This window comes from Triticum aestivum, chromosome 5A, assembly GCF_018294505.1.
Source record: "Triticum aestivum cultivar Chinese Spring chromosome 5A, IWGSC CS RefSeq v2.1, whole genome shotgun sequence".
NCBI lineage: Eukaryota > Viridiplantae > Streptophyta > Magnoliopsida > Poales > Poaceae > Triticum > Triticum aestivum.
This window is the reverse complement of record NC_057806.1, coordinates 570,336,112-570,408,200: the sequence shown is the minus strand read 5'-3', so window position 1 is coordinate 570,408,200 and position 72,089 is coordinate 570,336,112.

Genomic DNA, 72,089 nt, shown 5'->3' with positions numbered 1-72,089 from the left:
CGGAGATAAATAAAAAAGACAAGATGCTGAGTCACCCTAAGGATGGGAGCCAGTGGCAAGCGTTGAATTTTGAACACCCATAATTTGGGAAGGATCCAAGGAACATCGTGCTGGCGCGAGCACGGATGGAGTCAATCCGTTTGGCAGCCAGAGAAGCACACATAGCATCTGGCCTGTGTTTGTATGGATGTACAACCTTCCCCCCTGGTTGTGCATGAAGAGGAAGTACATTCACATGAGTATGCTAATTGAAGGGCCGAAACAACCAGGGAATGACATCAATCTGTATCTGGGGCTGCTGAAAGAGGAGCTAGACACGCTGTGGAAAACGCCAGCCAATACATGGGACGCCGCAGAGAAAGAATATTTCCCTATGAGAGCCGCACTGCTCACAATGGTGCATGACTATCTCGGTTACGGATATGTCGCGGGGCAGGTGGTTCACGCATTTTCTGGATGCGTCAGGTGCATGGATGACACAACGTATCGCCAGCTAGATAGAGATCCCGGGTCTTCGAAAACCGTGTTCATGGGACATCGAAGGTGGCTTCATGACCCGTGGAGAAAACGCAAGGATCTGCTAGATGGTGAAACCGAACCCCGAAGACGCCCGCGTACGAGGAGCGGCGAGGAAATAGACGAGCTGTAGAAAAATTGGAAAGATTAACCACTGCTGGGAAAGAAGCAAAAGGCGCCAGAGCCGGGAAAGGAGCAAAAGGCGCCAGAGCCGCTGCTGTAGGTATGGAAAATGAGGTATGTTTTCTGGGACTTGTCGTACTAGAAGAACCATCGTGTGCCTCACAGCCTTGATGTCATGCTTATCACGAAGAACGTGTGCGAGAGTCTGCTTGGTACCCTGCTCAACATGCCAGAGAGGACCAAAGATGGGCCAAAATCAAGGGCAGACTTGAAATCAATGGGCATCAGGGAGGAGCTTCACGCTAATGATGATGATGATGAGGCGAAGCAGGACGTGGAAAGTCGTCGCAAAGGAAAAAAGGCCAAGAAGACCGGAAATGACTTCCCTCCCGCGTGCTTCACTCTAAGTCAGGAGGAGATCGATCAGTTTTTCACCTTCCTCGTAGGAGTAAAACTTCCTTACGGTTACACGGGGAAGATAAGCAGATACCTAGACTCAGCAAAGCAGAAGTTCAGCGGGATGAAGTCTCACGACTGTCACGTGCTGATGACGCAGATACTTCCAGTTGCAATCCATGGGATCATGGACGCGCACATCCATGAAACGCTATTTGGCCTATGCAACTTTTTCGATGTCATCTCTCGGAAATCGGTTGGCGTGAGGCAACTCAGAAGGCTACAGGAAGAGATCGTGGTGATACTATGCGAGCTTCAGATGTACTTCCCACCCGCATTCTTCGACATTATGATGCATCTGCTGGTCCATATCGTGGAGGATATCATCCAACTCGGGTCGACGTTCCTGCACAACATGATGCCGTTCGAAATGATGAATGGTGTCATCAAAGGATACGTTCGCAACATGTCACGTCCAGAGGGAAGCATAGCCAGGGGCTTTCTGACCGAAGAGTGCATCTCCTACTGCACGAATTATCTAGGAATCGAGAACCCCGTTGATCTGCCCGTCAACAGGCACCTCGGCAGGCTCGCTGGATGGGGTCACCATGAGGGTCGCCGTGAAATGCATGTCGACTTTGAGGGTCGACTCGCCGACTTTGAAAGAGCAAACCTAGTCGCGCTACAACACATAGACGTGGTTGATCCTTGGGTGGTAGAGCACAAAAACTTTATTGAGAAGACGTACAATGACCGAGGCCAACAGAGGACAGACAGAGATATAATCAAAGAGCACAACTCATGTTTCACACGTTGGTTCAAGCAGAAGCTTCTGTCGTACCCTTTACATGAGGATTCTTCCGCGGAAGAACAACTCATATTCGCCTTGTCACAGGGCGCCGAGCACAACCTGATGACGTATGAGGCGTACGATATCAACGGCTACACATTCTACACCGAGGGAAAGGACATGAAGAGTGATGGTTATCAGAACTCCGGGGTAACGATGGAATCCTACACCGGTAACGACAAGGACAGATACTACGGAAGGATCAAGGAGATCTGGGAGCTGAGCTACGTTGGAGAGAAGGTCTCGATGTTCCGTGTCAGATGGGCCAAAAGCATCATAAAAGAAGACCGGTATTTCACCACCATGTTTATACCCGAAGCCAAATCCAAGACCGCGGGCGCAAACGTCACCGCGAAAAATGAGCCATGGGTACTGGCTTGCCAAGTGGACCAATGCTTCTTCATTACCGACCCGTCAAAGCCCAGTCGTGTTGTTGTGAGGAGAGGCAAAAGAAAGATCATCGGACTGGATAGAGTCGCCAATGAGCAAGACTTCAACAAGTACGGCGACCCGAAGATGGAACATGACGACGACGATGAAGTACCGGCATACACCACAAGAAGAAGCAGGACCACCCTACCTAAAGGACGTCCATTCAAGAGAAGAACTCCATTTACAAAAAATAAGGGCAAGAAGATTGTGAACAGATAGCTAGCTAAGATCGATTGTATTTAAATTATAGCCTTCATTTCTCGATTATATTTCATGAGCACTTTTTGAATTCATGAATATTTTTAAATTTCATGGGCACTTTTTGAATTTATGAATATTTTTTTCAAATTTGATGATATTTTTCATATTCAATATGAAAAAATATTGAATATTCATGAGGACACTCGATCTTGACCCCCTTCCATCTCGATCGCTATCCCCCCTCGCCAGATCCCCCTCGCCGACGAGCACCCCCGCACCCTCCCCCGCTCCACCGCCGCCGACGACCCCCCGCACCCTCCCCCGCCCCACCGCCGCCGACGACCCACCGCACCCTCCCTCGCTCCACCGCCGCCGATGACACCCCCGCACCCTCCCCCGCCGACGATGACCCACTGCACCCTACCCCGCTCCATCGCCGTCGAGGACACCCCCGCACCCTCCCCCGCTCCACCACCACCGAGGACACCCCGCACCCTCCCCCGCTCCACCGCCGCCGACGACCCCCCGCACCCTCCCCCACTCCACCGCCGCCACCGACCCCCCGCACCCTCCCCCGCTCCACCGTCACAAATGAATGCAACTAAAAATCCAAAAAAAAACAAATTTGATTATATTTTCAAATAACAAATTTGATGATATTTTCAAATTACAAATTTGATGATATTGTTTAATATTCATAAATATTTTCAAATAACAAATTTGATGATATTTTTTAAAAAAATATTACTGTTTTTATAAAAAATTATTACTGTTTCATATTCATATTCATTTTCTAAAAAATTATTAGATGCAACAAATAATAATAATAATAATAATAATATTACTTATGGCGCACCGCTGGCTGGTGCGCCATTGCTATCTAAAAAAGATTACTTATGGCGCACCACTCGGGGGTGCGCCATTGCTATAAAAAACATACTAATGGCGCACTGCTAGGGGGTGCGCCATTAGTAATATCCCCCCTAGCTAATTCATCCGATCCATTCGTCCCTCCCTCGCCAGATCCACTTCCCCCCCTCGCCACACCCTCACGCCCCTCCTTCCGCCGCCCGGTTGTCGTCCCTCGACGCCATAGCCGCGCCACCGTGCTCACCTCGCTCTGCCGCTGATCCCAGAAGTACCGCCGCGTCTCCCTCGTCCTCCCTGACAGCTCATGCGACCGGAAGAGCCCCGAAGCGTCGTCCCCGACCCCTTCTTCCTCTTTCGGCCGCGGAGATCACCGGCGACCCCACGCCGTTCCCAGCCCTCCCCAGTAAGACACCTGCCTCCCCTCCCCCGCGGCCCTCACTTCTCCATGGCTTGTGCCTGTCGCGCGCCCTTGGTCTAACTTCTTGGGCTTACCTCGAGCAGGGCCGCGCGCTAGGGTTCCAGCGCTGCCGCCGACCTCGCCGCCGCCGTCCCTGTACTCGCCGCCGTAGCGCAGCCGTCCTCCACGGCCCTCTGCACCGGCTGCCCCTCTGCCCTCTGCCGCGGCGGGGACAATAGGAAGCCGCCGGCGCGCCCCTCTGCACCGGCTGCCCACTGTGAGCCATCGTTTCGCAGCTCATGTCTTCAAAGTCTAGAGAAAGCATGTATTTCAGAGAACAAATTCGTAGTTATACTAGGGCACACAACATTTAGAGTACTCTGAAATTCAGTTCTGAATTTTTTTGTTAGATAGTGGCTACACTAATCTAGAGTAGTATCCTAATCTGATGGAGTACTCGATTTAAAACTCCTGGAGCATCATGACAGAAATATGCATTCAACACCTGGAAGAATAACACAAGCTGTAAATTAAATAACATGCTCTGCCAATTACTTACTGTAGATTCTTGAAAATTTTATATATGCCAATGTATCTACTGCTATAGCTTGCTCAGAATAGAGGATGATCAGCGGCAGTTTGTGCAGTTGTGTTGTGTAGTATGACAAAACATGTAAATGTACATTACATTGTTGCTCAATGCCATTTATAACTCTGTCAAATTCAAACAGACCATAGAATGCAGTAACAAAAATTTAGATTGGTGTTGGAATGCAGTCAAAATTCAGACATGTAGCATTGCAAGCAAAAGTATATTTGTGGTGCTATAACCTTTTACTCAAAGTGGGTGGATGGATCTACATCATCCATTTCTACTACTATTTGTGAGGAGAAGTAGTGATGCCGATTGACGCAACATATATGGCAGTTGACACAATCAGTCGGAGATGCATATAATTTGCTAGAGCATGCGAGAATAATATCTGAATCAAGAATATATAACTCTTCGAAGCAAAAGAAATGGGAAAACAAAATTGTACAATCTTTTTTATGAAGATACGCGAAACTCCTCAACAATTGGTTAGTCTCATTAGGGTAAAATAATAGGATACTTTGTTAAATTAGAAGTCGTCAACATGCTGCTGATGAACTGCTGCTGTATCCTTTATGATGTATGTGATGCTGCTATTGTATGGTTTTTTATCAAGAGGCCAAACATTCATCTAGTTTTGCTATGAACTACTGCTAATGTATGATGTAGTTGCTTCACCTGCAATCTTGCTTATGATTCTGCACTTTGCCATTTAAGAGTTTTTAGATGAACGTCTATAGTGCTTTTTCTTCTTTGCTAACTCCGTTCTGGAGTTGTTGTTGGCCGGTAACAGCATGTTTGAAGTACAGTTGTTACCAATGTGGGCTTGTGGAATCCCATGACAAAAGTCTTGAGTTGGATTCATGTAACGCCCTCGATGCGGCTATAGCTCCCACGTGTCGAGGCACGACTTAGAGACATAACCGCATTGAAAGCAATGTCGCAAGTTAGGCAATCTTCACAACATCCCATGTAATATAAATAATAAACGGGAGATACAATAGTTGGCTTACACTCGCCACGTTAATCAAAGTATTTAAATAGCATTACAACATTCAAACACTCATGGCCCGACTACGACGCCAAAATAAAAGATAACCCAACATGCGACACGGTCCCGATCACCCCAACTGGGCACCACTATTGATCATCAGGGAAAGACACGTAGTAACGTTGAGAGTCCTCGTCGAACTCCCACTTGAGCTCAAGCGCGCCATCTGGAGCGGAATCATCAGGCCCTGCATCTGGTTTGGAAGTAATCTGTGAGCCACAGGGACTCAGCAATCTCGCACCCTCGCGATCAAGACTATTTAAGCTTAATAGGTAAGGCAAGGAAAATATGTGGAGCTGCAGCAAGCGACAAGCATATATGGTGGCTATCCTGTTCGCAAAAGAGAGCGAGAAGAGGAGGCAAAGCGCGAGCGAGTAACTAGAGAACAACCTGCGCAAACATTACTCCAACACCGTGTTCACTTCCCGGACTCCGCCGAGAAGAGACCATCACGGTAACTCACACTGTTGATTCATTTTAATTAAATTAAGGTTCAAGTTATCTACAACCAGACATTAACAAATTCCCATCTGCCCATAACCGCGGGCACGGCTTTCGAAAGTTCAAATCCCTGCAGGGGAGTCCCAACTTAGCCCATGACAAGCTCTCACGGTCAACGAAGGAATATACCTTCTCCCGAGACATTCCGATCAGACTCGGTATCCCGCTTCTTCAAGACACTTCTACAGGTTAAAACAAATCCAGCAACACCGCCTGAATGTGCCGACAAATCCTGATAGGAGCTGCACATATCTCGTTCTCAGAGCACACTCAGATAGGTCAAGCTACGAGTAAAACCAACCCTCGAGTTTCCCCGAGGTGGCCCCGCAGGCTGCCTGGTTCAGACCAACACTCAGAGGAGCACTGGCTCCAGGGGGTTTAAATAAGATGACCCTCGGGCTCCGGAAACCCGAGGAAAAAAGAGGCTAGGTGGCAAATGGTAAAACCAAGGTTGGGCATTGCTGGAAAAGCTTTAATCAAGGCGAACTATCAAGGGGTTCCCATTATAACCCAACCGCGTAAGGAACACAAAATCCGGGAACATCACACCGATATGACGGAAACTAGGGCGGCAAGAGTGGAACAAAACACTAGGCGAGAGGACAAGCCTTCCACCCTTTACCAAATATATAGATGCATTAAGATAACATGGCAATATAATGATATCCCAACAATTAAAATAATGTTCCAACAAGGAACGGTCTCCAATCTTCACCTGCAACTAGCAACGCTATAAGAGGGGCTGAGCAAAGCGGTAACATAGCCAATCAACGGTTTGCTAGGACATGGTGGGTTAGAGGTTGAACATGGCAATTTGGGAGGCTTGAAAAGCAAGTGGTAGGCATCGTAGCATAGGCATAGCAAAAAAGCGAGCATCTAGCAAAGCAAAGATAGAAGTGATTTCAAGGGTATGATCATCTTGCCTGCAAAGTTGTCAGAGTTGGCTAGATCCTCGAAAGCAAACTCAACGGACTCCTCGTTAGCGAACTCGTCTCCCAGCTCTACCCAAACAGTACAAACAAGCTAACGGAGCACAATCAACCACGTGCAAACTCAAACAACATGACGCAAAGATGGTATGCTATGCGGGATGTGATGCGGGATGCATATGCAAGAATGGACAAGTAATGCATGAACCTGGCCTCAACTTGGAAATCCAAGTGTGCCACTGGAAAGATGAGATGAAATAGCTTGAAAACGATATAAAGAATACCGGAATCGGAGTTACGGTTTGGAAATGGCAAGCGATTCAAATATGACCACGTTCTGCGATTTACAGCAAGTAGCCATCTAAATGCAACAAGATGAACATGCTACAACACTCAAACATGGCATCAAAATACATGGAAGGAATCCATTCATGAAGCTTAACAAAAGTCTAGCACTAAGCTACGACCAATTCATCCATTAACAGGTTCAAACAAGCATGGCACAAATGCATTTCGTAAACAGATTTCAGACTTAGTGAAATTAACACTTGTCTGGAATTTCAGATCAGATAGCACTCTTCGGAGCATGAAAACAATATGCTACAGGATCTGAACATGGCAAAGTAAAGCATGGCATGGAGCTACTCAAAGATCTTAACAAAAGTCCCTTAGTGACCTTGAGCCAAAAGGGATCAGAAATTTCATTTGCAAGCATGTGAACATGGCAAAAACATAATCAGTTCTCAGACTTAGTGAAAACTGGAGCATGCTGAAACAGATATCAAGTAGGCATGTTTACGAGCTCGATGCACTCACTACAGAGCAAGTCATGACAATCTAAGTATACACCCATCAAGAATACACAAAATACAAGCTAGACATGGCAAGAACAACAGCATAGCTTGCACGGATCAACTACAACATCCTCGGCCAAATTGCTAACAAGTAGACAATCTGCCCAGATTCACGAAATGACAAAAGTAGAGCTCAATTGACTCAAGCTAGGGTGCTCCATAATTGCAAACAAGGACATGGATGGATAGAGCACTACAATATTAACAAAACATCCTTACTGATCATCCTCGAAGGAGGCATGGATCACTAGGAAACAACGTGAACATATGGCATATTGAGATAAACAGATCAAGGACTTAGTGGAAATGCTAAGTCCCTGAAATCACCATTAACGAATGCACCACTTTGCAAGCTCGTGCTAGTCACCACACACATCACAAAAATACATTGGTTGCACCTCTAGACATATGGCAAAACATATAACAAAACACATGTAGAGCTCATGGGCATATCATGCACACAATAATCATGGCAAAAATGACAAATATCCAATTGGAGCAGCAGATCTGACAATTAACTCAAATAGCATTCTTCTAACAAAATTTCGGGCATCAAGATGAACTCAAATGAAAATGATGCAATGAGATGAAATGATGTGCTCTCTGAGACGAACATTTTGATATGCTATATGCCCAAAACGGAGTTACGGATGAGGAGTTACGATGTGATGAATAGGAGAAAATAATTAGGATTTCGGGGCAAAAGTCAACCCAAACGGGATCTCAGATCCAGATCCGGACGGCACGCGGATCGAGGTTGGCCAGAGCTTCGCCGGAGTTCCTGTACACCGGTGGACGAGGTGGCTGGAGTTTGTGGTTGCGGTGGCCGGCCGGAGGAGGACGAGGACGGAGAGGAGGCGGACGGCGTGGTGGCCGCGGGGTGCGGCGGCCGGGGCGACGCTCGCCGGTGGCCGGGGCGGCGGTCGCCAAGCGCGGGGACGAAGGGCGCGGGGCGCGCGGGGAGCCGCGGGCCGGGGACGACCTCCCGCGGGCTCGCCGGGCCGGCGGTGGAGGAAGGCGGCGACGACACGTGGCGCGGCATGGTTGGTCGGTGGCAGCGGCGGACAACGTCTGGCTCCGTCCGGACGTGTCCGGCGGCGGCGGAGGAGATTTTTTTTAGGGTTAGAAGGAGGGGATCCGAGATTTGGAATGGGGGAGGTATATATAGGCATAGAGGGAGCTAGGAGTGTCCAAATGAGGTGCGATTTTCGGCCACGCGATCGTGATAAAACGCTCTAGATGATGGAGAGGGTTTTTGTGGGTTTTGGGCCAAATTGGAGGGGTGTTGGGCTGCAACACACACGAGGCCTTTTCGGTCCCTCGGTTAACCGTTAGAGTATCAAACGAAGTCCAAATGGTACGAAACTTGACAGGCGGTCTACCGGTAGTAAACCAAGGCCGCTTGGCAAGTCTCGGTCCAATCCGGAAATGTTTAATCCCCACACACGAAAGAAAGGTAGAATTGACCACCAGAGGAGAACGGAGCGCCGGAATGCAAAACGGACAACGGGGAAAATGCTCAAATGCAAGAGATGAACACGTATGCAAATGCAATGCACATGATGACATGATATGAGACACATGCCAATGACAACAACACACGGAGACAAAAACCCGAATCCGAGAAAATAAAATAACTTAACACCAGAAATGGCAAGAGTTGGAGTACATATTGGGTAATTCACATCCGGGGTGTTACAACACTCCACCACTACGAAAGGATCTCGCCCGAGATCTAGGACTGAAAGAACGCCGGGTACTCAGAACAGAGGTGATCCTCGCGTTCCCAGGTAGCTTCATGGTCGGAATGGTGTGACCACTTGACTTTGAGGAATTTGATTGACTTGTTGCGAGTCTTGCATTTAGTCTCTTCAAGAATAGCAACTGGGTGCTCACGATAAGAGAGATATTCTTGGAGCTCAATGTCCTTGAAGTTGACGGTGTGGTCAGGAGTTTTGAAGCACTTTCGGAGCTGAGAGACATGGAACACGTCATGCACATTTGCAAAGTTTGAAGGAAGCTCGAGTTGATAGGCGAGATCGCCTCTCTTGCTGACAATCTTGAAAGGTCCCACGTATCTAGGGGCAAGCTTCCCTTTGATTCCAAAGCGACGAGTACCTTTCATTGGAGAGACGCGGAGGTAAACATGATCTCCGATCTCGAAAGCCAAATCACGATGCTTACTATCATAGTAGCTCTTCTGGCGGGATTGGGCTGCTTTGAGGTTATCTCGAATGACTTTGCACATTTCCTCTGCCTCTGTTATTAAGTCATTTCCCAAAAGCTGACGTTCACCGGTTTCAGACCAGTTGAGAGGGGTACGGCACTTCCTGCCATACAGAATTTCAAATGGGGCCTTGCTCGAACTTGCTTGAAAACTATTGTTGTAGGAGAATTCATCATAAGGAAGACAATCCTCCCACTTCATGCCGAAGGAGATCACACAAGCCCTGAGCATATCTTCAAGAATCTGGTTGACACGCTCGACTTGACCGCTAGTTTGAGGATGGAAAGCTGTGCTGAAGCGGATGTTGGTGCCCATGGCCTTCTGAAAAGAATCCCGAAACTTGGAGGTAAAGATGCTGCCACGGTCTGAAGAGATCACTTGTGGAATACCGTGCAGAGAGACAATCCGAGAGGTATAGAGTTCCGCCAATTGAGCTACAGTGATTGACTCCTTGATAGGCAGAAAGTGAGCCACTTTAGTGAGTTTGTCGATAACAACGAATATAGCATCATTGCCACGTTTGGACTTTGGAAACCCAGTCACGAAGTCCATTTCAATGTGGTCAAACTTCCATTCTGGAATGGCAAGAGGTTGGAGGAGACCAGCTGGCCTTTGGTGTTCTGCCTTCACTCTTCTGCAGACATCACACTCATTCACGAATTGATCAATCTCGCGCTTCATTCGAGTCCACCAATAAGCCTGCTTGAGGTCCTGATACATCTTTGTGCTCCCAGGGTGGATGGAGAGGAGAGAATTGTGAGCTTCATTCATGATCACTTTACTAAGGTCACCTTTGGGCACAACAATACAATCCTCGAAGAAGAGAGTATCCTTGTCATCAAGGCGGTAGCACTTGTACTTGGGTTGACTCTTGGAAATCCCAATCTTCACCTTTTTCACCATAGCATCAAGAAGCTGAGCTTGGAGAATCTGGTCTTCCAAGGTAGGAGAGACTTGAAGGTTGGCGAGGAAACCTTGAGGAACAACTTGCAGATTAAGTTTGCGGAAAGCTTCACAAAGCTCGGGTTGATAAGGCTTGAGAATCAGACTGTTGCAATAAGCCTTCCTGCTCAATGCGTCAGCAATCACATTGGCCTTGCCTGGAGTATACTCGATACTTGGATTATACTCTTGAATCATTTCGACCCATCGAGTCTTCCTGAGGTTGAGATTAGGCTGAGTGAAGATGTACTTGAGACTCTTGTGGTCAGTGAAAATGTCCACTTTTCTTCCCAATAAGTGATGTCTCCAAGTCAAAAGAACATGCACAACTGCCGCCAACTCGAGATCATGAGCGGGGTAGTTCTTCTCATTGGGCTTCAATTGGCGAGAGGTATAAGCAACAACTTTCTTCTATTGCATCAATACTGCGCCGAGACCTTGGAGAGAGGCATCACAAAAGACCTCGTACGGTTTGGATTCATCAGACGGAGTCAGAACTGGAGCAGTGATCAATTTCTCTTTCAAAGTGTTGAAAGCAATGTCACACTCCGGAGACCAAACGTACTTGACGTGCTTCTAGAGAAGATTTGAGAGAGGCTTCACGATCTTAGAAAAGTTTTCAATGAATCTTCAACAATAGCTTGCGAGACCGAGGAAGCTACGGAGTTGCTTCACGTTCTGAGGAGGTTCCCAATTCACAATTGCAGACACCTTCTCAGGATTCACCGCAATGCCCTTGGCAGAGATGATATGACCAAGATAAAGAACCTCATCGAGCCAAAATTCGCACTTGGAGAACTTGGCGTAGAACTGGTGTTCCCTCAGCTTATCGAGCACCAAACGCAAGTGCTTGGCATGATCTTCCTTTTTCTTCGAGAAAACCAGAATGTCGTCGAGATAGACCAAAACGAAGTCATTGGTGTAGGCATTGAAGATGAAGTTCATCATGCGAGAGAAAGTCGGAGGAGCGTTGACGAGGCCAAAAGACATGACAGTGTATTCATATGTACCATAGCTTGTCCTGAAAGCCGTCTTGGGAATATCTTGCTCACGAATTCGAATCAGATGATAACCCATACGGAGATCAAGCTTGGAGAATACTTGGGCACCTTTGAGTTGTTCGAACAGCTCGTTGATGTTGGGAAGTGGATACTTGTTCTTGATGGTCTTCTTGTTCAATGGACGGTAATCAACACAAAGTCGGTCCGTTCCATCCTTCTTCTTCACAAAAAGAACACCACAACCCCACGGAGAAGAACTAGGTCGGATGAGGCCCATTCTCTCTTGAATATCGAGTTGCTTCTTCAGCTCCTTCAACTCTTCAGGTCCGAGCTTGTAAGGACGCTTGCACACAGGTTCCGTGCCAAGCTCAAGATCGATGACGAATTCAACTGGCCGGTGCGGAGGCATTCCTGGAAGCTCTTCTAGAAAGACGTCTTGATATTCGCAAACGACTGGAATTTGCGAGATAGCATCCAGTTCACCCTTCTCATTGAGAGAAAACAGACGGATGGTATCATCACGAGCGGCAAAGACAATTACATCCTTAGACGAACGAGTCAATTGAATCTGCCTGGCTGCACAATCAAGATGAGCCTTGTGCTTAGATAGCCAATCCATCCCGAGAATAAGATCAATATTCGAGTTACCCAGAACCATTGGGGAAGAAAGAAACTTGTAGTCTCCCAAGGTGATAGTAATATCTAGCACCTCCAGACTTGCACTCAAACGTTTGCCAGGAGAAACGATATCCATTTGTTTACCCAAATGAGAAGAAACGAACTCATGCTTGGTAAAAAATGGCTTTGATATGAAACAATGCGATGCACCAGTGTCAAAGAGAACTCTTGCGGGAATATCATTAACAGGAAGGTTACCCATGATGACATCTGATGAGTCCTCTGCCTGAGCTGCGTTCATCAAGTTGACCTTGGCGTGCTTGGGGTTATGCTTGACCACAACTGTACTGGCCGATCTCATAGGAGGAGGAGGAAGGCGCCTCTGATTGAAGCATTTGTTGGCATAGTGACCCTTCTGTTGGCACTTGTTGCACGTGACCTCTGAAAGTGGACGGTGATACGGAGCACTCGATCTTTGAGCTTGAGACGAAGTCTTGTTCTGAAAGCCAGGGTTGGGTGGGTGGGAAGATCCACTGCCACCTTTGCTCTTCTGATACGGCCGACGAAACGGAGGAGGAGGAAGCCAATACTTCTGCTGCTTGGCCACTTGAGTAGATGAAGGAGTAGCATCTCTAACTCGCTTCTTGGAAGCATCACACCTCAGTTGAGCAGCCTCTTGCTTCAATGCCAAGTTGTAGAACTCATCGTACCTCAAGGGCTCAAAGAGAACAAGAGCTAGCTGAATTTCTTCTCTGAGACCACTCCTGAACTGGTATATCATGCTCTTCTCATCAGGGACGTCCTGCTTAGCAAAGCGGGCGAGCTTCTGAAACAACTTGTTGTAGTCATAGACAGACAAAGAGCCCTGCTTCAGGTTGCGGAATTCCTCACGCTTGCTTTCAGCCACGCTCTTAGGAATATGATGAGCTTTGAAGTCTTGGCGGAATTCATCCCAAGTAATCGCACGTCCACCTCTGGAATCCTTGTACTGCTGGAACCATTCTGTAGCTTGATCTTTGAGTTGAAAGGAAGCAAACTTGACAAAGTCCTCAGGCCTGACGTTACTGCACCCGAAATGCTTGCACAGATCCACGAGCCAATCGTCAGCATCAGTTGCTTCAACACAATTGCTAAAAGTCTTTGGCCCGTTAGCAAGGAACTGGTTGAGTGTAGTAAAGTGATTATGATTGTTGCCTTGGTTGCCTTGGTTCGCTTGATTGTGCTCTTGAAGAATTTGCATGATCAACTGTGTGTTTGGGTTGGTTGTGGCCATCACAACTTGCCATGCCTCCGGAGGAGGTGGGGGTGGTGGCGGATCTTGATTCTGATTCTGATTGGTGCTCTTAGCGGGAGCCATCCTGTAGAGGGTGACAACCGTTAGCACATTGACAGATAAAATGAAGCTGAATCCAATGGAATGAAAATTGCAACATAAAGTCTTCACATCCGAACAAAATGAACGAATGCATTCCTCTTGAAATGGTCACATATCCATAAATTGAGAAGCCACTTAGAATTTAGGTAGAGAAATAAATCAACAAGGTACGGATCAAGAACGAATACTCGGTAAGAAATCCCAATCTCAAACCAAATATCCGTGGAAGAAGAGCTAGAGCTACAAGAATTCCCACCTATGAAACTCCCGAACCTTTCCGGTTATGTAATCAGGTGTCGGGGATACAGGGGAAGCATAATATCTCACCCAAATCTAGCAATTCCTACATCCAGCTGTATCCATCCTTCAACACATAATTGAGAAAAAATTCGGAAACCATCTACCTCAACCTTCGAAAAGCATCTGTTATACAAGTTATGGTAATACTCCCGAACTCCCGCCCCAGTACTGGGTGGCGTCGAGGTTATCTCACCAACGAACTGCATAAAAGAGATTTTCGATGTCGGCGTACTAAACTCAGCTATTCCAGAATTGCAATGATAAAATTGTGACGACAACACCTCGGAGCACAACTCCCCGGGACACTGCCACAAAACCCCTGACAGGAGGCACCAAGACAATGTTCTCGTCAGAAAACCATCGGAACGATTCCAAGATACCCGCGTGATCCTAATTTTTTTTAGTGAAATTTGAGAAGAGAAGAGTTAAAACTCTACGTCAGGATGCCTTACCAGAGCGATGAGGAGACTGGGGAGTAAAAAGAATTCCTAAACTCTCCGATATATAATTCCTAAATGACTCAAAACATTTTTCTAGACACAAACTCAGCTGCTAAAAACGATCAAGCAATGGGGCTCCTAAGGTCGAGGAAGGCTCTGATTACCAACTTGTAACGCCCTCGATGCGGCTATAGCTCCCACGTGTCGAGGCACGACTTAGAGACATAACCGCATTGAAAGCAATGTCGCAAGTTAGGCAATCTTCACAACATCCCATGTAATATAAATAATAAAGGGGAGATACAATAGTTGGCTTACACTCGCCACGTCAATCAAAGTATTTAAATAGCATTACAACATTCAAACACTCATGGCCCGACTACGGCGCCAAAATAAAAGATAACCCAACATGCGACACGGTCCCGATCACCCCAACTGGGCACCACTACTGATCATCAGGGAAAGACACGTAGTAACGTTGAGAGTCCTCGTCGAACTCCCACTTGAGCTCCAGCGCGCCATCTAGAGCGGAATCATCAGGCCCTGCATCTGGTTTGGAAGTAATCTGTGAGCCACAGGGACTCAGCAATCTCGCACCCTCGCGATCAAGACTATTTAAGCTTAATAGGTAAGGCAAGGAAAATATGTGGAGCTGCAGCAAGCGACTAGCATATATGGTGGCTATCCTATTCGCAAAAGAGAGCGAGAAGAGGAGGCAAAGCGCAAGCGAGTAACTAGAGACCAACCTGCGCAAACATTACTCCAACACCGTGTTCACTTCCCGGACTCCACCGAGAAGAGACCATCACGGTAACTCACACTGTTGATTCATTTTAATTAAATTAAGGTTCAAGTTATCTACAACCGGACATTAACAAATTCCCATCTGCCCATAACCGCGGGCAGGACTTTCGAAAGTTCAAATCCCTGCAGGGGAGTCCCAACTTAGCCCATGACAAGCTCTCATGGTCAACAAAGGAATAGACCTTCTCCCGAGACATTCCAATCAGACTCGGAATCCCGGTTCTTCAAGACACTTCGACAGGTTAAAACAAATCCAGCAACACCGCCCGAATGTGCCGACAAATCCCGATAGGAGCTGCACATATCTCGTTCTCAGGGCACACTTAGATAGGTCAAGCTACGAGTAAAACCAACCCTCGAGTTTCCCCGAGGTGGCCCCGCAGGCTGCCTGGTTCGGACCAACACTCAGAGGAGCACTCGCCCCGGGGGCTTTAAATAAGATGACCCTCGGGCTCCAGAAACCCAAGGGAAAAAGAGGCTAGGTGGCAAATGGTAAAACCAAGGTTGGGCATTGCTGGAAAAGCTTTAATCAAGGCGAACTATCAAGGGGTTCCCATTATAACCCAACCGTGTAAGGAACGCAAAATCCGGGAACATAACACCGATATGACGGAAACTAGGGCGGCAAGAGTGGAACAAAACACTAGGCGAGAGGCCAAGCCTTCCACCCTTTACCAAATATATAGATGCATTAAGATAACATGGCAATATAATGATATCCCAACAATTAAAAATAATGTTCCAACAAGGAATGGTCTCCAATCTTCACTTGCAACTAGCAACGGTATAAGAGGGGCTGAGCAAAGCGGTAACATAGCCAATCAACGGTTTGCTAGGACATGGTGGGTTAGAGGTTGAACATGGAAATTTGGGAGGCTTGAAAAGCAAGTGGTAGGCATCGTATCATAGGCATAGCAAAAGAGCGAGCATCTAGCAAAGCAAAGATAGAAGTGATTTCGAGGGTATGATCATCTTGCCTGCAAAGTTGTCAGAGTTGACTGGATCCTCGAAAGCAAACTCAACGGTCTCCTCCTTAGCGAACTCGTCTCCCGGCTCTACCCAAACAAGACAAACAAGCAAACGGAGCACAATCAACCACGTCCAAACTCAAACAACATGATGCAAAGATGGTATGCTATGCGGGATGCGATGCAGGATGCATATGCAAGAATGGACAAGTAATGCATGAACCTGGCCTCAACTTGGAAATCCAAGTATTCGACCGGAAAGATAAGATGAAATCGCTTGAAAACGATATAAAGAACACCGGAATCGGAGTTACGGTTTGGAAATGGCAAGCGATTCAAATATGACCACGTTGTGCGATTTACAGCAAGTAGCCATCTAAATGCAACAAGATGAACATGCTACGGCACTCAAACATGGCATCAAAATACATGGCAGGAATCCATTCATGAAGCTTAACAAAAGTCTAGCACTGAGCTACGACCAATTCATCCATTAACAAGTTCAAACAAGCATGGCAAAAATGCATTTGGTAAACAGATTTCAGACTTAGTGAAATTAACACTTGTCTGGAATTTCAGATCAGATAGCACTCTTCGGAGCATGAAAACAATATGCTACAGGATCTGAACATAGAAAAGTAAAGCATGGCATGGAGATACTCAAAGAGCTTAACAAAAGTCCCTTAGTGACCTTGAGCCAAAAGGGATCAGAAATTTCATTTGCAAGCATGTGAACATGGCAAAAACATAATCAGTTCTCAGACTTGGTGAAAACTGGAGCATGCTGAAACAGATATCAAGTAGGCATGTTTACGAGCTCGATGCACTCACTACAGAGCAAGTCATGACAATCTAAGTATACACCCATCAAGAATACACAAAATACAAGCTAGACATGGCAAGAACAATAGCATAGCATGCACGAATCAACTACAACATCCCCGGCCAAATTGCTAACAAGTAGACAATCTGCCCAGATTCATGAAATGACAAAAGTAGAGCTCGATTGACTCAAGCTAGGGTGCTCCATAATTGCAAACAAGGACATGGATGGATAGAGCACTATAATATTAACAAAACATCCTTACTAATCATCCTCAAAGAGGCACGGATCACTAGGAAACAACGTGAACATATGGCATATTGAGATAAACAGATCAAGGACTTAGTGGAAATGCTAAGTCCCTGAAATTAGCATTAACGAATGCACCACTTTGCAAGCTCGTGCTAGTCACCACACACATCACAAAAATATATGGGTTGCACCTTTCGACAGATGGCAAAACATATAACAAAACACATGTAGAGCTCATGGGCATATCATGCACACAATAATCATGGCAAAAATGACAAATATCCAATTGGAGCAGCAGATCTGACAATTAACTCAAATAGCATTCTTCTAACAGCATTTCGGGCATCAATATGAACTTAAATGAAAATGATGCAATGAGATGAAATGATGTGCTCTCTGAGGCGAACATTTTGATATGCTATATGCCCAAAACAGAGTTACGGATGAGGAGTTACGATGCGACGAACATGAGCAAATAATTAGGCTTTCGGGGCAAAAGTCAACCCAAACGGGATCTCAGATCCAGATCCGGACGGCACGCGGATCGAGGTTAGCCGGAGCTTCGCCGGAGTTCCTGTAGGCCGGTGGACGAGGTGGCCGGAGTTTGTCGTTGCGGTGGCCGGCCGGAGGAGGACGAGGACGGAGAGGAGGCGGACGACGTGGTGGCCGCGGGGTGCGGCGGCCGGGATGGCGCTCGCCGGTGGCCGGGGCGGCGGTCGCCGGGCGCGGGGACGAAGGGCGCGAGGCGCGCGGGGAGCCTCGGGCCGGGGAGGGCCTCCCGCGGGCTCGCCGGGCCGGCGGTGGAGGAAGGCGGCAGCGACACGTGGCGCGGCGTGGTTGGTCGGTGGCGGCGGCGGACAACGTCCGGCTCCGTCCGGACGTGTCCGGCGGCGGAGGAGGAGATTTTTTTTAGGGTTAGAAGGAGGGGATCCAAGATTTGGAATGGGGGAGGTATATATAGGCATAGAGGGAGCTAGGAGTGTCCAAATGAGGTGCGGTTTTCGGCCACACGATCGTGATCGAACGCTCTAGATGATGGAGAGGGTTTTGGTGGATTTTGGGCCAAATTGGAGGGGTGTTGGGCTGCAACACACACGAGGCCTTTTCGGCCCCTCGGTTAACCGTTAGAGTATCAAACGAAGTCCAAATGGTACGAAACTTGATAGGCGGTCTACCGGTAGTAAACCAAGGCCAGTTGGCAAGTCTCGGTCCAATCCGGAAATTTTTAATCACCACACATGAAAGAAAGGTAGAATTGACCACCGGAGGAGAACGGAGCGCCGGAATGCAAAACGGACAACGGGGAAAATGCTCGAATGCAAGAGATGAACACGTGTGCAAATGCAATGCACATGATGACATGATATGAGACGCATGACAACGACAACAACACACGGAGACATAAACTCGAACCCGAGAAAATAATATAACTTAACGCCGGAAACGACAAGATTTGGAGTACATATTGGGTAATTCACATCCGGGGTGTTACAATTCAGTCATAGGATTTTCTGCTATTTCACATTTCCACCGGTACTTGGTCATTACTGGTAGTCTCATTGCGATCTTGTGAAATGACCCATTGGCGACTTCTTTACGCGGGGATAATGATTTTGAAGGTACCCCGAGAGGCCCTTGAGTTTGCCGGAATGTCGATTAACTTCCGTTCCGGCAAATTCGGGTACTCCATATGTCCTATTTTCAGCAAAGGTCATGCTGAAATTTTCCGTGAATTTTAGCATGACTTTGCTAAAAATAGGACATATGGGGTACTTGCGACTAATGCATGGGCCGGGGTATCATAGTACTTAATTAAGTAGGATCAACTGCCCCTTTATTCTTGCTGCATTAAACCATAGGTGGCAATAGAGCTAAGTGATTAGGCCCAACTTAGAATTCTCCTTCCCAGCTTAGCTTTTAGGATGCCTCGGTGTCGACAAACCATAAATTATAAAACCTTGGATTTTAGGGTGCCTCGGTGTTGATAAAAATCTAAATGATGAAAGCTTAGGCTTTTAGGGTGCCTCGACGTCAACAAACCCTAAATGATAAAATCTTAGCTTTTAGGATGCCTCGGTGTCGACAAACCCTAAATGATGAGACCATGATCTTGTTCCTTGACAATAACCAACTTTTTGACCAAACTTTTTTCCTATTTAGAGAAAAACATGGCCCACAACGATGAGGCCGGCGGTTCGGGCAAGCAATTCTGGGAGCTGTCCCAGGAGAAGGAGGAAGAACCTCACTACTATGAGGATGCCGCGGAAGACACCGATCCTAACTACACAACACCTAGTTGCGTTGGGGATGACACCACTGATGGTGCTGCCGAGGATGCCACCACTGATGATGGCAGCGCACACACAGTTGGCAATCAACCGAAGAGGCAACGGAAGGACCGGCACCCGAACATGCTCGGCACTGTCAAGGAGGAATTTACTGAAGTGAACTCCGACGGGAATCCAATGGCGCCAAAAGAATTAGTCAAGGGGTACTCGGTTCATCTCGGGTGCATTCTCCGAAGCACCATCTCGTTCAACACCGAGAACCTAAGGCATAAGGACCGACGAAATTTGCACAGCCTCCTCTTCACGAAGCTGCACGAACGATACAAGTTCCCCGCTGACTTTGCAAACACACGCCTCTCAGGGAATAAAGTGAATAGTGCCGCCCTCACGAAGATGAGCACGGCCCTGTCTACTTGGAGAAGCGTGGTGAAGAGAATGATTGACAAAGGTGATAGTTATGAGAAAATCAAGGCGAAAAAATCCTTCGATCAGCGAAGATGACTACACGGAGTTCAAGATCAAGTGCAAGAGCAGCGCAACCTCCGAATCAAGTTAGTGGGGGAAAGAAATGCGGGAGTTGAACTTAGGGGAACATAAACTCGGTCCCGACGGGTACAGAGTGGCGGAGCCTATATGGGACAAGGAGGACACGGAGCGTGTCGAGCGAGGCCTACCGCCCCGCTTCGAGAAATACCATGACAAGCAGACCAGGAACTATGTCAGGGCCCGGTACAAGGAGGACCCGGTAACAAAGGAGCTTACCACGGATCCCAAGACCAGGGCGCTTGAACGTGTTCTGGTAAGGAATACACCCCCGCGTAATTAGCTCCATATGGTTGCTTTCTAATTAATGAAGCCAAATTTCTAAATGGTTCACATTCCTTCCGCAGGAGACTGAAAGCAGTAGCGCGGGGTCGTCTCAGAGCACCCCTTGGGACAACACTCTAAATAGGGTGTTGAACGTTATGAAAAACAAGGATAAGCTCAGTAAGCCGTCATCAGCTGGTCGTGTGGCCGGCAAAGGCTTGTCCACAAAATGGTCGTCATACTATAACTTTGGTGGGCGAAAGGAGAGAAAGACCAGCTCGGAATGACAGTTGCGCGAGGTTCAAGAACTCAAGGCACAAGTGGCGCGGATTCCGGAGATTGTCCAAGAGCAAGTGCAACAACAACTGGGATCGATGCTCACCGCCATTGTGCCTACCTTGATTCAGGGGCTGACGACGTGGATTGCGGGCGGCCAACAGGGGCCGCCCCCGGTTCCCAGCTTCACGGCCAACAACTCGCACAACACGCAGGCGGCGCCATTGGTGTCTCCGACGCGGGCACGGGCATTGGATGTTAATGCACCCAGGTGTACGCCGGCCAGCACCTCGGCAGTAAGCGGCCCCTCCGTCAGTTGCATGCCCGCCGTTGGCGGTGCCTTGACATTAGCCGAGCTCGAAGCCATCACGGTAACTAATTAAGCCTCTCGGCCGATGACTTCATCTCCTTTCCTTTGAATAGGCATCCCTGATGCCCTACATGTTTTCGCAGGGCGCCGCAGATGTTCCATGCACTCTCCTGCACTTCGTGGGCGGCGAGTTGATCGATGTCACCAAGGGCAGAATCGTTCAACCGGGTAACCCCGTGTTCCACGGTAATCCGATGCCACCCCCCGTGTATAGGGTTGAACTGGTTCGGGTGCTGCCAGGCTGCGAGGAGTTGTTACCTCTGATTCGACCCGCTGGGGCCGACGAAGATGATGTGATGACCCTCAGCGCCTGCGTAAGCTGGCCCCTGCTTTGGCCGAAGATCCAGTTTCGTTTGGGGGCGGGGGACACCACCCCACAGACAATACCGCCAGTCGTGCCGGCGCCAAGCCATGGCAAGACCGCCGCAACGCTACCGGACATGGCGGATATCCCTATGGCACAGGATTCGAACATCCATATGGCACATGATCCGGACGATGATGACAACGACGACGGTACATTTACCAACGTCGATAAGTACTTTGCCGAACATGGGTACGGTGACGAATTCTTCGGGCCTCCTTCTCAAGAACCCAACCCTGAAAAAGACGACCGCGATCATGCTGGTACCGCGGAGAAACCAAATTGCAACAGGTGTTGTCTGGCGTTCAGTTCTCAGGAGACGCCTCCAGCTGCCGCCTTCACCGAGCCTCAAATAGCCGAGGTGCCAAATATTATCAGCCCCAACACACTCAAGAAGGCGGTCTGTGAGCAGAATTCGATCCCATTACAACAGAAGAAGAAGGAACGGAAAAGAAAGAGTAACCAGGGTGCCAGCCAGCCGGCACCGAGTACGATCCGTGCTCAGGACGGTCCACCTTCACCTAAGGATATCTCGAGGAGGGTGCATGTGGCGGGTAGGCCGATGCTACCGACTAATCCGCTCAATGCTGGAACCGGTGCTATGCGGAGTCTACATGACAGTGTTCTTTCTTTGGAGAAGCGGCGTCTCTCCGAGAATGATGTGGCATACCCGGTTTTCGTGGCCAAGGTGCCAGAGGGCAAGGGCTTTGTGGATAACGCCATCGAGGGTACGATCGTCCTATGGTTTGATGACATCTTCGCTATGTTTAACCTTCATCCGCTGCACTATACCATCGTTCGGCTATTTTCACTGAGTATGGAGATGCGGATCATTAGAGACAAGACCCCGGACATCGTGATAGTCGACCCCTTCTACATGTGTGCCAAGATCTTGGGCAGCGCTGGGGATCGGCAAGTCGCGAGTTCTTACCTCGAAGGCGTCATTCTGGTAAACCCAGATAAGGATAACTTCCTCGTGCCTTACTTTCCCGAGTAAGTCATCCCCTCACCGCCCCGTAACATATGATTTCTTAGATTTTGATCATTCTTTTTTTCTAACATTCCGTGTTTTGTGCAGTGACACACATTGCACACTCATCCTCTTAAGCCCGAAATATTCCATGGCCACGTATTTCGACTCAGACCGTCAGTCGAAGAAAGACTACACAAATATCAAGAAAGTTCTTGATGATGTTCTCCCCGGCTACGCCAGATCTGGAGGCACCTTCACCAGGCCAGTTCGTAGGTACGGCAAGCATGTGTTCGCCCACACTACGACGTTCCCCTACGTCAAGCAGCCGCCTGACGGTCATAAGGATGCCTACTACGCCCTCCATCACATGCGGGCGATCGTGCGGGACCATAATCACCTTCTGCTACCAAATAATCTCAAAGATTGGGCCGCAAGCTTGTCGGCAATCCAGGACACGGATTGATAACCCACAAGTATAGGGGATCGCAACAGTTTTCGAGGGTAAAGTATTCAACCCAAATTTATTGATTCGACACAAGGGGAGCCAAAGAATACTCTCAAGTATTAGTAGCTGAGTTGTCAATTCAACCACACCTGGAAACTTAATATCTGCAGCAAAGTGTTTAGTAGCAACGTAATATGATAGTAGTGGTAACGGTAGCAAAAGGTAACAATAGTAAACGCAATGTTTTTGGTATTTTGTAGTGATGATAGCAATAGCAACGGGAAAGTAAATAAGCAAGAACAATATATGGAAAGCTCGTAGGCAATGGATCGGTGATAGAGAATTATGCCGGATGCGGTTAATCATGTAACAGTCATAACCTAGGATGACATAGAACTAGCTCCAGTTCATTGATGTAATGTAGGCATGTATTCCTAATATAGTCATACATGCTTATGGAAAAGAACTTGCATGACATCTTTTGTCCTACCCTCCCGTGGCAGCGGGGTCCTTACGGAAACTAAGGGATATTAAGGCCTCCTTTTAATAGAGAACCGGAACAAAGCATTAACACATAGTGAATACATGAACTCCTCAAACTACGGTCATCACCGGTAAGTATCCCGATTACTGTCACCTCGAGGTTAACGGATCATAACACATAATAGGTGACTATAGACTTGCAAGATAGGATCAAGAACACTCATATATTGATGAAAACATAATAGGTTCAGATCTGAAATCATGGCACTCGGGCCCTAGTGACAAGCATTAAGCATAGCAAAGTCATAGCAACATCGATCTCAGAACATAGTGGACACTAGGGATCAAACCCTAACAAAACTAACTCGATTACATGATAGATCCCATCCAACCCATCACCGTCCAGCAAGCCTACGATGGAATTACTCACGCACGGCGGTGAGCATCATGAAATTGGTGATGGAGGATGGTTGATGATGACCATGGCGACGGATTCCCCTCTCCGTAGCCTCGAACAGACTCCAGATCAGCCCCCCCCCCCCGAGAGGTTTTAGGGCTTGGCAGCGGCTCCATATCGTAAAACGCGGTGATGTCTTCTCTCTGATTTTTTTCTCCCTGAAACTCAATATATAGAGGTGGAGTTGGAGTCAGAGAGGCAACAGGGGGCCCACGAGGTAGGGGGCGCGCCCTAGGGGGGCAGGCATGCCCCCCACCGTCATGGCAAGGTGGTGGGCCCCCTGGCATTCATCTTTGGCAGGTATTTTTCTTATTTTCTGAAAAGTGTCTCCGTGAAGTTTCAGGTCATTCCGAGAACGTTTGCTCCTGCACATAAATAACACCATGGTAGTTCTGCTAAAAACAACGCCAGTCCGGGTTAGTTCCATTCAAATCATGCAAGTTAGAGTCCAAAACAAGGGCAAAAGTGTTTGGAAAAGTAGATACGTTGGAGACGTATCAACTCCCCCAAGCTTAATCCTTTGCTTGTCCTCAAGCAATTCAGTTGACAAACTGAATGTGATAAAGAAAAACTTTTGGGACAATTGCATTTTTGCCCCTAGTTGGTTCCTACCCACGGGTTTTGCCCTTACTTTTCGATCTTGCTTAGTTTTGCCCTCACTTTTTCCGTCGAGGTCCCTCGAATGCCCTTTGACCATTTGACCAAAACTTTGAAAATTCATAACTAATTCATATGAACTCAAAAAAATGCAAATAAGATATTAAAATGTTCGGATAAACATTACCATTATGTGCATATCATTTCCATTCAGGACAAAAGCACCCTTTAGACTACCTGAGGTAATTAATGTTATTAACATTATTAAAAATAAAAAGGTATAAACAATATTTTTTTCATGAATAAAAATTACATGCAAATGTAGGTGATGTTTCCTGAACATCCTGATATCTTATTTGCATTTTTCTGAGTTCGTATCAATTTGTTATGATGTTTCCAAATAATGGTCAAAGTTGTTAGAACATTCATAACAAGATGATACGAACTCAGAAAAATGCAAATAAGATATCTGGATGTTCAGGAAACATCACCTACATTTGCATGTAATTTTTATTCATGAAAAATATTGTTTATACCTTTTTATTTTTAATAATGTTAATAACATTAATTACCTCAGGTAGTTTAAAGGGTGCTGTTGTCCCGAATGCAAATGATATGCACATAAAGGTAATGTTTATCTAAACATTTTGATATCTTATTTGCATTTTTCTGAGTTCATATGAATTAGTTATGAATTTTCAAAGTTTTGGTCAAACGGTCAAAGGGCATTCGAGGGACCACGACAGGAAAAGTAAGGGCAAAACTGAGCAAGCTCGAAAAGTAAGGGCAAAACCCGTGGGTAGGAACCAACTAGGGGTAAAAATGCAATTGTCCCAAAACTTTTACAAACTCTGTTTGCTCTTGTTGTTGTAAATATGTAGAGCCAGCATTCAAGTTTTCAGCAAAGATTATAACTAACCACATTCACAATAACGCATCGGTCTCAAGTTTACTCATATCAATAGCATAATCAACTAGCGAGCCATAATAATAAAACTCGGATGACTACACTTTCTCAAAACAATCATAATATGATATAACAAGGTGGTATCTCGCTAGCCCTTTCTAAGACCGCAAAACATAAATGCAGAGCACCTTTAAAGACCAAGGACTGACTAGACATTGTAATTCATGGTAAAAGAGATCTAGTCAGGTCATATTCAATGTAAACTAACAATAATGAATGCAAATGACAGCAGTGCTCTCTAACTAGTGCTTTTTAATAAGAGGATGATGACTCAGCATAAAAGTAAATAGATAGGCCCTTCGCAGAAGGAAACAGGTATTTGTAGAGGTGCCAGAGCTCGGTTTTGAAACAGAGGTGAATAATATTTTGAGCGGTAGACTTTCATTGTCAACATAACAACCAAGAGATGGCAATATCTTCCATGCTACACACATTATAGGCGGTTCCCAAACAGAATGGTAAAGTTTATGCTCCCCCTTCCACCACAAGCATCAATCCATGGCTTGCTCGAAACAACGAGTGCCTCCAACTAACAAGAGTCCCAGGGGGAGTTTTGTTTGCAATTATTTTGATTTAGTTTGCATAAAGCATGGGACTAGGCATTCCGGTGACCAACCATTTATCTCGTGAGTGAGGAGTGGAGTCCACTCCTCTTGAGAATAACCCGCCTAACATGGAAGATACAAACAACACTAGTTGATACATGAGCTATTTGAGCATACAAAACATGATATTTATTTGAAGGTTTAGAGTTTGGCACATACAAATTTACTTGGAACGGCAGGTAGATACCGTATATAGGTTGGTATAGTGGACTCATGTGGAATAACATTGGGGTTTAAGGAGTTTGGATGCACAAGCAGTATTCCCGCTTAGTACAGGTGAAGGCTAGCAATGAGTGTGTGAACATAAATGTAATGTTGGTGGGAAATACGTACTCCCCCCAAGCTTAGGCTTTTGGCCTAAGTTGGTCTATGGCCACGGCTGGCCTGGCTGATATCCATAATAATAGTTGTTGGGGTCGTACTGTGATGCAGACGAGGAAGGCTCCAATTGCCACTGGCTGACAATCATCTCTAGATCCCACTAGTAATTAGACTATCGTGAAGGATCAAATTGTGGTTCCGGCTCTGGCTCCTCGGCTGGTGCAGGGTTTCGGTACGCGTGGATAGCCGTCAACGGAACAAGGTATGTGCCTCCGTGGTGCGAGGCAGATTATACTTAGGCTTTGGTGCCTTTTCCTTCGAGCTTTGGCACGATGAGCCCCTCAAAAGTCTCCTCATCATTTTCTGAAAAATTCTGAAATTTTTAGTAACTTCAAAATAAAAGTAAACCAAACTCAATGATATTGATAGAAACTACTCCTACAAGTGCCTAGGGCCTATATCATGCATCAAAACTACTTTTGACCATATAAATTTGACATGGAAGCTCAAGAACAGGGTCACCTAAGCAGCAAAAATTTGCAATGAATAAAGCACTAGAACAAAAACTAATTGGACAAATGGAGGAGTCACATACCAAGGAACAATCTCCCCAAGCAGTTTTGTGAGAGGTGCTTTGAGCAAGGAGATCGAAAAATGGCAGCAAAATGAGCTAGAACTTGTGCTCGAGCTGGATATTCGTGTTTGGGGGAGGAAGGAGTGTATGGGTGAAAGGATAAGTGGTGGAGGGCCACCGTGGGCCCACGAGGTAGGGGAGCGCTCCCTAGAGGGGGAGGCGCGCCCTCCACCCTCGTGGGCAGGTGGTTGACCCCCCTGGTGTGTTCTCAGTTCCATAAATCCTCAAATATTCTAGAAAAAAACATATTTAGTTTTCAGGGCATTTGGAGAACTTTTATTTTCGAGGTATTTTTATATTGTACGGATAATCAGATAACAGACAGAAAAATATTTATTTTTGTTTTATTTAATATAAATAACAGAAAGTAGAGGTGGGGTACAGAAGGTTGTGCCTTCTAATTTCATCCATCTCATGCTCATCAAAAGGCATCCACTAACAAGGTTGATCAAGTCTTGTTAACGAACTCATTCCGAATAACATGGAGCCGGAGAAATTTTGAATAACACTATGTTACCTCAACGGGGATATGCACATCCCCAATAATAAGAATATCATATTTCTTTTTGACAGTAGGAAGAGGAAATTCAAAACCTCCAAATATAATCGATGGAATTTTTCCAATAGAGTTCATACTATGAACTTGAGGTTGTTTCCTCGGAAATGGTACCGTATGCTCATTGCCATTAACATGAAAAGTGACATTGCCTTTAGTGCAATCAATAGCAGCACCTGCAGTATTCAAAAAGGGTCTTCCAAGAATAATAGACATATTATCGTCCTCGGGAATATCAAGAATAACAAAGTCCGTTAAAATAGTAACATTTGCAACTACAACAGGCACATCCTCACAAATACCGACAGGTATAGCAGTTGATTAATCAGCCATTTGCAAAGATATTTCAGTAGGTGTCAACTTATTCAAATCAAGTCTACGATATAAAGAGAGAGGCATAACACTAACATCGGCTCCAAGATCACATAAAGCAGTTTTAATATAATTTCTTTTAATAGAGCATGGTATAGTGGGTACTCCTGGATCTCCAAGTTTCTTTGGTATTCCACCCTTAAAAGTATAATTAGCAAGCATGGTGGAAATTTCAGCTTCCGGTATCTTTCTTCTATTTGTAATAATATCTTTCATATACTTAGCATAAGGATTTGTTTTGAGCATATCAGTTAATCGCATACGCAAAAAGATAGGTCTAATCATTTCAGCAAAGCGCTCAAAATCCTCATCATCCTTTTTCTTGGATGGTTTGGGAGGAAAGGGCAAGGGTTTCTGAACCCAAGGCTCTCTTTCTTTACCATGTTTCCTAGCAACAAAGTCTTTCTTATCATAACATTGATTCTTTGATTGTGGGTTATCAAGATCAACAGTAGGTTCAATTTCTATATCATTATCATTACTAGGTTGAGCATCATCATATACATTGTTATTAACATTATTACCAGTTTCAGGTTCATTACCAGGTTGTGTTTCAGCATCAGAAATAGAAATATCATTTGGATTCTCAGGTTTTTCAGCAATAGGTTCACTAGAAGCATGCAAAGTCCTATCATTTTTATTTTCTTCTTTTTAGAAGAACTATGTGCATCTATATTATTTCTCTACGAATCTTGCTCAATTCTCTTAGGGTGGCCTTCAGGATACAAAGGTTCCTGAGTCATTCTACCAGTTCTAGTAGCCACGCTAATAACATTATCATTATTCTTATTATTCAATTCATTGAGCAAATATTTTTGAGCTTTAAGTACTTGTTCTACTTGAGTGGTAACCATAGAAGCATGTTTACTAATAAGTTTAAGTTCACCTTTAACATTAGCCATATAATCACCCAAGTGTTCAAGCATATTTGAATTGTATTTCAATTATCTACAAAAAAGCATTAAAATCTTCTTGCTTAGCCATAAATTTATCAAACTCATATAAGCATGGGCTAGCAAATCTGTTGGAAAAGGTAGTGCCTAGGAGGCACTTAGGCACGCGTAGGCGCTAGGCAATAGCCAAACGCCTCGCCTAGGGCATAAATGGAGGTCTAGGCAGGGCAAGCAAGGAATTGCCTACCCAAGAAACAAATCATGACACATACTGCACTGATATGCCAAACGGGTATATTGCAATGGCAGTAGACGGTAATTAACTTATTTGTATGCCCTAAACTAATATCAACACCCATATAATAATCACGAATACACTATGAGTAAAATCTATATTACCACCTAGGCCGCGCCTAGGGCGCTTAGGCACCGCCTAGGCACTAGGCGAAGGCCAACTGCCTCGCTTACGCCTACCGCTTTTTCCAACCTTGATCATATCTATAGAGAGAATTTACCTTTACTACCTGTGTCGGATTATCAAGACCATGAGTTTCTTCAATAGGTAATGGATTAAGATTATATGTTTCTTCAACAATTGGTAAATTAAGACCGTGTATTTCTTCAATAGGAGGTAAATTCTTAACATCTTCAGCTTTAATACCCTTTTCTTTCATAGATTTCTTTGCCTCTTGCATATCTTCAGGATTGAGAAATAGAATACCCCTCTTCTTCGGAGTTGGTTTAGGAATAGGCTCAGGAATTGGCTCCGGAGGTGTCCAATTATTTTCATTTGTCAACATATTATTCAATAGAATTTCAGCTTCATCTGGTGTTCTTTCCCTGAAAACAGAACCAGCACAACTATCCAGGTAATCTCTGGAGGCATCAGTTAGTCCATTATAAAAGATATCAAGTATTTCATTTTTCTTAAGAGGATGATCAGGCAAAGCATTAAGTAATTGGAGAAGCCTCCTCCAAGCTTGTGGGAGCCTCTCTTCTTCAATTTGCACAAAATTATATATATCCCTTAAAGCAGCTTGTTTCTTATGAGCAGGGAAATATTTAGCAGAGAAGTAATAAATCATATCCTGGGGACTACGCACACAACCAGGATCAAGAGAATTAAACCATATCTTAGCATCACCCTTTAATGAGAACGGAAATATTTTAAGGATGTAAAAGTAACGAGTTCTCTCATCTTTAGTGAGTAGGGTGGCTATGTCATTTAATTTAGTAAGATGTGCCACAATAGTTTCAGATTCATAACCATGAAAAGGATCAGATTCAACCAAAGTAATTATATCAGGATCAACAGAGAATTCATAATCCTTATCAGTAACAAAGATAGGTGAAGTAGCAAAAGCAGGGTCAGGTTTCATTCTAACATTTAGAGATTGCTTACTCCATTTAGCTAACAATCTTTTAAGTTCAGTTCTATTTCTGCAAGCTAAAATAGCTAAAGAAGCATGTTCATCAAATACATAACCCTTAGGAATAGCAACTGGTTCTTCATCATCACTTTCATCGGTATCATCAGATTCAATATTTTCAATTTCTCTAGCCCTAGCAAGTTGTTCATCAAGAAAATCACTAAGTGGCATAGTAGTATCAGGCATAGAGGTAGTTTCATCATAAGTATCATGCATAGCAGAAGTGGTATCATCAATAACATGCGACATATCAGAACGAATAGCAGAAGCAGGTGTAGGTGTCACAAATTTACTCATAACAGAAGGTGAATCAAGTGCAGAGCTAGATGGCAGTTCCTTACCTCCCCTCATAGTTGAGGGATAGATCTTGGTTTTTGGATCTCCCAAGTTCTTCATAATGATAAGCAGATATATATCCCAAGTGACTCAAAAGAATAGAGCTATGCTCCCCAGCAACGGCGCCAGAAAATAGTCTTGATAACCCACAAGTATAGGGGATTGCAACATTTTTCGAGGGTAAAGTATTCAACCCAAATTTATTAATTTGACACAAGGGGAGCCAAAGAATACTCTCAAGTATTAGCCGCTGAGTTGTCAATTCAACCACACCTGGAAACTTAATATCTGCAACAAAGTGTTTAGTAGCAAGGTAATATGATAGTAGTGGTAACGGTAGCAAAAGGTAATAGTAGTAAAACCAATGTTTTTGGTATTTTGTAGTGATGATAGTGAAGGAAATATGCCCTAGAGGAAATAATAAAGTTATTATTTATTTCCCTATATCATGATTAATGTTTATTATTCATGCTAGAATTGTATTAACTGGAAACATAATACATGTGTGAATACATAGACAAATAGAGTGTCACTAGTATGCCTCTACTTGACTAGCTCGTTGATGAAAGATGGTTATGTTTCCTAACCATAGACATGAGTTGTCATTTGATTAACGGAATCACATCATTAGGAGAATAATGTGATTGACTTGACCCATTCCGATAGCTTAGCACTTGATCGTTTAATTTGTTTCTATTGCTGTCTTCATAACTTATACATGTTCCTATGACTATGAGATTATGCAACTCCCGTTTACCGGAGGAACACTTTGTGTGCTACCAAACGTCACAACGTAACTGGGTGATTATAAAGGTGCTCTACAGGTGTCTCCAAAGGTACTTGTTGGGTTGGCATATTTTGAGATTAGGATTTGTCACTCCGATTGTCGGAGAGGTATCTCTGGGACCTCTCGGTAATGCACATCACTTAAGCCTTGCAAGCATTGCAACTAATAAGTTAGTTGCGGAAAGATGTATTACGAAACGAGTAAAGAGACTTGCTGGTAACGAGATTGAACTAGGTATTGAGATACCGACGATCGAATCTCGGGCCAGTAACATACCGATGACAAAGGGAACAACGTATGTTGTTATGTGGTCTGACCGATAAAGATCTTCATAGAATATGTGGGAACCAATATGAGCATCCAGGTTCCGCTATTGGTTATTGACCGGAGACATGTCTCGGTCATGTCTACATAGTTCTCGAACCCGTAGGGTCTGCACGCTTAAAGTTTCGGTGACGATTGTATTATGAGTTTATGTGATTTGATGTACCGAAGGTAGTTCGGAGTCCCGGATGAGATCGAGGACATGACGAGGAGTCTCGAAATGGTCGATACGTAAAGATCGATATATTGGACGACTATATTGGGACATCGGAAAGGTTCCGAGTGATTCATGTATTTTCGGGGGTACCGGTTACGGGAATACAAGGAAGAAGTAATGGGCCTCATGGGCCAAGTGGTGGAAGAGAGGAGGCAGGGCGCGCGACCCCCCTAGCCCAAACCGAATTGGACTAGGGGGTCGGCCCCCCTTTCCTCCTTTTCCTCCCTCTCCTTCCTTATCATTCTCATCCTTCCTTCCCTCCTCCTAGTAGGAGTAGGAAAGGGGAGTCCTACTCCTACTAGGAGGAGGACTCCTCCTCCTGGCGCGCCCATAGAGGGCCGCATGGCCTCCCCCCTTTATATACAGGGGCAGGGGGGCACCTCTAGACACACAAGTTGATCAGTTGATCTCTCCCAGCCGTGTGCGGTGCCCCCCTCCACCATATTCCACCTTGATCATATGGTAGCGGTGCTTAGGCGAAGCCCTGTGTCGGTAGCAACATCATCACCGTCACCATGCTGTCGTGCTGACGGAACTCTCCCGTGAAGCTCTGCTAGATCGGAGTTTGCGGGACGTCATCAAGCTGAACGTGTGCTGAACTCGGAGGTGCCGTGCATTCGGTACTTGGATCGGTCGGATCGTGAAGACGTTTGACTACATTAACCATGTTGTGCTAATGCTTCCGCTTTCGGTCTACGAGGGTACGTGGACAACACTCTCCCCTCTCGTTGCTATGCATCACCATGATCTTGCGTGTGCATAGGAAATTTTTTGAAATTACTATGTTCCATAACAGTGGCATCTGAGCCAGGTTTTATGCGTTGATGTTATATGAATGAGTAGAACACAAGTGAGTTGTGGGCGATATAAGTCATACTGCTTACCAGCATGTCATACTTTGGTTCGGCGGTATTGTTGGATGAAGCGGCCCGGACCGACATTACGCGTACGCTTACGCGAGACTGGTTCTACCGACGTGCTTTGCACATAGGTGGCTGGCAGGTGTCAGTTTCCCCAACTTTAGTTGAACCGAGTGTGTCTATGCCCGGTCCTTGCGAAGGTTAAAACAGCACCAACTTGACAAACTATTGTTGTGGTTTTGATGCGTAGGTAAGAACGGTTCTTGCTAAGCTCGTAGCAGCCACGTAAAACTTGCAACAACAAAGTAGAGGACGTCTAACTTGTTTTTGCAGGGCATGTTGTGATGTGATATGGTCAAGACATGATGCCACTACTAGGGAAAACCTAATACACAGAATCTTAGCAGCAGCGCGACATAAAAACAGGCGCTGCTGCTAAGTAGGAGTAGCGCAGCTATGGAAAGCTCGCTACTGGTGCAAACTTAGCAGTAGCGCGTGACGCTTAAACCGCGCTGCTACAAAAATCCACTGACAGTACACAACGACATAAGTTTACCAGTAGCGCAGCGCCAGGGAGCCCGCTGCTGCTAATGCCATAGTACCAGCACGCTTTTGTCACCTCGCTGCTGCTAATTTTGAAATTGTGCACAGGGTTGGCCCGTTTAGCAGTAGCGCGTGACAGGAAAGCGCGCTGTTGCTACGCTCTTAGCAGCAGCGCGCTTTCTCTCCCGCGCTACTGCTAAGACGCAGCACCCACCACCTTTTCCACCTCCCCCTCCCCATCTCCTTTCCTCCCTCTCCCCTACCTCCCACATCCTCCCTCTCTCACTCTTCTTCTTCCTCAATACTTCTCCCCCATTACTCTCCCTCTTCTACCTACCTTTCTCTCTCTTCATTACTCCTAGCTATAACTACACCACCTCCATTAATTCATCTCCTTTCTCTTTTTCCTCCCCCCTCCACTAGTTGAAGTTGTCTCCTCCCAAATTAGCTAGCTAGGTAGATGTAGCATTTAGTTAAGTGACCTATTTGCCCCCTAACTAGATCTTTCTTTGTCAAGAAGAGCTTTGTGCACTTTTGACCTCCCTACATCATCATCTCCACCGTGTGCTCGATCTCGAGATAGAGGTGTGATTAATATTTCATGCTTTTGCAAAATGGAAATATGTTTATGCATGTGTGTGTGATATTTTTATGGAAATTGTGTGTGTGGCATGAGTTGACGCCAAATTGTGCATTTGAGTTGCCTATGTTTTGCCGAAATGTCGATTTATTTCCGTTTCGGCGAATTCCGGGCAAACTCTAGATCTATATATGTCCTATTTTAAGGAAGGTCATGCCGAATTTTTGTATGACTTTGATGAATGCATGCATTTTTATAATCAATTTGTTTATTATTACCGTGCAGAGTTGACGATGGTCAGTGGAACGATGGTGGACAGGTGGTTGCGGTCGGCGGTGCAGGACATGAAGGAAAATAACCTGACAGAGGTTTTATGTCCGTGTCGAAAATGCAAAGGAATAGTTTGGCTTGACCCCCATGTCGATGGTCGTGTCGAAGCGCACCTGCTCATGACTGGTTTCATGGATGGCTATACTCGGTGGATAACTGAAGATGAGGATGACGATGTTGAGGATGCCGACGGGGCAGGCAATGATGACACGGGGCAAGACGAAGAGATGATCGATAATGGCGGCGGGGAAGAGGCCGGACATGGCGGCGGAGAAGGGGCCGGACATGGCGGCGGAGAGAACGACATGGACTCCACGCAGCAGAGTTCGTCGGTACTAAGTTCAATCGTGCGGGACCCTCATGTTCAAGCATTGCTTCGCAAGGAGACGAGTACTGAGAGAGCTGCTTCTAGAGAGGAGGCTAAGCTGGAGCAACTGGTGGTAGACTCGAACACTCCATTGTATGATGGTTGCAATCCTGAGGTGACCCGCTTGAGTTTCACGCTCCAAGTGCTGAAGACGAAGGCTAAAAACAAATGGACCGACACTAGCCTCGATGAGCATCTCAAGTACCTAAAGGATGTTCTTCCCGAGGGTAATCTATGTCCTAGTAGTGTTGATGAGGCCAAGAAGATCGTGTGCCCTCTTGATCTGCCACACGTTAGATACCATGCATGCATCAACGATTGCATAATTTATCGGAAGGAGCACGCGGAAAAAACAAGTTGTCCGGTGTGCAATGCTTCTCGATACAAGAAGGCCGGGAAGAAATGTCCCCAGAAAGTGGTATGGTACTTACCGATCACTCCCCGTCTCCAGAGGTATTTTGTAGATCCCAAGGAAGCAAAGCTAATGCGCTGGCACGCGGAGAGGAAGAAGCCCGACGATGGAGATGATCCGAAGCTGAGACACGTCAAGGATGGAAGCCAGTGGAGAGCGTTGAACAGCTTCTATCGGTATTTTGAATGTGATGCAAGGAACATCGTGCTCGGCGCGTGTACCGATGGCATGAATCCGTTTGGCAACCAGAGCACCAACCATAGCACATGGCCCGTGTTTGTATGGATGTACAACCTCCCCCCTGGTTGTGCATGAAATCGAAGTACATTCACATGAGCATGCTTATTCAAGGGCCGAAACAACCAGGAAATAATATTAATTTGTATCTGGGGCTACTTCAGAAGGAGTTAGACACGTTATGGAAAACACCGGCCAAGACATAGGACACTAGCAAAGGCGAGTATTTCAACATGAGAGCCACGCTGATCACGACAGTGCACGACTATCTTGGTTACGGATATGTGGCAGGCCAGGTGTGCCATGGATATTGCGGATGCACGCGGTGCATGGATGATACGACGTCTCAGCAGCTAACGTCAAGGAAAGATGGTGGGTCTGGGAAAATCGTGTACATGGGGCATCGAAGATGGCTCGAACAGGACGACCCATGGAGAAACCGTGGAGATCTATTCAATGGTTACACTGAGCATCGAGGACCTCCACGTAAGCGGAGCGGTGCCGAAATCGATGAGCTGTTGAAAAACTGGAAGGAGTGCCCCGCGCCGGGAAAGACGATGAGAAAGGCGCCGGAGCCGCTGCTGAAGGTATGGAAGACGAGGTCTGTGTTCTGGGACTTGGAGTACTGGCACAAACTCGATACACCTCATTGCCTTGATCAAATGCATATCTGTAAGAATGTCCTTGAGAGCTTGCACGCAACACTGATGAACATGCTGGATAATACCAAGGATGGGCCGAAGGCAAGAAAAGACTTGCAAGATTTGAAAATCAGGGAAGATCTGCACATGCCGCCCCGTAAAATGTCAGACGAGACAGAGACGGAGACAGAGGCACGGGAGAAGAAGGGCAAGAAAATAAAGAATGAGGATTATTGCCCCCTTCTTGCTTCACCTTAAGTCAGGCTGAGATCAATCAATTCTTTAAGTGCCTTACCGGAGTCAAAGTTAGTTCCGGTTACTGTGGCAAGATAAGTAGATATCTAGACACGGACAAGAAAAGGTTCAGCGGGATGAAGTCTCATGACTGTCATGTGATGATGACGCAGATATTACCTGTTGCCCTTAGAGGGATAATGGACAAGCACGTCCGTGACACGCTTATTGGTCTCTGCAACTTTTTCGACGTCATCTCTCGAAAGTCGATCAGTGTGAAGCAGCTTCGAAGGCTACAGGAAGAGATCATTGTGATACTGAATGAGCTTGAGATGTACTTCCCGCCCGCGTTCTTTGACGTGATGGTGCATCTGTGTGTCCATATTGTGGATGACATAATAGACCTGGGGCCGTCATTCCTGCACAACATGATGCCGTTTGAGAGGATGAATGGGATCATCAAAGGATTCATTCGTAACATGTCCCGTCTAGATGGAAGCATCGTCCAGGGCTATTTGACACAAGAGTGCATCTCTTTTTGTGAGAATTTTCTATATGGCGCAGACTAGCCGCCTGGTGTTAGTGTTGGTTTGCCCGTTAACAAGCACGATGGGAGGCTCGAAGGAGAAGCTCACTGCAACAGTCGCAGGGAACTGCACGTGGCATACTCAGATTGACGCAGCGACTTTGACAGAGCAAACTTGGTAGTGCTACAACACCTAGACGAGGTAGATCCTTTCGTGGCACTGCACAAAGAAATTATCGCAAAGAAGTATCGTGACCAGGGGGTATGCAGGACGGACGCCGAAGTTACTAGAGAGCACAACTCCACTTTCCTGCATTGGTTCAAAGAGCATATTATTGCTAATCCCTCGGAGGAGGGCTCTAAGGACGGATTGCCCATATACGCCTTAGCACATGGCCCCTCGCCCAACCTCATAACCTATCAGGCATATGATATCAACGGATACACGTTCTACACGGAGGCCAAAGATATGGACAGTGATGAATATCAGAACTCAGGGGTGACGATGGAATGCATGACCGGCAGCGACAACGGCGCAACTGAATGATTTTATGGAAGGGTCGAGGAGATCTGGGAGCTTGACTACTCTGGACTGCACAACACAATGATGTTCCGTGTCAGATGGTCTAAGAATGTCAAAAGAGAAAGCCGGATTTTCACTACCATGACTATACCCGACGCCAAGAGCGCTACCGTGAACGCTATCGCAAAAAACGAGCCATGGGTACACGCTAATCACGTGACACAATGCTTCTTCATAACCGACCCATGCAATCCCAGTCGTGTTGTCGTGAGGAAAGGCAAAAGAAACATCATTGGAATGGATGGAGTTGCCAACGAGGAAGACTATGATCAGTAGGGCAACCCAATGAGGGAAGATGACGATGATGATGAAGTATACGTCAAAAGAAGAATCAATACTACATTACCAAAGAAAAATCGTACTCCATGGAAAAGGAAAAGTCACAATGAGGGGCTCAATTATTCTTCGACGAACAAGAAGGGAAAGAAGCTGACTCAAAAACGAAAACGTCAGCGCTGAGGAATCGGTCAAATGATGTAATATATATATATATATATATATATATATATATATATATATATATATATATATATATATATGTTCCGATTTTGTATACACACTTAATTAGCCATTATTATGCATGGGTCCAATGATGTAATATATATATGTTCCTATTTTTTATACACACTTAGCCATTATTATGCAAGGGTCCAATGATGTAATATATATGTTCCTATTGTGCTGAGGAAAAGAAAAAAGGGAAACTGGTTATAGCAGTAGCGCTTTAGTGAAAAAGAGCTACAGCTAGTCAAGGTAGCGGTAGCGGTTTCTACAGAAAATCGCTATAGCTGCTCGTAATAGTAGTAGCGCGTTTTGTGAAAACGCGCTACTGCTACGTCCACTTAACCCAAAATTCTCCCTTTCCCTGCTTCATCCCGCCTCTTTTCCCCCAAATCACCACTCTCTCTTGCCCGACCCCGTCGCACCGCCACACCCGCCCCCGACCTCGGCGCGCTCGCCCCCGACCTCGGCGCGCTCGCCCCCGACCCCGCCGCGCCCGACCCCGCCACGCTTGCCCCCGACCCCGCCGCCCCCGACCCAAGCGCGCTCGCCCCCGGTGCCGGCGCTCGCCGCCGACCCGTCGGCCCTCGCCTCCCTCCTCTGCTTCCTCCCCTCCCAACCTCGGCCGTCGTCGGGCCTGCATCCTCGCCCTGCACCCTTTGTAAACCACCCCATCTCTCTCTGCTAGCTAGGGTTAATTTACTTAGGTTTTAGTTATGTTAATTAGGTTATCTATTTAGGTTTTATGGAGGTGACAAAGAGCTCATCGTAAATGGTTACGTTGATGCAAGCTTTGACACTGATCCGGACGATTCTAAATCGCAAACCGGATATGTGTTTACATTGAACGGTGGAGCTATCAGTTGGTGCAGTTCTAAACAAAGCGTCGTGGCGGGATCTACATGTGAAGCGGAGTACATAGCTGCTTCGGAAGCAGCAAATGAAGGAGTCTGGATGAAGGAGTTCATATCCGATCTAGGTGTCATACCTAGTGCATCGGGTCCAATGAAAATCTTTTGTGACAATACTGGAGCAATTGCCTTAGCGGAGGAATCCAGATTTCACAAGAGAACCAAGCACATCAAGAGACGCTTCAATTCCATCCGGGATTTAGTCCAGGTGGGAGACATAGAAATTTGCAAGATACATACGGATCTAAATGTTGCAGACCCGTTGACTAAGCCTCTTCCATGAGCAAAACATGATCAGCACCAAGGCTCCATGGGTGTTAGGATCATCACAGTGTAATCTAGATTAGTGACTCTAGTGCAAGTGGGAGACTGAAGGAAATATGCCCTAGAGGCAATAATAAAGTTATTATTTATTTCCTTATATCATGATAAATGTTTATTATTCATGCTAGAATTGTATTAACCGGAAACATAATACATGTGTGAATACATAGACAAACAGAGTGTCACTAGTATGCCTCTACTTGACTAGCTCGTTGATCAAAGATAGCTATGTTTCCTAACCATAGACATGAGTTGTCATTTGATTAATGGGATCACATCATTAGGAGAATGATGTGATTGACTTGACCCATTCCGTTAGCTTAGCACTTGATCGTTTAGTTTGTTGCTATTGCTGTCTTCATAACTTATACATGTTCCTATGACTATGAGATTATGCAACTCCCGTTTACCGGAGGAACACTTTGTGTGCTACCAAATGTCACAACGTAACTGGGTGATTATAAAGGTGCTCTACAGGTCTCTCCAAAGGTACTTGTTGGGTTGGCGTATTTCGAGATTAGGATTTGTCACTCCGATTGTCAGAGAGGTATCTCTGGGCCCTCTCGGTAATGCACATCACTTAAGCCTTGCAAGCATTGCAACTAATAAGTTAGTTGCGGAATGATGTATTACAGAACGAGTAAAGAGACTTGCTGGTAATGAGATTGAACTAGGTATTGAGATACCGACGATCGAATCTCGGGCAAGTAACATACCGATTGCAAAGGGAACAACGTATGTTGTTATGCGGTTTGACCGATAAAGATCTTCGTAGAATATGTGAGAACCAATATGAGCATCCAGGTTCCGCTATTGGTTATTGACCGGAGACATGTCTCGGTCATGTCTACATAGTTATCGAACCCGTAGGGTCCGTGTTGGGGATATTACTACTAGGCGTAAACCGGCCTATCTGGGTCGGGTTAACTTCGTCAGTAGTTAAGTATGTTAAAGCCCAAGAAGGCAGATGAGGGCTCAAGGCCCATGGTCGGTTCAAGGCATGTAGCCGTAAACCGGCGTTGGTATTTAACTTGTATTGTAAGTTAGGAATAAGTAGAGACCAAACCGGACACATCTATGAGCCGGTATTGGGACTCTGTGAACCGACAGGCGTCACCCGTGTATATAAGGGGACGACCCGGCGGCGGTTCAAGGACAACAGAAAACAACTCGAGACTTAGGCGAAGCTTGTTTGCTCCCTAGTCATCGAAACCCCATCAATTCCATCACAACTAGACGTAGGCTTTTACCTTCATCGAAGGGGCCGAACTAGTATAAACTCTCTTGCGTCCCTGTGTCCGCTTTAACCCCTTCAAGCTAACCCGTTGCGATGGCTCCACGACTAAGTCCTTTCTCTAGGACATCTGCCGTGACAAAACCACGACAGTTGGCGCCCACTATGGGGCTATCGCATGATGGTTTCAAGTTCTTGGAGGGCCGCTTTGAAGGACTCGAGGGCTACGTCGTGGGCCGGATGACTAAGAGTCGTCGCAGCAAGCTCTACATCGATGATGCAGGTTGGAGCCCCGAGGCCGGCTTAGTTGAGTACGGGTACCGGGTCCCCTTTGGTGGCATACACGTTTTCATCGACAAGATCGGTGAACCGGGCCCTGAGCCGGGCATCTGCTCCGACCTCGTCGAAACGGCTCAGCGTGCGCGGTCCGCCCGGGTTAAACCGGCCGTGAGGCGTGCCTTCGTGGGAGTCATCCACGGAGGAAGTTATGAGGGTGGATCGGAATCCCGCGGCGAGATCGTCGTTTGTACCGACAACGAGTGATCAACCGGAGAAACCAAATCTCTATATCAGCTACAAGACGGCCGGATTGGGGGCTGTTCCTATGGTGACAGTATTCCGGACCCCTCTGATCTACCCAACCGAGTTGGAATATTCATGGCTGGCACACAAGCATCACTTCATTCTTCGATCGCTGCGCCAATAACCTCCAGTTCAGCAGCGGCGACAGCTACTGGGTCAGGGAGCTCTGCGTGCCCGTCGGCTCAAGTTCTATCAGATCTATTTGATGCATTGGCTGTGCTTGTGGCAGAAGCTAATTCGGCGGATTAGGAAGTCCACAACGTGGAGATTGCAAAGGTCAAGGAACAAATCACCCAGGCCAAGGCGGACCTGGCAGCTGAGGATGCCAGGATGACCGCAGAGCGGGCCGCTTTAGACGCACAAGCCTACAGGCTCATGTTGGACCAGAACGCATCGCATGAAGTCATGAATAGGAAGTACCGATCCCGTTTGCCTTCGGTTTTCGAGGCCAAAGACATTTTCAACACCCCAGGAGCAGGAACCAGTAATCCGCTGGAGGTAAACCGGGCGGAAGCCCCTGCGACCGGCGCGCCAGTTTAGCTCCGTCGGATGGATCTGCCTCATCAAAATACTGTTATACCTCAGGCTGTTTCGACACCTCCGGGTCACTACTCCAACCCGATGGACAATCTCATTGCCGCTGCTGCACGGCTGGAGGCCATTCCAATTGAAGGTGACTCGCCGCAGGCAGTAGAGACGCGACAGGTCAAGGAGCTTCTGAGGACAGCTTTGGTCCAACAGGAAGCATACTCGTCCAGCCGCGACCGGATCCACTCGACCCCCCGTCCAAGCCGGAGCTATAGCAGACATATGGATGAACCGGCAGTGTCGAGTAATGAACGACGTGGAGCACCCCGTGGCAACAACCCGGCGGGTGGTGCTGATAACGCTCAGGAAGTGGTGGACCGGGCCTGAGCGCGCAGGGAGGCCGAGTTAGCCGCACAGTATCAGGCTCGCCAGCTCACGCCGGTTCGTCCAACTATCTCGATCGAACCTGGTGTTACTTCTAGTTCTTTGGGGGTGCCTTGCCTTGTCCCCGCTTTAGGCAATGTGCGCCTGCCCAAGTATTTCAAAGGCCCGCGCAAAGTACCAAATTACACGGTGGATCAACCTCCAGAGACATGGGTGAAGAGCTATGAGATGGCCATGGAGATGCTTGATGTCGATGACGTGGCGTGTGCGAAATACTTCACCATGATGCTTGAAGGAACGACACGTACTTGGTTAAAAAGCTTGCATGCTAATTCTATCAGTTCATGGGCCCAATTACGAGCCTGGTTTATCAGCAATTTCAAGGATACATGTAAACAGCCTATGTCGATAGTGGACTTAGCTGCCTGCGTCCAGGAGGAAGGAGAATCGACGACTCATTGGGTGTGCCGGGTTTCACAAGTGTTGCATTCATCAGACCGCATCAACGCTGACACCGCAGTATTAACCCTAGAAGGCAACTGCCAGTTTGGGCCCCTAAAGATGAAGTTGGGACGGATGAAGCGTCATTGCACTGACATGGGGACCCTCATGGGTGCTTTGGTAAAGTATGCTGATTCTGATAATACCAAGGATCCTGAATCTGATGATGACAAGGCAGGAAAGGGAAAGAGGAACGGCAACTCCAAAGGGCAGCAACATCACTTGGCAGGCAATGGTGGTGGAGGCAAGCGTAAAGCGGACGGTAACATGGACTTTGTGGCTAATACCAACGCGCAGGACAAGGGCCAGCGACGCAGGGGTAAACCGCCAAATCGCAGTGGGGCACCCAACCCTAACCCGGACCGCCTAAACTATCTACTGAGCCAGCCCTGTCCGAGACATGGGACAAAGGAGGCGCCAGCAAACCACCTTTGGAAGGATTGCTTCATTATGCAGGAGTTCAAAAATTCGAATGCTTTTCGGTATGATCACGGCTCCGGCGGTGGCTCAGGATCCGGGCCGGGTTACGGTGGAGGAAATTCCGGTTCAGGATTTAATGGTAATCCGGGCGGACATAATAATCAAAATAATCAGAACAACCGGGGTGGTTACAACCAACAACAGCAACAATCAGGTTACCAGAGCAACCCAAAGCAGTTGAGTAGTGGGCAGTACCATGTCTTCACCACTAGCTTGGACAAGCGAGACCGGAAGGTTCAGAGGCAGGCAGTCAATTCTGTTGAACCGGCCATGCCCCGTTATCTACGCTGGTTTGAACAGCCAATCATATGGAGTAGAGATGATCACCCTCCCCAGGTTGATAATCCGGGTCAGTTGGCTCTGGTGGTGGCGCCTCAGGTGGGAGGTTACAAGTTCACCAAAGTGCTCATGGATGGAGCGAGCAGCATTAATATCTTGTACTATGAGACCTTCCGTCGTATGGGACTAACAGATAAAAATCTCAAACCGTCTAATACGGTGTTCCACGGTGTGGTACCTGGCAAGTCAGCATATCCTGTTGGTAAGATAGCTCTGGAAGTGGCCTTTGGAGATGATCATGATTCCAGGTCGGAAACATTGACGTTTGAAGTGGTGAAAATCCAAAGTCCATATCACGCCCTGTTTGGGCGACCGGCCTACGCCAAGTTTATGGCACGGCCCTGTTATGTGTATTTGCAGCTCAAGATGCCGGGTCACAAGGGGACAATAATGGTTCACGGAAGCCGTAAAATCGCTTTGGAGTGCGAGGAAGGAGATGCGGCCTACGCAGAGTCGGTTTGTGCCACCGAGGAGCTGAAGTATTATAAGGACAATGTTGATCTGGCGAACATGACTCCATTAAAGAAGCCAACTACGGAGCATGATCCGGCCCTGAAGTTCAAATCGGCAGCAGAAACTAAGCTTGTTGACTTCGTACCTGGCGATTCGTCCAAGCAGTTCAGCATCAGTGCCAACTTGGATCCAAAATAGGAAAGCGCGCTCATCGAGTTCATCCGTGAGAATCGGGACATTTTTGCATGGAAGCCCTCTGACATGCCAGGTGTACCGAGGCAACTCGCTGAGCACACCCTTAATGTGGATCCTAAATACAAACCGGTGAAACAGTTCCTCCGCCGGTTTAACGAAGAAAGACGCAAGGCAATTGGAGAAGAGGTAGCCAGGCTCTTAGCAGCTGGCTTTATTATTGAAGTTTTTCACCCTGAGTGGCTTGCCAATCCGGTGCTGGTCCTTAAGAAAAACGGCACCTGGCGCATGTGTGTGGATTACACAGATCTTAATAAGGCTTGTCCAGCAGATCCTTTTGCCCTCCCCCGTATTGATCAAATTATTGATGCTACGGCGGGTTGTGAGCGTTTAAGTTTTTTGGATGCATATTCTGGCTATCATCAGATCAAAATGGCAGTTAAGGACCAGGAGAAGACGGCATTCATAACTCCTTTTGGAGCCTTCTGCTATGTGTCTATGCCCTTTGGGCTCAAGAGTGCCCAGGCAACTTATCAACGGTGTGTACAAAATTGTCTTCACAAGCAGATTGGCCGTAATGTACATGCTTACGTGGATGATATCGTGGTTAAGTCCAGGGAGAAGGAGACTCTGGTTGATGATTTGAAGGAAACCTTTGATAACCTGAGGACGTACAAGATGATGCTTAATCCGGACAAGTGTGTCTTTGGTGTACCGGCGGGCAAGTTATTGGGTTTTCTGGTGTCCAACAGGGGAATTGAGGCTAATCCGGAGAAGATCACAGCCATCACCTCCCTGGCTAAACCGAAGTGTATCAATGATGTTCAACGCCTGGCAGGCCGGATTGCCGCGTTAAGCCGGTTTATCAGTCGTCTTGGTGAGAAGGCAATCCCTTTGTATCAGATGTTGAAGAAGACGGATCAGTTCGTCTGGAGTTCCGCTGCTGATGAAGCATTTGAGGACTTAAAGCGGCAATTGGCCAATCCGCCTGTGCTCGCCGCTCCCATTGACAAGGAGCCGTTACTGCTATATGTGGCTGCTAATGCTCGTGCGGTCAGCGTGGCTATTGTGGTGGAGCGAAAGGAGGCAGGTAAGGAGCATCCGGTTCAACGTCCGGTCTATTATATCAGCGAGGTACTCATTGAGTCCAAGCAAAGGTATCCGCATTGGCAGAAGCTGGTGTATGGAGTTTTTATGGCAAGCCGGAAGCTTAAACAATACTTCCAAGGGCACCCAATTACGGTGGTCAGTTCTGCTCCTTTGGGGGATATCATCCAGAACCGGGAAGCGACTGGCCAGATTGCCAAGTGGGCTATAGAGCTTGGGCCGCACGGTTTGAAGTATGTTCCTCAGACGACGGTTAAGTCTCAAGCACTTGTTGATTTCATCAATGATTGGACGGAAATGCAAGCACCTGAAGAAAAGCCGGATCACACATATTGGACCATCCATTTTGACGGATCGAGGCAATTGGAAGGCTCGGGGGCTGGAGTCGTATTAACTTCCCCACGAGGTGATAAGTTTTGTTACGTTCTCCGCTTAATGTTCCCTTGTACTAACAATGCAGCTGAGTATGAAGCCTTGCTCCACGGTCTCCGGATGGCTAAGGAGATGAATCTAAGTCGAGTTAAGTGCTTCCGTGACTCGGACCTTGTGGTTTAGCAAGTATCTGGCACTTGGGACTCCAAGGACCCACTCATGGCAGCATATCATCATGAGGTGGATATTATTGCAGGTCACTTTAAAGGCTATCAGCTGGACCACGGGGACCGGCGGAAGAATGAAGCGGCGGACGCTTTAAGCCGACTGGGCTCTCAGCGCAAACCAGTCCCGCTCAATGTTTTTCTAGATGTGCTGCACAACCCGTCAGTCAAGATCCCTGGTGAAGCGGATTTCGCTATTCCTGATCCAGAGGCTCAATTGGTGGCAGCTCTTCATGTTATTCCAGATTGGACGCTTCCTTACCTGGTGTACAAGAACCGGGGCGAGTTAACAGAGGATGAGACTCTGGCCCGACAGATAATCCGGCGATCCAAGTCCATGACTATTATCAACGGCGAGTTGCATCGTTGCAGTGTGTCAGGGGCGTTTCAACACTGTGTGTCTCCTGAAGAAGGCTGTGAAATTTTGCGTGAGATCCATGGCTTCTATTGGTTAACTGCTCATGCTGATGCGGAGGATCTGGTCAGACGATGTGATGGTTGCCAAAAGTTTGCAAGACGTGCTCATGTGCCGGCTCAATAATTGAGAATGATTCCAATTACTTGGCCGTTTGCGACTTAGGGGCTGGATATGGTTGGGCCTTTCAAAAGGTCCAAAGATAAGAAGACCCCCCTCCTGGTGGCGGTTGACAACTTTACAAAGTGGGTGGAGGCAGAACCTGTTAGCAAGTGTGATGCGGCCACGGCGGTTCAGTTCATCAAAAAAGTGATTTTCCGGTTTGGCTTTCAACACAGTATCATCACAGATAATGGTACCAATTTGTTCAAAGGTGCCATGAAGGAGTTCTGCGAACGGGAGCACATCCGGCTCGACGTTTCATCGGTGGCACACCCACAGTCCAATGGTCAAGCAAAAAGGGCTAATCAAGAGATCTTGAGAGGCATCAAGCCCTGGCTTATGGTTCCTTTGTAGAGAACACCGGTTGTTGGGTAGAAGAGTTACCATCTGTGTTATGGAGCATCAATACTACACCCAACAGATCAACAGGATACACACCGTTCTTCATGGTTTACGGAGCAGAGGCGGTTCTCCCCAGTGATATCCGTCATGATTCACCCCGTGTGGCGGCTTATGTTGAAGCGGACAATGAGACAGCACGGCAAGACACTTTGGACCTGTTGGATGAAGAACGTGACATAGCAGCCGCCAGCTTGGCGATTTACCAACATGATCTTCGTCGTTATCACAATCGCCGAGTCAGAACCAGAACCTTTCAGGAACGAGATTTGGTGCTTCGGCTCATCCAAGATCAGACTGATATGCATAAGCTATCCCCACCTTGGGAGGGGCCTTTCGTGGTCAGCAAGAATCTGCACAACGGGTCATACTATCTGATCGATATTCGAGAGCATAAAGACTCACGTACATCAGAGGAGGAGACCAACATGCCGTGGAACATAGCTCATCTTCGGCCTTACTATACCTGAGCCATTGGCTCTACTTATGTACATATTACGACGATGTATATATTATGATTAAATATAATAAACCGGAACCTCAGCTAAAGCGGGGTATCTGTTCTTTTACATCATGTGTGGTTACACGGAGTTGTTCTAAAGCGGCCTCCGGTTTACCCCTTGAGTTAGCTTTTCAAAAGCATCATGTTATATCACTTGGGGGCTTGGTCGTGTCCGAACCAATGCAATACCTCTTGATAGGCGAGAGCCACCAGATCACTTGGGGACTTGGTCACGTCTGAACCAGTCATGCCTCTTGATCAGCCTAAGGCCACAGAATCACTTGGGGGCTTGGTCGAACCCGAACCATTGCCATGCCACTTGATCGGCATAAATGCCACGGTTTCATTTGGGGACCTGGCTGACTTGAACCATAGCTACACCTATCGGGAGCTTGGTCGTGTTCGACCATGGTAACGCCATCTGATCAGCTCAAATAAGCCTCTTTTTGCAAACGGTTTTGTCATTGCCTTTGCTTCACACCTTTCTTTGAAAGATATTTCTTTCTTTTTATTGTGTTTTTTAAACCGACAAAGTTTTAAGCCGGTTCAAACTGTCAATTGACGGAACACGGTCCATCTTAATCCGGAGACTATTTGCTCGGTTTGATTTTTTGTTAACATCCTATTACGGAGTAACACGGTGTTTATTATCACCCGGCACGGTTTACATGGTAAACCGGCATCATATATATACAAGAGCTGCTATCTCCTCCAACAGTGTGGGTTTATAAAACTCCGCTTCAAGATTGGCCAAGCCAACTTCAGTCCAACGATGACAGGTATTATGTATCTCAAAATTTGGTCATATACTTAAAAAGTTCGGATGTTTTGATTTCATATATGCAGACATCATATTCCGCCTGACGGTACAACCGCGGTGGCACTTTAAGATTTTTTACTGCAGAAAGTACTTCGGAAAGTTCATCACCCAAAGGAAGAGCAAGTTGCAGTAATTATGCACAAAGGCATATCAACATCAAAAGTATCAGCTAGCCTATTACAAGGCAACACGGTGCCCACAATAAGATCATTGTTTTTCGCAAGGGAGAAGCAGTTTTAAACTGGCTTCCAGTTCAAGCTTGGTCACCAGCCTGGCCTGATGGTTGTGGATCATCCCGCGCCGCTTCAGCTTCAGTTTCTCTACCCAGCGGCTGGAAATCAACAGTTGTCCAGTCGATTCCCATTAATGCTTGAAAGACAGCTTCATCATGGATCAGCAACGACGGGTCAATATCGGGAGCGTAAGTATGCTTACGGATTGGAGGGATAAGATTTTCCGCTTCATGAATTGGTGCAGCTATTCGCTTGTTTTGATTGTCATATTGGGCTTGATAATGAGACAAGTCTGCTTCTTCGGCCAATTGACAAGCTAGCGGACGCACCTCCTGGTTTATTGCTCGCTGATCCGCTTCACTAAACTCTGACCCGTCTTCCTTCAAGCTGGGATAGCCCTGAGCCGCTTCAATAGGATCAAAATCCGGCACCCAAGCTTTTGCCCGGATTAAGGCATTGATCGCACCAGTTCGAGTAGCAGATTTCTTTGGCTCTTCAACCCGGGCAGGAAGCACCGATAGTTTCATCAGAGTGTCCTGAATCAAAGTGGGCGCCGGCTTGTTGTGGGATGCAGTACAGATGATCCGTTGTGCACTAGTGTACAGTTGTTCGATCAACATGTAAGCGGCTTTCAATTTTTCCGCACATCTGACCCCAAGTGACCAATGCGTGTCCCTGAAATATCACCAAGGGTTAACAAACCGGTAGCTCTGTAAGACGGCAGAATCAATTCAAAAATCAAACCGGCTTACCAAAGATAGCAGCGGTCATGGCATGCACGTGCCGCTTTATGCTGGTCAGTTCATCCACTACCGGTTTTAGTGCAGCCTCGGCGTCTTCTGCTCGTTTGGTTAAAGCGTATTTTTCAGTAGCCCAATCCGCCCGCTCCTTCTTGAAATCCTTCTTAAGCTGTTCCATGACGCTTAAGGCGCTGGTCAACTCCTCTTTTGCTTTTGAAGTTTCAGTCTGTTGGGACTTCAGATTTTCTTGGAGATCGGCGATTTGGGTCTCTTTTGTCTTCAGCTCAGCCTGCATACAGACAATTATATGATTCAGCAAGCAGTGCAAGAATTGAAGCACCAACCACATAACAAGTTATGCACTTGGTGCTTGGGGACTAATGCCTATTTGATCGTCATCTTTCAATTGATTACAAAGTCGCAAGCTCAATACAAGTATTCAACTTGGCACTTGGGGGCTAATGGCTATTTGTTCAAAAAAGTTCTGATGCGGAGATATTAATTACTTAAGTCCTGGTTTAACTACACTAAGTTAAACCGGCCCTTGGGGGCTACATCAGCAAATTTCGAGGCATTAAGATTTATATTAGTAAGTCCCGGTGTGAAAGAAGATTACAAACCGGCCCTTGGGGGCTAGGAGAGTCAGCAAGAATTGAAGCATACAAGCAGGAAAGAGCATATGGAAGTTACCTCATATTTATCTTTCATCATGTTAACCAGACCGGCTTCATAGTCATGACTGGTATACAGCCGGTTCAGATAGCCGGAATGGATGTCTTGGGCGTTCAGAGCAGCGTAAGTTGCCAGATCAACATTCAACTTTCCTTTGCCAAAGGCAGCAAACTCTTCCTTGGCAGTATGTTTAGATAAAGCGACAGGATTGCCTGGCTCTGTGCGACCAATGCCAGTAATGACAACCTCATCATCCTTGGCATCACCGGTTTGAACTGGGGCCGTTGGCTTATCAGTAGGCTTTGTTGGATTGGTGGATTTCTCAATCCGGATGGGGCTTGTTGGCTGGTTGACAGGACTTGAGGTATCAATAGGCCTCTCTTCAGCAATAAGATCGTCATCTCACTGCGGTGGATCATTGGGTATGTCTTCAGGAATAGCCGCTTCAAGATCTGGTGTTTTTCCCGGTTTAGGGACGGCATCCTCCTCGGCCGCTTTATACAGGCGAGCCTTCTTGGTCGGCCTAGGCTTGGCCCTGAAAGGAATAACAAAGTCAAATACAGCATATGTTCCAAGGTGATCTACCGGAAATATTAAGATAAGTATGGCTTACCCAAGCACCATTTTGAGCGGTGCCAGCTGAGTGGCCGATGACTCGCCAGAGGATGAGTGGGAAGTAACCTGATAATCGGAGTCAGATGGATTAAGAGGTTGACGAAAACAGCCCGCTTTAGGACAAGCACTGACAAGCAAATTAGAGACCTCTGAACGGCGTTTCTGAACCGGACTGTTCGGTAAACCGGTGGAGGTAACTACCTGGCCGCTGTGCCAGGTTGTGCGGCGAGCTTCGTGTTGTTGGGTCTTCATAAGAAATTTGGGATCCAAGTAAGCAAGAGGATGAGAAAATTTACCTTTCCGGTTTGCCTGACGGATTTTTAGTGAAGGCAAAGGTTCTAAATCAGAAGAGAGAATAATTACCTCTGCAGCATCAGCATGGCTGGTTTCGGCATCATCCTGACAAATATCACCATCAATAAGACGCATGAAAAAGAAGCCAAGTGAGTCAAGCCCTACCTCAAGGTCCGGATTATCCACATCATCATCAGGGGCCGGATTAGAGGATGCAGTGGTTCTTTTCCTGTGGGCGGTCTTCTTCACAGCTTTAGTCTTTTGCCGGGTTGATCTTTCCGGTTTGTCTAGTTTTTCTGGTTTCTCCCGCGGCAGTTTCTTGCTCCAAAACGGGTCATTGCCCTGGTTACACAGACACTGATATTAAACAATGACCAGACATATCAATAACGGATTCAGCAAAAGGAAAAATCAAACTCTTACAGCTGGCGGTTTGTTGGTGGCACAGAAGGGAAGCAGGCCGGTTTTAGCATAGATGTGTTCCGGTTTATTCAGCATCTTATTCACAGCTTCTGTGATTTCTTCGTCGGTGAGCTGGATGTTAGCATGTCGCAGTGGGTCATCAACACTGCCAGTATACTCGCACATCAAACCGGAGCGCTGACTAAGGGGTAGTATGCTCCATGATATCCAACAGCGAGTGAGATCAACCCCTGTTAAACCGTTGGCCATGAAGGCTCTGAGCTTGGACAGTTGAGGAGCGTATTTGCTTCTCTCCTTGGCAGTCAACCTTTGCGGAAAGGGGTGTGTATTGCTAAGCCGCTCCGGACGAAAGCCAAGCAAAGGATTTTCACCAGCAGGGAGGTGTCTTTGCAATAGAACCATGTTTGATTCCACTCTTTGGGGTGGCTATGCTGCTTGGCATGAGGGTATGTGACCTCTTTCCTTTTCTGAATCGCCACACCGCCCAATTCCGTATTGGAACCATCAGAAAACTTAGTACGGCGGTTTAGATGGAAACAGTCTCTGAACAACTCCACTGTGGAGCTCCTCTTGAAAGAACAATTCACAGAGCACTTGGAAGTGACACATGTTTGTAACAGAGTTGGGACCAGTGTCTTGTGGGTGGAGTTGAAAATCGGCTAAAACGTCCCGGTAAAATTTAGAACCGGGAGGCTTAAAGCCCCGGGCTAAGTGATCTACGAAAACGACGACCTCTCCTTCTTGAGGTGTGGGAGGGCATTCTTTGCCAGGAACCCTCCAATGGATGGTATCTTTGCTGCCTAAGGCGCCGATCAGGACTAAATCGTCCAGTTGAGCCTTTGTGACGCGAGAAGGAACCCAGTTGCACTCATATACTTGCTTGGCCATGATGAAATCTACAAGGTAGGTGATCCCGGTTCAAAAATGCATTGATTAAGGTACATTGGTATGTGCAATGTTAAACCGGAGACAGATCTATCTAAACCGGAGTTTTACGAAGCAACAACATCTGGCGGTTCAACAAGGGGACTAATGGTATATACCGGTTTGGCAATTTTTTCTACAAAGTTAAACCGCCTGGTCTAAACATTGAAGCAGATGAGTAAGTTTACAGAAACAGATTTCATAAGACTTCTCTGCAGCGACGGATCTGAAGCAAGTTCAGAAAATAAGGAAAATATTCAAGGTTCAAAAAAGAACAGTACTGAATCAATGGGCAGAGATACATATAGATCTATGGTCTTGAGGCATGAAACTGAAGGCGGATGCTAAAAACTACCGCTACACAGAGTAAGGATTCACAGATGCATCTAGGAGTTATCGTATGAACACGAAACAGGCGATGAACACTAGAAGAACATGAAACCCTAGAGCAGATCTGTGTTGAAAAGAACAGAAGACTTACTGGAGATGAGAAAGACGCGGAAGGTTGCCGCGGTGCTCTGGTGCGCCCAGGTTGATGCAGCGGCCAAGGTTGATGCAGAGGTTGACGGTGGCAGGGAGCTCCGAAGCTGGGCGACATGAGGAAGACGAAGCACAAGGGCACGGAGGGGAAAAGAAATGACCCTTCGGTCCTATTTATAAGGCAAGGGACAGGAGTCAGGCGCGAAAATCAAGGGACCGTGGGTTTGGAAACGAAGATGTCGCCTTAATTGTCGCAGACCTATTAAGGTCCTTTATAACAGGTGACGTCACGCCGGTTTACAACGACCAGAGAAGATGACATCACGGCGGTTCAACAAACTACAAGAAGATATTGAAGATGAAGATTTTTTGCTAAAGGATTGACATGAACATGTTCAAATCAATCTGGGGCCTAATGTTGGGGATATTACTACTGGGCGTAAACCGGCCTATCTGGGCCGGGTTAACTTCGTCAGTAGTTAAGTATGTTAAGCCAAGAGGAGATGAGGGCTCAAGGCCCATGGTCGGTTCAAGGCCTGTAGCCGTAAACCGGCATTGGTATTTAACTTGTATTGTAAGTTAGGAATAAGTAGAGACCAAACCGGACACATCTATGAGCCAGTATTGGGACTCTATGAACCGACGGGCATCACCCGTGTATATAAGGGGACGACCCGGCGGCGGTTCAAGGACAACAGACAACAACTCGAGACTTAGGCGAAGCTTGTTTGCTCCCTAGTCATCGAAACCCCATCAATTCCATCACAACTAGACATAGGCTTTTACCTTCATCAAGGGGCCGAACTAGTATAAACTCTCTTGCGTCCCTGTGTCTGCTTTAACCCCTTCAAGCTAACCCGTTGCGATGGCTCCACGACTAAGTCCTTTCTCTAGGACATCTGCCGTGACAAAACCACGATAGTCCGCATGCTTAAAGTTTTGGTGACGATTGTATTATGAGTTTATGTGATTTGATGTACTGAAGGTAGTTCGGAGTCTCGGATGAGAACGGGTACATGACGAGGAGTCTCAAAATGGTCGATACGTAAAGATCGATATATTGGACGACTATATTCGGACATCGGAAATGTTCCGAATGATTCGGGTATTTTCGGGGGTACCGGCGAGTTACGGGAATACGAGGAAGAAGTAATGGGCCTCATGGGCCAAGTGGTGGAAGAGAGGATTGGACTAGGGGGCCGGCCCCCCTTTCCTCATTTTCCTCCCTCTCCTTCCATCTCCTTCTCCTCCTTCCTTCCCTCCTCCTAGTAGGAGTAGGAAAGGGGAGTCCTACTCCTACTAGGAGGAGGACTCCTCCTCCTGGCGCGCCCATAGAGGGCCTCCCGGCCTCCCCCCTTGCTCCTTTATATACAGGGGTAGGGGGGCACCTCTAGACACACAAGTTGATCAGTTGATCTCTCCCGGCCGTGTGCGGTGCCCCCCTCCACCATATTCCACCTCGGTCATATCGTAGCGGTGCTTAGGCGAAGCCCTGCGTCGGTAGCAACATCATCACCGTCACCATGCCATCGTGCTGACGGAACTCTCCCGTGAAGCTCTGCTGGATCGCAGTTCGCGGGACGTCATCGAGTTGAACATGTGCTGAACTCGGAGCTGTCGTGTGTTCAGTACTTGGATCGGTTGGATCATGAAGATGTTCGACTACATCAACCGTGTTGTGCTAACGCTTCCGCTTTCGGTCTATGAGGGTACGTGGACAACACTCTCCCCTCTCGTTGCTATGTATCACCATGATCTTCCGTGTGCGTAGGAATTTTTTTGAAATTACTACGTTCCACAACAGATAGAAATAGCAACGGGAAAGTAAATAAGCGAAGATCAATATATGGAAAGCTCGTAGACAATGGATCGATGATAGAGAATTATGCTGGATGCGGTTCATCATGTAACAGTCATAACCTAGGGTGACATAGAACTAGCTCCAGTTCATTGATGTAATTAAGGCATGTATTTCAAATATAGTCATACGTGCTTATGGAAAAGAATTCGCATGACATCTTTTGTCCTACCCTCCCGTGGCAGCGGGGTCCTTACGGAAACTAAGGGATATTAAGGCCTCCTTTTAATAGAGAACCGAAACAAAGCATTAACACATAGTGAATACATGAACTCCTCGAACTACGGTCATCACCGGTAAGTATCCCGATTACTGTAACCTCGAGGTTAACGGATCATAACACATAATAGGTGACTATAGACTTGCAAGATAGGATCAAGAACACTCATATATTGATGAAAACATAATAGGTTCAGATATGAAATCATGGCACTCGGGCCCTAGTGACAAGCATTAAGCATAGCAAAGTCATAGCAACATCAATCTCAGAACATAGTGGACACTAGGGATCAAACCCTAACAAAACTAACTCTATTACATGATGGTCCCATCCAACCCATCACCATCCAACAAGCCTACGATGGAATTACTCATGCACGGCGGTGAGCATCATGAAATTGGTGATGGAGGATGGTTGATGATGATGATGGCGACGAATTCCCCTCTTGGAGGCCCAAACGGACTCCAGATCAGCCCTCCTGAGAGGTTTTAGGGTTTGGCGGTGGATCCGTATTGTAAAACGCGATGATTTCTTCTCTCTGATTTTTTTCTCCCCAAAACTCAATATATAGAGGTGGAGTTGGAGTTGGAGAGGCAACAGGGGGCCCACGAGGTAGGGGGCGCGCCCTAGGTGGGCAGGCGCGCCCCCACCCTCGTGCCAAGGTGGTGGGCCCCCTGGCCTTCATCTTTGGCAGGTATTTTTATTATTTTTTGAAAAGTGTCTCCGTGAAGTTTCAGGTCATTCCGAGAACGTTTGCTCCTGCACATAAATAACACCATGGTAGTTCTGCTGAAAACAGCGTCAGTCCGGGTTAGTTCCATTCAAATCATGCAAGTTAGAGTCCAAAACAAGGGCAAACGTGTTTGGAAAAGTAGATACGTTGGAGACGTATCACGGACATCAGACAAGAATTCTTTCGCATCCAGTCAGAGGTTGCGGAAATCATCCATCAAGATGTCCTTCGTACCTCGGGGCAGTTCTACCTCAGATATCAACCGTCCAACAGTGAGATAGACACAACGCTACAAATGCAGGCTGACAACACCCGCGATTTCATGACCATCACGAGAGACGGCGGCTTCATCCACGCTCCGGTCCCTGAGTCGAGTCGAAAGTAGTGATGCTATGTGTAGTAGTTCTGAAACATCGATTGGCTCATGTTGTAATTAAACTTTAGTGAACTTCTATGTCTCTCTGGTTTGGACAGTCGTTCAACTTATATGTAATCGATGCTATTTATTAGTAGGACCATGAATCGTGCTATTAATGTGTTGCTTTTCTCTTCCGATCCTTTTATTGCATACTTATATATTGCTTATTTATTCTCTGTGAATTGTTACTAACGTTTTGTTTGGCTAGTGCATAGAGATGCCGTCGTATGTTGTGTACAAGGGTAAGGTTCCCGGAGTCTACGACCAGCGTGACCGTTTAAGCGGTAACAGTTACAAAGGGTACACCACTAGGGCAGAGGCGGAAGTTAGATACGCGCGCTATCTAGAGGGAGAGAGGATGGAGCGTTGGAGGAGCCGGATGAAGACCAGTTTCATCATGATGATGCTCATCGTGATGACCGTAGCTCTCTTCAATGTGATGGTAGTTTAGATGATCGATATCGACTTGTAATGTGAAGACAAACTCGCCGCTCGCGGTTTCGACACTTGTAATGTTCTAACTTTTTTCGGTATTTTAAATTTGAAGACTAATATGATGAATTGTATTCAGAGACTTATCTTCTATTGTATTTGATAAATTTGCTGTTTATATGTTCTGATCTCTATATTATGTGCATTAATATGTTTTGTAACCTGTGCAAATATCAGAAAAGAAAAAAAATCCCTAATATTCATACTAGTGGCGCACCACTAAGCACACTAATGGCGCACTGCAAAAGGGTCTCTAATGGCGCATCATCCATTAGTGCGCCATTAGTATGCCAAAGCACATGGGTAAATATGGCCCCCTGGGAGGCATACTAATGGCGCACCATGGGCTATACTAATGGTGCACTGCATGGTGCAAAAAATTCTAATGGCGTGGTGCTAGTGGTGCACCTATAGTGCGCCATTAGTACGCAAAACAGGTGCGTTACTAGTAGGCCTTTTTCTAGTAGTGGTAATCCAATATACACTAAAATCTAAACTTACCGCCTTGAATTTATGATAGCTAATCAGTGAGAAACAAACAGATTATGTGCGGTTTCCTATGAGTATACCGATGCAAGCAGCAAGACCATCAAAATGAACATCTAATTTATTCAGTCATACCCAAGGCTACAATTAAGTCTGGTCAAAGAAACTAAAATGGGCCAAAAAGAATAGGAAGTCTGAAGTACATACCATATTCCAAAGATTACAGAACATAGGAGAAGCAAGCGCGGATCTGTAGGAACACTTGTGCTGATATATGCCTATCTTATTTCCCTGACTTTGGAACCCAACTCTTTGTTTTCACAGTAGGAAAACTTGTATACAGACAGAGGGAGGTTTCTATTCAATCTTGAAAATCCTCGATCTTACCAAACTAGAAACACATAAAATAAATCATGGCGAAATTCCAACTTGCAACTCACAGAATCCGCCAAATATTAACCATTACTCCTTCCATTCCAAATTATAGTGCGCCAGCGCTTCCCGAGGTCAAACTTTGACCATAAATTTAACCAACGAGACCGACTGCGGCGGGAGAAAAAATTATATAATTGAAAAGTTCTTTTGAATACGAATTCACTAGTATAACTTTTGCTCCCGCCGCAGTCGGTCTCGTTGGTTAAATTTATGGTCAAAGTTAAAGCATGGGGATAGAGGAAGCACTATATTTTGGAACGGAGGGAGTACATCAATGTCGTCGGTGTTGGAAATATGCCCTAGAGGCAATAATAAAATGGTTATTATTATATTTCTTTGTTCATGATAATTGTCTGTTCATGCTATAATTGTGTTATCCGGAAATCGTAATACATGTGTGAATACATAGACCACAACACGTCCCTAGTGAGCCTCGAGTTGTCTAGCTCGTTGATCAAAACATAGTCATGGTTTCCTGACTATGGACATTGGATGTCATTGATAACAGGATCACATCATTAGGAGAATGATGTGATGGACAAGACCCAATCCTAAGCTTAGCTCAAAGATCGTGTAGTTTGTTTGCTGTAGCTTTTCTGAATATCAAGTATCATTTCCTTAGACATGAGATTGTGCAACTCCCGGATACCGTAGGAGTGCCTTGGGTGTGCCAAACTTCACAACGTAACTAGGTGACTATAAAAGTACATTACAGGTATCTCCGAAAGTGTCTGTTGGGTTGGCACGAATCGAGACTGGGATTTGTCACTCCGTATGACGGAGAGGTATCTCTGGGCCCACTCGGTAATGCATCATTATAATGAGCTCAATGTGACCAAGTGGTTGATCACGGGATCATGCATTACGTCACGAGTAAAGTGACTTGCCGGTAACGAGATTGAACTAGGTATTGGGATACCGACGATCGAGTCTCGGGCAAGTAACGTACCAATTGACAAAGGGAATTGTATACGGATTGATTGAATCCTCGACACCGTGGTTCATCCGATGAGATCATCATGGAGCATGTGGGAGCCAACATGGGTATCCAGATCCCGCTGTTGGTTATTGACCGGAGAAGCGTCTCGGTCATGTCTGCATGTCTCCCGAACCCGTAGGGTCTACACACTTAAGGTTCGGTGATGCTAGGGTTGTTGAGATATTAGTATACGGTAACCCGAAAGTTGTTCGAAGTCCCGGATGAGATCCCAGACGTCATGAGGAGTTCCGGAATGGTCCGGAGGTGAAGATTTATACATAGGAAGTCAAGTTTCGGCCATCAGGAAGGTTTTGGGGGTAATCGGTATTATACCGGGACCACCGGAAGGGTCCCGAGGGTCCACCAGGTGGGGACAGCTATCCCGGAGGGCCCCATGGGCTGAAGTGGGAGGGGAACCAGCCCCTAGTGGGCTGGTGCGCACCCCTTGCCCCCCCCCTACGCCTAGGGTTGCAAACCCTAGGGGTGGGGGGGCGCCACCCTTGCCTTGGGGGGCAAGGCACCCCCTTGGCCACCGCCCCCCTAGGAGATTGGATCTCCTAAGGCCGGCGCCCCCCTAGGCACCCTATATATAGTGGGGGGGAGGATGGGCAGCCGCACCCCAAGCCCCTGGCCTCTCCCTCTCCCTCCCGTGACACTCCTCCATCTCCCTGCGCTTGGCGAAGCCCTGCCGAGATCACCGTTGCTTCCACCACCACACCGTCGTGCTGCTGGATCTTCATCAACCTCTCCTTCCCCCTTGTTGGATCAAGTTGGAGGAGACGTCTTCCCAACCATACGTGTGTTGAACGCGGAGGTGTCGTCCGTTCGGCACTTGGTCATCGGTGATTTGGATCACATCGACTACGACTCCATCAACCCCGTTCTCTTGAACGCTTCCGCACGCGATCTACAAGGGTATGTAGATGCACTCCTCTCTCCCTTGTTGCTAGATGACTCCATAGATTGATCTTGGTGATGCGTAGAAAATTTTAAAATTCTGCTACGTTCCCCAACAGTGGCATCATGAGCTAGGTCTATGCATAGTTACTATGCATGAGTAGAACACAAAGCAGTTGTGGGCATCGATATTGTCAATTATCTTGCCGTCACTAGTCTTATCTTGATTCGGCGGCATTGTGGGATGAAGCGGCCCGAACCAACCTTACACGTACGCTTACGTGAGACCGGTTCCACCGACTAACATGCACTAGTTGCATCAGGTGGCTGGCGGGTGTCTGTCTCTCCCACTTTAGTCTGATCGGATTCGATGAACAGGGTTCTTATGAAGGGTAAATAGAAATTGGCAATTCACGTTGTGGTCTTGACGTAGGTAAGAAACGTTCTTGCTAGAAACCTATAGCAGCCACGTAAAAACTTGCAACAACAATTAGAGGACGTCTAACTTGGTTTTGTAGCAAGTGTTTTGTGATGTGATATGGCCAAATGATGTGATGAATGATATATGTGATGTATGAGATGATCATGTTCTTGTAATAGGAATCACGACTTGCATGTCGATGAGTATGACAACCGGAAGGAGCCATAGGAGTTGTCTTAATTTATTTATGACCTGCGTGTCAACATAAACATCATGTAATTACTTTACTTTATTGCTAAAGCGTTAGCTATAGTAGTAGAAGTAATAGTTGACGTGACAACTTCATGAAGACACGATGATGGAGATCATGATGATGGAGATCATGGTGTCATGCCGGTGACGACGATGATCATGGTGCCACGAAGATGGAGATCATAAGGAGCGAAATGATATTGGCCATATCATGTCACTACTTGATTGCATGTGATGTTTATCATGTTTTACATCTTATTTTCTTAGAACGACGGTAGCTTAAATAAGATGATCCCTCGAATTAATTTCAAGAAAGTGTTCCCCCTAACTGTGCACCGTTGCAAAGGTTCGTTGTTTCGAAGCACCACGTGATGATCGGGTGTGATAGATTCTAACATTCGAATACAACGGGTGTAAGCCAGATTTACACACGTAATACACTTAGGTTGACTTGACAAGCCTAGCATGTACAGACATGGCCTCAGAACACGGAAGACCGAAAGGTCGAGCATGAGTCGTATAGGAGATACGATCAACATGAAGATGTTCACCGATGTTGGCTAGTCCGTCTCACGTGATGATCGGACACGGCCTAGTTAACTCGGATCATGTTTCACTTAGATGACTGGAGGGATGTCTATCTGAGTGGGAGTTCATTGAGTAATTTGATTAGATGAACTTAATTATCATGAACTTAGTCTAAAAATCTTTACAATATGTCTTGTAGATCAATGGCCCACGTTGTCCTCAACTTCAACCCGTTCCTAGAGAAAACCAAGCTGAAAGAGGATGACAGCAACTATACGGACTGGGTCCGGAACCTGAGGATCATCCTCATAGCTACCAAGACGTTATGAACGCTTGGCAGTCACGTGCTGATGATTACTCCCTCGTTCAGTGCGGCATGCTTTACAGCTTAGAACCGGGGCTCCAAAAGCGTTTTAAGCAACCCGGAGCATATGAGATGTTCGAAGAGCTGAAAATGGTTTTCCAAGCTCATGCCCGGGTCGAGAGATATGAAGTCTCTGACAAGTTCTTCAGCTGTAAGATGGAGGAAAATAGTTCTGTCAGTGAGCACATACTCAGAATGTCTGGGTTGCATAACCGCTTGACTCAGCTGGGAGTTAATCTCCCGGATGACGCGGTCATTGACAGAATCCTTCAGTCGCTTCCACCGAGCTACAAGAGCTTTGTGATGAACTTCAATATGCAGGGGATGGAAAAGACCATTCCTGAGGTGTATTCAATGCTGAAATCAGCAGAGGTGGAAACCAAAAGGAACACCAAGTGTTGATGGTGAATAAAACCACTAAGTTCAAGAAAGGCAAGGGTAAGAAGAACTTCAAGAAGGACGGCAAGGGAGTTGCCGCGCCCAATAAGCAAGCTGTCGAGAAGAAGCCAAAGAATGGACCCAAGCCCGAGACTGAGTAGTTTTATTGCAAGGGAAGTGATCACAGGAAGCGGAACTACCCCAAATACTTAGCGGACAAGAATGTCGGCAACACTAAAGGTATATGTGATATACATGTAATTAATGTGTACCTTACCAGTACTCGTAGTAGCTCCTGGGTATTTGATACCGGTGTGGTTGCTCACATTTGTAACTCAAAGCAGGAGCTGCGGAATAAGCGGAGACTGGTGAAGGATGAGGTGACGATGCGCGTCGGGAATGGTTCCAAGGTCGATGTGATCGCCGTCGGCACGCTGCCTCTACATTTACCTACGGGATTAGTTTTAAACCTCAATAATTGTTATTTAGTGCCAGCTTTGAGCATGAACATTGTATCAGGATCTCGTTTAATTTGAGATGGCTACTCATTTAAATCCGAGAATAATGGTTGTTCTATTTATATGAGAGATATGTTTTATGGTCATGCTCCGATGGTGAATGGTTTATTCTTAATGAATCTCGAGCGTAATGCTACACATATTCATAGTGCGAATACCAAAAGATGTAAGGTTGATAATGATAGTCCCACATACTTGTGGCACTGCCGCCTTGGTGACACAGGTGTCAAACGCATGAAGAAGCTCCATGCAGATGGACTTTTAGAGTCTCTTGATTACGAATCATTTGACACGTGTGAACCATGCCTCATGGGTAAAATGAGTAAGACTCCATTCTCAGGAACAATGGAGCGAGCAACCAACTTACTGGAAATCATACATACTGATGTGTGCGGTCCAATGAGTGCTGAGGCTCGCGGTGGCTATCATTATGTTCTCACCCTCACTGATGACTTGAGTAGATATGTGTATGTCTACTTAATGAAACACAAGTCTGAGACCTTTGAAAAGTTCAAGGAATTTCAGAGTGAGGTTGAGAATCAACGTGACAAGAAAATCAAGTTCTTGCGATCACATCGTGGGGAAGAATACTTGAGTCACGAATTTGGCACACACTTAAGAAAATGTGGAATAGTTTCACAACTCACGCCGCCTGGAACACCTTAGCGTAATGGTGTGTCCGAACGTCGTAATCGCACTCTATTGGATATGGTGCGATCCATGATGGCTCTTACCGATTTACCGCTGTCATTTTGGGGCTATGCTTTAGAGACTACCGCATTCACTTTAAATAGGGCTCCGTCGAAATCCGTTGAGACGACACCATATGAATTATGGTTTGGGAAGAAACCTAAGCTGTCGTTTCTAAAAGTTTGGGGATGCGATGCTTATGTCAAGAAACTTCAACCTGAAAAACTCGAACCCAAGTCGGAAAAATGCGTCTTCATAGGATACCCTAAAGAAACTGTTGGGTATATCTTCTACCTCAGATCCGAAGGCAAGATCTTTGTTGCCAAGAATGGGTCCTTTCTAGAGAAAGAGTTTCTCTCGAAAGAAATAAGTGGGAGGAAAGTAGAACTTGATGAAGTATTACCTCTTGAACCGGTAAGTGGCGCAGCTCAAGAAAATGTTCCTGAGGTGCCTGCACCGACTAGAGAGGAAGTTGATGATGATGATCATGAAACTTCAGATCAAGTTGCTACTGAACTTCGTAGGTCCATGAGGACATGTTCCGCACTAGAGTGGTACGGCAACCCTGTCTTGGAAATCATGTTGTTAGACAACGGTGAACCTTCGAACTATGAAGAAGCGATGGCAGGCCCGGATTCTGACAAATGGCTGGAGGCCATGAAATCCGAGATAGGATCCATGTATGAAAACGAAATATGGACTTTGACTGACTTGCCCGATGATCGGCGAGCCATAGAAAATAAATGGATCTTTAAGAAGAGGACAGACGCGGATGGTAATGTGACCATCTATAAAGCTCGGCTTGTCGCTAAGGGTTATTGACAAGTTCAAGGGGTTGACTATGATGACACTTTCTCACCCGTAGCGAAGCTGATGTCCGTCCGAATCATGTTAGCAATTGCCTCATTCTATGATTATGAGATATGGCAAATGGACGTCAAAACGGCATTCCTTAATGGTTTCCTTAAGGAAGAATTGTATATGATGCAGTCGGAAGGTTTTGTCGATCCTAAGAATGCTGACAAGGTGTGCAAGCTCCAACGCTCGATTTATGGGCTGGTGCAAGCATCTCGGAGTTGGAACATTCGTTTTGATGAGATGATCAAAGCGTTTGGGTTTACGCAGACTTATGGAGAAGCCTGCATTTACAAGAAAGTGAGTGGGTGTTGGGGAACGTAGTAATTTCAAAAAAATCCTACGCACACGCAAGTTCATGGTGATGCATAGGAATGAGAGGGGAGAGTGTGATCTACGTACCCTTGTAGACCGACAGCGGAAGCATTAGCACAACGCGGTTGATGTAGTCGTGCGTCTTCACGGCCCGACCGATCAAGCACCGAAACTACGGCACCTCCGAGTTCTAGCACACGTTCAGCTCGATGACGATCCCCGGACTCCGATCCAGCAAAGTGTCGGGGAAGAGTTCCGCCAGCATGATGGCGTGGTGACGATCTTGATGTTCTACCGTGGCAGGGCTTCGCCTAAGCACCGCTACAATATTATCGAAGATTATGGTGGAAGGGGGCACCGCACACGGCTACGAATATGATCACGTGGATCAACTTGTGTCTCTAGGGGTGCCCCCTGCCCCCGTATATAAAGGAGCAAGGGGAGGAGGCCGGTCGGCCCCTATGGTGCGCCAAGGAGGAGTCCTCCTCCTAGTAGGAGTAGGACTCCTACTAGGAGGGGGAAAAAGTGAGGAGGGAGAAGGAAAGGGGGGCGCGCCCCCCCTCTCCTAGTCCAATTCGGACCAGGGGGGAGGAGGCGCGCGGCCCACCTTGGCTGCCCCTCTCTCTCTCCACTAAGGCCCATATGGCCCATTACTTCTCCCTGGGGGTTCCGGTAACCCTCCGGCTCTCTGGTTTTCTCCGAAATCACACGGAACACTTCGGGTGTCCGAATATAGCCGTCCAATATATCAATCTTTATGTCTCGACCATTTCGAGACTCCTCGTCATATCCGTGATCACATCTGGGACTCCGAACTAACTTCGGTACATCAAAACTCATAAACTCATAATATAACTGTCATCGAAACCTTAAGCGTGCGGACCCTACGGGTTCGAGAACAATGTAGACATGACCGAGACACGTCTCTGGTCAATAACCAATAGCGGAACCTGGATGCTCATATTGGCTCCTACATATTCTACGAAGATCTTTATCGGTCAGACCGCATAACAACATACGTTGTTCCCTTTGTCATCGGTATGTTACTTGCCCGAGATTCGATCGTCGGTATCTCAATACCTAGTTCAATCTCGTTACCGGCAAGTCTCTTTACTCATTTCGTAATACATCATCTCGCAACTAACTCATTAGTTGTAATGCTTGCAAGGCTTATGTGATGAGCATTACCGAGAGGGCCTAGAGATACCTCTCCCACAATCGGAGTGACAAATCCTAATCTCGAAATACGCCAACCCAACATTCACCTTTGGAGACACCTGTAGAGATCCTTTATAATCACCCAGTTACGTTGTGACGTTTGGTAGCACACAAAGTGTTCCTCCGGTAAACGGGAGTTGCATAATCTCATAGTCATAGGAACATGTATAATTCATGAAGAAAGCAATAGCAACATACTAAACGATTGGGTGCTAAGCTAATGGAATGGGTCATGTCAATCACATCATTCTCCTAATGATGTTATCCCATTAATCAAATGACAACACATGTCTATGGTTAGGAAACATAACCATCTTCGATTAACGAGCTAGTCAAGTAGAGGCATACTAGTGACACTTTGTTTGTCTATGTATTCACACATGTATTATGTTTCTGGTTAGTACAGTTCTAGCATGAATAATAAACATTTATCATGAAATAAGGAAATAAATAATAACTTTATTATTGCCTCTAGGGCATATTTCCTTCAGTCTCCCACTTGCACTAGAGTCAATAATCTAGATTACACAGTAATGATTCTAACACCCATGGAGCTTTGGTGCTGATCATGTTTTGCTCGTGGAAGAGGCTTAGTCAACGGGTCTGCAACATTCAGATCCGTATGTATCTTGCAAATCTCTATGTCTCCCACCTGGACAAGATCCCGGATGGAATTGAAGCGTCTCTTGATGTGCTTGGTTCTCTTGTGAAATCTGGATTCCTTTGCCAAGGCAATTGCACCAGTATTATCACAAAAGATTTTCATTGGACCCGATGCACTAGGTATAACACCTAGATCAGATATGAACTCCTTCATCCAGACTCCTTCGTTTGCTGCTTTCGAAGCAGCTATGTACTCCGCTTCACATGTAGATCCCGCCACGACGCTTTGTTTAGAACTGCACCAACTGACAGCTCCACCGTTTAATGTAAACACGTATCCAGTTTGCGATTTAGAATCGTCTGGATCAGTGTCAAAGCTTGCATCAACGTAACCATTTACGATGAGCTCTTTGTCACCTCCATATATGAGAAACATATCCTTAGTCCTTTTCAGGTATTTCAGGATGTTCTTGACCGCTGTCCAGTGATCCATTCTTGGATTACTTTGGTACCTCCCTGCTAGACTTATAGCAAGACACACATCAGGTCTGGTACACAGCATTGCATACATGATAGAGCCTATGGCTGAAGCATAGGGAACATCTTTCATTTTCTCTCTATCTTCTGCATTGGTCGGGCTTTGAGTCTTACTCAATTTCACACCTTGTAACACAGGCAAGAATCCTTTCTTTGCTTGATCCATTTTGAACTTTTTCAAAACTTTGTCAAGGTATGTGCTTTGTGAAAGTCCAATTAAGCGTCTCGATCTGTCTCTATAGATCTTGATGCCCAATATGTAGGCAACTTCACCGAGGTCTTTCATTGAAAAACTTTTATTCAAGTTTCCCTCTATGCTATCCAGAAATTCTATATCATTTCCGATTAGTAATATGTCATCTACATATAATATCAGAAATGCTACAGAGCTCCCACTCAGCTTCTTGTAAATATAGGCTTCTCCAAAAGTCTGTATAAAACCAAATGCTTTGATCACACTATCAAAGCGTTTATTCCAACTCCGAGAGGCTTGCACTAGTCCATAAATGGATCGCTGGAGCTTGCACACTTTGTTAGCTCCCTTTGGATCGACAAAACCTTCCGGCTGCATCATATACAACTCTTCTTGCAGAAATCCATTCAGGAATGCAGTTTTGACATCCATTTGCCAAATTTCATAATCATAAAATGCGGCAATTGCTAACATGATTCGAACAGACTTAAGCATTGCTACGGGTGAGAAGGTCTCATCGTAGTCAATCCCTTGAACTTGTCGAAAACCTTTTGCGACAAGTCGAGCTTTGTAGACAGTAACATTACCGTCAGCGTCAGTCTTCTTCTTGAAGATCCATTTATTCTCAATTGCTTGCCGATCATTGGGCATGTCAACCAAAGTCCATACTTTGTTCTCATACATGGATCCCATCTCAGATTTCATGGCTTCAAGCCATTTTGCGGAATCTGGGCTCACCATCGCTTCTTCATAGTTCGTAGGTTCATCATGATCAAGTAGCATGGCTTCCAGAACAGGATTACCGTACCACTCTAGCGCAGATCTTACTTTGTTTGATCTACGAGGTTCAGTAGTATCTTGTTCTAAAGTTTCATGATCATTATCATTAGCTTCCTCACTAATTGGTGTAGGTGTCACAGAAACTGGTTTCTGTGATGTACTACTTTCGAATAAGGGAGCAGGTACAGTTACCTCGTCAAGTTCTACTTTCCTCCCACTCACTTCTTTCGAGAGAAACTCCTTCTCTAGAAAGTTTTCGAATTTAGCAACAAAAGTCTTGCCTTCGGATCTGTGATAGAAGGTGTATCCAATAGTTTCCTTTCGATATCCTATGAAGACACATTTCTCCGATTTGGGTTCGAACTTATCAGGTTGAAGCTTTTTCACATAAGCATCACAGCCCCAAACTTTCAGAAACGACAACTTTGGTTTCTTGCCAAACCACAGTTCATAAGACGTCGTCTCAACGGATTTTGATGGTGCCCTATTTAACGTGAATGCGGCCGTCTCTAGAGCATATCCCCAAAATGATAGCGGTAAATCAGTAAGAGACATCATAGATCGCACCATATCTAGTAAAGTACGATTACGACGTTCGGACACACCATTACACTGTGGTGTTCCGGGTGGCGTGAGTTGCGAAACTATTCCACATTGTTTCAAATGTACACCAAACTCGTAACTCAAATATTCTCCTCCACGATCAGATCGTAGGAATTTAATTTTCTTGTTACGATGATTTTCAACTTCACTCTGAAATTCTTTGAACTTTTCAAACGTTTCAGACTTATGTTTCATTAAGTAGATATACCCATATCTGCTTAAGTCATCTGTGAAGGTGAGAAACTAACGATATCCGCCATGAGCCTCAACATTCATCGAACCACATACATCTGTATGTATGATTTCCAACAAATCTGTTGCTCTCTCCATAGTACCGGAGAACGGTGTTTTTGTCATCTTACCCATAAGGCACGGTTCGCAAGTACCAAGTGATTCATAATCAAGTGGTACCAAAAGCCCATCAGTATGGAGTTTCTTCATGCGCTTTACACCGATATGACCCAAACGGCAGTGCCACAAATAAGTTGCACTATCATTATCAACTCTACATCTTTTGGCTTCAACATTATGAATATGTGTGTCACTACTATCGAGATTTAATAAGAATAGACCACTCTTCAAGGGTGCATGACCATAAAAGATATTACTCATATAAATAGAACAACCATTATTCTCTGATTTAAATGAATAACCGTCTCGCATCAAACAAGATCCAGATATAATGTTCATGCTTAACGCTGGCACAAAATAACAATTATTTAGGTCTAATACTAATCCCGAAGGTAGATGTAGAGGTAACATGCCGACTGTGATCACATCGACTTTGGAACCATTTCCCACGCGCATGTTCACCTCGTCCTTAGCCAATCTTCGCTTAATCCGTAGTCCCTGTTTCGAGTTACAAATATTAGCAACAGAACCAGTATCAAATACCCAGGTGCTACTGCGAGCATTAGTAAGGTACACATCAATAACATGTATATCACATATACCTTTGTTCACCTTGCCATCCTTCTTATCCGCCAAATACTTGGGGCAGTTCTGCTTCCAGTGACCAGACTGCTTGCAGTAGAAGCACTCAGTTTCAGGCTTTGGTCCAGGTTTGGGTTTCTTCTCTTGAGTAGCAACTTGCTTGCTGTTCTTTTTGAGGTTCCCCTTCTTCTTCCCTTTGCCCTTTTTCTTGAAACTAGTGGTCTTGTTGACCATCAACACTTGATGCTCCTTCTTGATTTCTACCTCCGCAGCTTTCAACATTGCGAAGAGCTCGGGAATAGTCTTATTCATCCCTTGCATATTATAGTTCATCACGAAGCTCTTGTAGCTAGGTGGCAGTGATTGGAGAATTCTATCAATGATGCAATCATCTGGAAGATTAACTCCCAATTGAATCAAGTGATTATTATACCCAGACATTTTGAGTATATGCTCACTGACAGAACTGTTCTCCTCCATCTTGTAGCTATAGAACTTATTAGAGACTTCATATCTCTCAATACGGGCATTTGCTTGAAATATTAACTTCAGCTCCTGGAACATCTCATATGCTCCATGACGTTCAAAACGTCGTTGAAGTCCCGATTCTAAGCCGTAAAGCATGGCACACTGAACTATCGAGTAGTCATCAGCTTTGCTCTGCCAGACGTTCATAACATCTGCAGCAGCAGGCCTGGCACCCAGCGGTGCTTCCAGGACGTAATTCTTCTGTGCAGCAATGAGGATAATCCTCAAGTTACGGACCCAGTCCGTGTAATTGCTACCATCATCTTTCAACTTTGCTTTCTCAAGGAACGCATTAAAATTCAACGGAACAATAGCACGGGCCATCTATCTACAATCAAACATAAACAAGAAAGATACTATCAGGTACTAAGTTCATGATAAATTTAGGTTCAATTAATCATATTACTAACGAACTCCCACTTAGATAGACATCTCTCTAATCCTCTAAGTGATTATGTGATCCAAATCAACTAAACCATGTCCGATCATCACGTGAGATGGAGTAGTTTCATTGGTGAACATCACTATGTTGATCATATCTACTATATGATTCACGCTCGACCTTTCGGTCTCCGTGTTCCGAGGCCATATCTGTATATGCTTGGCTCGTCAAGTATAACCTGAGTATTCCGCGTGTGCAACTATTTTGCACCCGTTGTATTTGAACGTAGAGCCTATCACACCCGATCATCACGTGGTGTCTCAGCATGAAGAACTTTCGCAATGGTGCATACTCAGGGAGAACACTTCTTGATAATTAGTGAGAGATCATCTTAAAATGCTACCGTCAATCAAAGCAAGATAAGATGCATAAAAGATAAACATCACATGCAATCAATATAAGAGATATGATATGGCCATCATCATCTTGTACTTGTGATCTCCATCTCCGAAGTACGGTCATGATCACCATCGTCACCGGCGCGACACCTTGATCTCCATCGTAGCATCATTGTCGTCTCACCAATCTTATGCTTCCGCGACTATCGCAACCGTTTAGTGATAAAGTAAAGTATTACAGCGCGATTGCATTGCATACAATAAAGCGACAACCATATGGCTCCTGCCAGTTGCCGATAACTCGGTTACAAAACATGATCATCTCATACAATAAAATTTAGCATCATGTCTTGACCATATCACATCACAAGATGCCCTGCAAAAACAAGTTAGACGTCCTCTACTTTGTTGTAGCAAGTTTTACGTGGCTGCTACGGGCTTAAGCAAGAACCAATCTTACCTACACATCAAAACCACAACGATAGTTTGTCAAGTTGGTGCTGTTTTAACCTTCGCAAGGACCGGGCGTAGCCACACTTGGTTCAACTAAAGTTGGAGAAACTGACACCCGCTAGCCACCTTTGTGCAAAGCACGTCGGGAGAACCGGTCTCGTGTAAGCGTACGCGTAATGTCGGTCCGGGCCACTTCGTCCAGCAATACCGCCGAACCAAAGTATGACATGCTGGTAAGTAGTATGACTTATATCGCCCACAACTCACTTGTGTTCTATTCGTGCATATAACATCAACACATAAAACCTAGGCTCTGATACCACTGTTGGGGAACGTAGTAATTTCAAAAAAATTCCTACGCACACGCAAGATCATGGTGATGCATAGCAACGAGAGGGGAGAGTGTGATCTACATACCCTTGTAGACCGACAGCGAAAGTGTTAGCACAACGCGGTTGATGTAGTCGTACGTCTTCACGGCCCGATCGATCAAGCACCGAAACTACGGCACCTCCGAGTTCTAGCACACGTTCAGCTCGATGACGATCCCTGGACTCCGATCCGGCAATGTGTCAGGGAAGAGTTCAGTCAGCACGACGGCATGGTGACGATCTTGATGTTCTACCGGCGCAGGGATTCGCCTAAGCACCACTACAATATTATCGAGGATTATGGTGGAAGGGGGCACCGCACACGGCTAAGAATATGATCACGTGGATCAACTTGTGTCTCTAGGGGTGCCCCCTGCCCCCATATATAAAGGAGTAAGGGGAGGAGGCCAGCCGGCCCCTATGGCGCGCCAAGGAGGAGTCCTCCTCCTAGTAGGAGTAGGACTCCTACTAGGAGGGGGAAAGAAGTGGGGAGGGAGAAGGAAAGGGGGGCGCCGCCCCCCCTCTCCTAGTCCAATTCGGACCAGGGGGAGGAGGCACGCGGGCCACCTTGGCTGTCCCTCTCTCTCTCCACTATGGCCCATATGGCCCATTACTTCTCCCGGGGGGGTTCCGGTAACCCTCCGGCTCTTCGGTTTACTCCGAAATCACTCGGAACACTTCCGGTGTCCGAATATAGCCATCCAATATATGAATCTTTATGGCTTGACCATTTCGAGACTCCTCGTCATGTCCGTGATCACATCCGGGACTCCGAACTAACTTTGGTACATCAAAACTCATAAACTCATAATATAACTGCCATCGAAACCTTAAGTGTGCGGACCCTACGGGTTCGAGAACAATGTAGACATGACCGAGACACGTCTCCAGTCAATAAGCAATAGCAGAACCTGGATGATCATATTGGCTCCTACATATTCTACGAAGATCTTTATTGGTCAGACCGCATAACAACATACGTTGTTCCCTTTGTCATCGGTATGTTACTTGCCCGAGATTCAATCGTCGGTATCTCAATACCTAGTTCAATCTCGTTACCGGCAAGTCTCTTTACTCGTTTCGTAATACATCATCTCGCAACTAACTCATTAGTTGTAATGCTTGCAAGGCTTATGTGATGTGCATTACCGAGAGGGCCCAGAGATACCTCTCCGACAATCGGAGTGACAAATCCTAATCTCAAAATACGCCAACCCAACATTCACCTTTGGAGACACCTATAGAGCTCCTTTATAATCACCCAGTTACGTTGTGACGTTTGGTAGCACACAAAGTGTTCCTCCGGTAAACGGGAGTTGCATAATCTCATAGTCATAGGAACATGTATAAGTCATGAACAAAGCAATAGCAACATACTAAATGATCGGGTGCTAAGCTAATGGAATGGGTCATGTCAATCACATCATTCTCCTAATGATGTGATCCCATTAATCAAATGACAACACATGTCTATGGTTAGGAAACATAACCATCTTCGATTAACGAGCTAGTCAAGTAGAGGCATACTAGTGACACTTTGTTTGTCTATGTATTCACACATGTATTATGTTTCCGGTTAATACAGTTCTAGCATGAATAATAAACATTTATCATGAAATAAGGAAATAAACAATAACTTTATTATTGCCTCTTGGGCATATTTCCTTCAGTGAGAGCTCTGTAGCATTTCTCATATTGTATGTGGATGACATACTATTGATGGGAATTGATATAGAATTCTTGGAAAGCATAAAGGCCTACTTGAACAAGTGTTTTTCAATGAAGGACCTTGGAGAAGCTGCTTATATATTTGGCATCAAGATCTATAGAGATAGATGAAGACGCCTCATTGGTCTTTCATAGAGTACGTACCTTGACAAGATATTGAAGAAGTTCAAAATGGATCAGTCAAAGAAGGGGTTCTTGCCTGTATTGCAAGGTACGAGATTGAGTACGGCTCAATGCCCAACCACGGCAGAAGATAGAGAAAAGATGAGTGTCGTCCCCTATGCCTCGGCCATAGGGTCTATCATGTATGCTATGTTGTGTACCAGACCTGATGTAAACCTTGTCGTCAGTTTGGTAGGAAGGTACCAAAGTAATCCCGGCATGGAACAGTGGACAGCGGTCAAGAATATCTTGAAGTACCTGAAAAGGACTAAG